The 72,089-nt window shown below is 34.6% G+C and overlaps 1 pseudogene; it reads right to left on the minus strand.

The window, feature by feature from the left end:
• Positions 1-9,713: 9,713 nt before the first annotated feature.
• LOC113256629 (atlastin-1-like) lies at positions 9,714-41,101 on the minus strand (annotated as a pseudogene).
• Positions 41,102-72,089: the final 30,988 nt, after the last annotated feature.

The raw sequence follows: 72,089 nt of genomic DNA on the forward strand, positions 1-72,089 counted from the left end.
TGAATCCTATTGGCTAGTATCGTGGTGAAAATTTTGGCATCCATGTTCATCAGGGATATTGATTTGTAAGTCTCCTTTTTGGTGGGGTCTTTGTCTGGTTTTGGGATCAAGGTGATGCTGGCATCATAGAAAAAGTTTCGAAGTTATCCTTCTGTTTCTATTTTTTGAAACAGCTTCAGAAGAATAGGAATAGAAAGAATAGGAAGAATAGAAATAGAATTCTTTAAATGTTTGGTAGACTAATTCCCCTCTGAAGCCATCATCCCTGGACTCCTGTGTTTTGGGAGATTTTTTATTACTGCTTCCACTTCCTTGCTGGTTATGCGTCTGTTCAGGTTTTCTATTTCTTCCTGTTTCAGGTTTGGTAGTTTATATATCTCTAGTAATGTATCCATTTCTTCCAGATTGCCTAATTTGTTGGTATATCATAATATGTTCTTAAAATTGTATTTCTTCAGTGTTGGTTGTGATCTCCCCTCTTTTATTCATGATTTTATTATATTTGGGTCCTTCCTCTTTTCTTTTTGTTAAGTCTGGCTAGGGGATTATCAATATTATTAATTCTTTCAGAGAACGAGCTCCTACTTTCATTGATCTCTTCTGTTCTTTTGGTTTCTGTTTCATTGATTTCTGCTCTATTCTTTATTCATTCTCTTCTCCTGCTGGGTATAGGCTTTATTTGCTGTTCTTTTTTCAGCTCCTTTAGGTGTAAGGTTAGAGTGTGTGTTTGAGAGCTTTCTTGTTTCTTGAGAGAGGCTTGTATTATTCTATACTTCCATCTTAGGACTACCTTTGCTGCATCCCAAAAGGTTTGAACAGTTGTGTTTTCATTTTCATAATTTTTAAAAATTCTTTTATTTCCTGGTTGACCCATTCATTCTTTAGTAGGATGCTCTTTAACCTTAATGTAATTTAACTTCCAAATTTCCTCTTGTGATTGGGTTCCAGTTTCAAAGCATTGTGGTCTGAAAATATGCAGGGAATTATCCCAGTCTTTTGGTATTGGTTGAGACCTGATTTGTGAGTGTCTTTTATTTATTTTTTGTTGTCTGATTGCTGAGGCTAGGACTTCTAATACTATGTTGAACAACAGTGGTGATAGTGGACATATCTGTTCTGTTCCTGACCTTAGGGGAAAAGCTCTCAATTTTTCCCTGTTGAGAATGATATTCACTGTGGGCTTTACATCTATGGTGTTTATGATATTGATGATCACAGTATGTGATCTGTTCTGGAGAATGTTCCATGTGCACATGAGAAGAATATTCTGTTGCTTCAGGATGGAATGCTCTAAATATAGGTGTGAAGTCCATCTGATCCGATGTGTCACTCAAAGCCCTTGTTTCCTTATTGATCTTCTGCTTTGGTGATCTGTTGATTGACGTGAGTGGGGTGTTAAAATCGCCTACTATTATTGCATTATTATTGCTATGTTTCTTTAATTTTGTTATTAATTGGTTTCTATAATTGACTGCTCCCATGTTGGGGGCATAAATATTTACAATTGTTAGATCTTCCTGTTGGATAGAACCTTGATCATCTCTTATTACAGTCTTTGGTTTAAAATCTAATCTGTCTGATATAAGGATTGCCACCCCAGCTTTCTTTTTGTGTCCATTAGCATGATAAATGGTTTTACACCCCCTCACTTTCAAGCTGGAGGTGTCTGTGGGCCTAAAATGAGTCATTTGTAGATAGCATATCTCTGGGTCTTGCTTTTTCTTTTCTTTTCTTTTCTTTTCTTTTTTTTTCCCTCCCCAATCCAATCTGATACCCTGTGACTTTTGATTGGCATATTTAGCCCATTTACCTTCAGAGTATCTATTGAAAGATATGACTTTAGTGCCATTGTATTACCTGTAAAGTCACTGTTTCTATATATTGTCTCTGTTCCTTTCTGGTCTATGTTACTTTTGGGCTCTCTCTTTGCTTAAAGGATCCCCTTTAATATTTCCTGCAGGGCTGGTGTAGTGATCACAAATTCTTTTAGTTTCTGTTTGTCCTGGAAGCTCTTTATCTATCCTTCTATTCTGAATGACAACCTTGCTGGATAAAACATTCTTGACTTCATATCCTTCTCATTTAGTACCCTGAATATATCATGCCAGTCCTTTCTGGACTGCCAGGTCTCTGTGGATAGGTATGCTGCCAGTCTAATGTTTGTACCCTTGTAGGTTAAGGACCTCTTGTTCCAAGCTGCTTTCAGGATTTTCTCTGTCTCTGAAATTTGCAAGCTTCACTATTATATGTTGAGGTGTTGACCTATTTTGGTTGATTTTGAGGGGGAGTTCTTTGTGCCTCCTGAACTTGAATGCATGTAGCCTCCCCCAGATTAGGGAAATTCTCAGCTGTAATTTGCTCAGATATACCTTCTGCCTCTCTTTCTCTCTCCGCCTCTCCCCTGTTTCTCTTTCTAATTCTTCTGGGATCCCAAATATTCTAATATTTCACATTTTGGTATCACTTATCTCTCAAATTCTCCCCTTGTGATCCAGTAGTTGTCTATCTTTTTCTCAGCTTCTTTATTCTCCATTTTATCTTCTGTTTCACTAATTCTCTCTTCTGCTTCATTTATCTTAGCAATTAGAGCCTCCATTTTTATTGCATCTCATTAATAGCCTTTTTGTTTTTTTTTTTTTTTTTTTTTAAAGATTTTATTTATTTATTCAACAGAGATAGAGACAGCCAGCGAGAGAGGGAACACAAGCAGCGGGAGTGGGAGAGGAAGAAGCAGGCTCTTCGCAGAGGAGCCTGATGTGGGGCTTGATCCCATAACGATGGAATCACGCCCTGAGCCGAAGGCAGACGCTTAACCGCTGTGCCACCCAGGCGCCCCTTAATAGCCTTTTTGATTTTGACTTGATTAGATTTTATTTCTTTTATTTCTCCAGAAAGGGATTCTCTAGTGTCTTCTGTTCTTTTTTCAAGCCTGGCTAGTGTCTTTGTAATTGTTATTCTGAACTCTAGTTCTGACATCTTACTTATATTCATATTGATTATGTCCCTGGCTGTCAATACTCCCTCTTATTCTTTTTTTTTTTTTTTTTAGATGAGTTTTTCCATCTTGTCAGTCTGTCCAGAGAAGAATAGATGAATGAGACAACAAAATACTAAAATAGCAACAATGACCCCAGAGAAATATACACTAAACAAATCAGAAGAGACCTCATACAGAGTAACTTCTTACGGGATATACTCTGAATAGAACAATGTGCTTTAGAGCAAATGTTAAGTATTACATTGCCCAGAAGTCCTCATCACAAAACAAAGGTTGGCTAGTTTCTGTACTTTCCTCAGATTTGTTTGTTGGCTGCTTTCCAGACCTGATATGCCAGCAGTACTTTCCCTCATTATGAATGCCACCATCTTAGGTCTTTAGTAGTAGTTTTACTTAAGCAGGGTAGAAACTGTGCAGATGGAGGACAAGGATAGGGGAAATTTTTCTGTTTGTACCTTTGTTATATTTTTAGATTTTGATCCATGTGACTATGTATTCTGCTTGAAAGTTAAATATAGTCTTATGATCTTTTTGTTGTTCTTTTGTCATTCTTTCCAATGATGTTTGCTTTAAATCCTAAAATGCCTCTTCATTGTCCTGTCTCTTGCAGGTTTTCTGAAGAGCATATGCTTTTGTGTTGAGTTGGGGTTCTTCAGATTGTGAAATGACAGAGAACAGGCAGGAAGTAGCACCTTTTTTGTCTATTAGTGTCATGAGCAGATGGGCCTAATATATGTTTTTCAGTAAAGGTTAAAAATAAATATGAAAAATTAAATAATGTCACTCTGGCCTAGATATGGGCACCACTAATTTTTAAATAATAGATCAAAGAGGAATCCATTCTCTGTGCCTCTGAAGAAAAATCTTATTTTATCAACCCCCATACTTATTTCTGGATCTAACCCAAAAGTTGTGACTGTGCAATATTTAATGAGGCCTTTTCTTTGTTCCTTTTTTTTTTTTTTCCTTTCAACTTTATCACATAACAGTCCCCATTCTAAGACAAATCTTTTCTGTGTTGAAGTACAGGCTTAAGTAGATTATATGTTATTAATAATTATGAAATATAATACTTTAGTAGGATTATTAGAGGATGATTGAGAGCTTATTTACCAATAATAGTAATTTCTCATAATTACACCTAGCATTTCACAGAGTCTACAGGGCAGAGTACTTTAAATGTATTATTGTCTTATTTCATTTTCCCTGGCAACCCTGTATAGGAGTTAGTACTAGCCCAGCAGATTGGTAAACTGACAATTAAGCACTTAGAATATTTGCCAGAAATCACATAGCTGGTAAATAGTGTCAGATTATGGTCTTTTAAATACTAAAGCCCATGCTTTTAACTGTCATACTATTGTGTGTAAGCAGCTCTCAAATATATATATATATGCATTTAAATTTATTTAGCAGGCATTTCTGGAATAATTACTAATTGTTTCACTTTGCATGGAACTAGGGTTTCAAAGATGGCAGAAATACGATGCATAATTCATATCATGTACAGATGGCTTGAATCATCCAATTAATCATCTCAAATGATGATTTCTCACTGTCATGAGAAACTAACTGTTCAATCTTATGCTTTTCTGTGGTATTGCTACCCAAAGAGAGTAGGTACTAATACAATAAAACCAAATAATAGTGATGATCTCAATTAATTGCTTTATAGTCCTTCACAATCCATAATCACAAGCAGAATAATCACAAGCAGAAATACTAATAACAAAAAAGTGGATTTTCCTTTCTGGCTATGTTGTATTTTACCTGTATTCTTGGTTGCTATTTTTAAAATATGTAATTTTCAGTAGAATGTATATAAATAGACAAAAGTTATATTTGCATAATGCCAAAAGAAACTGGTGATTTGACTTTAAAAAATGAAAGGTTAAAAAGTCATTTTGTTTCAGAGGAGGGGAAAAAACCAAGTAAGTTGACTATTTTTGCTTTTTATTTGTGGCATCATGTGAAGAAAGCTGAAGATCCATTCTCTTATAATTTTAATATGTAGATTATAGTTAGTATATAAATAAGATTAGTAAGAAAATAGCACCTTAAAGACCTCTGTGTATTATTTTATTGCATGCAGCTCTGTAACTGTAATCCTAACAGAGTCCATGTTATTCTATGACACTATGCAATCTTTATTGCATTATTCTGGGTTTTTTTTTTGACGGGGGTAAAATGTTCAATGTAAGTAAAAGCTATTATCATCATCCTCCCCATATCATTATCATGTGAATATATTTAATTGTGTGTCTGTGAACTGTTTAATTAGATTTGTGAGGCTCTCATGAAACTGTCATCAGCAGAAATGAAAGTGCCAAACTTGTAAATTATATTTTTTTATATGTGCTAAAGCCAAGACTTCTATGTTTTGCTAAAGAAATTGCTCTATTAAAAAATAACAACATGGATCCTTAGAGCAGAGGGTGTGTGATTTACAGGAGTAGAAGCCTTGCTTAGAGATGGGATGCCTGCAGTATCTTTACCCTGTTTATTTGTTCTAGGTGATTATTGATTTCTCAAGTTGCTGCCAGTGTAACGTGAATACAAGTTGAAACTCATAATTGTTATGTTTCTAAACTTGCTAAAGTAATGTTTTTCTCCTGCTCTAAATATTTGAAGATGTCTTTGGATAGATCATTCTCTTTTCATCCATCTTTAAAGCACACATCCATCTCTGTAAATTGTTTTGAGCTTCTCCTTTAATAGGATGAAGATGAGTGAGACTTACTTTCCCACTTCTGACATGCTTGAGCGAGAAAACAAAGCTACTCCACCATCCCCCAAATGAAAAACCTCACTATGCTAGATGGGTTTTGAAAAATAAAAACACAAATCAAAACCTTCTAACACCACATCTGTTCTTATTTACAGGAATTAGACAATACAAGCCACGGCTTAGAATCAGAAGTAAGCATTACATTTAATCTGTCATGCCTGCAGGTTTTTATGGAGTTCAAACATTTTAAAAGGTTTGGCTTGATAAAACTCCCTCATTATGTTTCTTGAGGTAGCACTGTCATCTGTGTCCAGTATCTCACTAACAACATTTCCAGTTCAGTAGGAGCAGACATTGTTCATTGCATTTTATTTGATCCCAGGCTATTTAATACTGGAAGATGTTGTGTGCATACTGTTTGTTCCTTTAGGACTTTAAACCATTGGGTTAAAGGTACACCCAATTATGTTATATCTTTAAGCAACTTGAAAGTGTAGATATATATAGAAATTTGCCACCAAACTATGCTTAAATGAAGTTAAGGTTGTGAAACACACTGACAGAAGATGGGAAATTCAAAGTTAAAAGTGACATTTTGTCCTTCCCTTGTGTAGCAGGAAGTTGATTACAGTACAAGATAAACTCAAGGAGATTGGGGATTTTACTTTTTTAATGCTGTTATAGATGCATCATATACAAGATAATAATAACTACTTTTAAAAGTCCTTATGAAATTTAAAAAATTTCATTTGAACTTCAAAACAGTCCTGTTGTACACATGGAATAAGTATCACTCTGTTTTTCCCTAAAGAGGGCTTAGAGAATCTAATAATACTTTCTTCACATTTGAAGGACAAATGGAAATTTAAGTGCATGTTGGGCCCAGTTCTTTAGATATCATCGTTGGTACTCTCTGTACTACGCAGTTTCAGTATTGCCAATAAAGTACATTGTACATCAGTACATTTGTATGTTTACATACACGTACTAGGTACTAGTACACAGCAAGAGAAAGACAAAAGGAATCAGAGATCAAGCAATGTGTATTTTTTGGATGAATGAGGTTGTCCTCTGTCCTATACAATTCAACTCTTGATGGTTTAAACATTTAAGGAGATTTATTGGCTGATGTAAACATAAAGTCCAGGGCCCTTGTTCTTTTGAGTCTCCAACATTTGTCCTCAGGTGTGCCAGATTTACTTGTAGACATCCCTCATGTTTGCAAAAGGTCAATGGCAGTTTTGGGAAATCTGTGACCTAGAGTTCCCAGTGTAAATCCTGACTTTCTTGTACATTGGCTCAAATGAAACTATCCTTGAAGCCAAGGGTAGGACACTTAGACTTGGATTAGCTACAGTGATCATCATGGGAAAGATTAATCAGAATATCCTGTTTGGAATTAGCCAGTTATGTCCTATCCCTTTTACTGGGGGTTGGTCAATTCTATCTAACTACAAAGATGTGCCAGTCAAGAAGAGGCTGTAAAGCAATCAAAAGCATGTATTTGGTGTTTTAAGGATTGCAGTCTGGAAGACCCATAGTGGACCAAAATTGAAAGTGTGCTCGGAATCGTGAGCTGGTAGTGCAAGTTTATAAAGGCAAAACCCACAAGGTTACATAAATTGTTTTTGAAAGAGTTATGATTGGTGCTGGCAGATTTTAAACTAACTATCTAATACATGGTGTTCTCTTTGGCTAACAGGTGTTATATTATCTCAGTGCTAAGTAGGAGGTTGTGTTCTTGGAGGTGGTAGGCTTACACTTGTAAGTTATAATTGACAAAAGTCAAAAGTTCATGGTATTCTGGGAATTGAAACAGGAGTTGTACACATGCCCTACTTCCTGAATGTCCTTTTGGCTCTATTTTGAGTGACTCTCTTAGCAATGTGTACTTCATTTTGAATCTTCTTTCACAGAAGTTATACAGTGGGGGAGGGTACCATCAATTCTGTGGAGACATTCACCATATATACTACAATTAAGTTTTAGTGTGTAACTTCTCTGTGTTAGGTATGTAGAATTCTAATTATTTGACTGCATGTATAGACGAATGAAATTAATTTATTTAAGTATATGGAAGCTTACTTTGATGTGATAGATAAAACCAATTAATGCATTCAGTTTTATCCATTAATTCATTCAGTTTTATCCGTGTACTTCACTTTCTATTATCTCTCCCCTAACAAAGCAAAACAGAGTCTTTAATGCATTTGATAGGTACCTGTTTGTTAATACATGTTTCATAACATTTGTTCTATTGTTTTACATTTGCATAAATAGTGTACTATTGATCATATTCTATTTCTTACTTTTGGACTTAATAATGTGTTTCTATGAGATATCTATATTGGTACAGGTATACCCAGTTCATTTCTTCTTAATGCTGTGTAATTCTCTAATATGAGCATATATCACCTCTTACTTAATCATTTCCTTAGTAATAGATGTTCATTTTACTTCTGGTTTTATACCATCACCGGTATCATTCCATCAAATTTCTGTCAACATCTTCTTGTAGACTTGTATGAGCATGTATTTGACTTATAAACCCAGGACCTGAAGTAGTTGTAATGTGGTGTTTATATATTGAATTTGACTAGGGACTGAGGAGTGCCTCTCTAGAATTCCCCTACAATGAATCCATGAAGTTCCCCTGTCCTCACCATCTAACAAAGTCATCATTATCCAGTGGTTTGCATCAGGTTCTAATGCAGGAAATGGAAATTCTTTTATGTATTTTATTTATTTTTAAATTTTTTTTAAGTAGGCTCCACACCCAACACATTGTGGGGCTTGGACTCATGACCCTGAGATCAAGTAGCATGCTCTACCAACTGAGCCAGCCAGGCACCCCTCGTTTATGTATTTTAAAGAAAGGGATTTATTACAGGTCATTATGTTCTTTCAAAAAATCATTGAGTGGATGCAGAAACAAGTCTAAGATGGGGTTCCAGGAATGACACCAGAACAATATTCAAATACCTTAAAAATGTACCTACAACCTCTGAAGCTACCCTGAAACTATTAAGCTTAAGAGCCCAGTGCTGTACCTGTGTTGTATTGTATTGTAAATTATGTAGATACGCTGTTGGATTATATGTACAAAAAATGAAATAATTTGGTATAAATCTAACAAAATATGTATAAGATTTATATGAGGAAAACTGCAAAACTCTGATGAAAGCTATCAAAGAAGAACTAAATAAATAGATATTCTATGTTCATGGATGCCATTACTTCCCAACTTGCTGTGTAGTTTCAATATATTTTCACCCCAAATTCCAGCAAGTTATTTGGTGGATATTGATGATTTAATACTAAAGTTTATATAAAGAGGAAGAAGAGCTAGAATAGCCAACTCAGTAATGAAGAACAAAGTTGGAATACCGATACTGTCCAATTTCAAGATTTACTCTAAGCTATAGTAATCAAGGCAGTGTGATGTTGGCAAAATAAAAGATAAAGAGATCAGTGGAACAGAATAGAGAGCCCAGAAATAGACCCATGTAAATAAGAGTCAACTGATCTCTGACAAAGGAATCAGGAGAAGACGATAAAGCAAGGATTGTCTTTTTAATCCTGGAACAACTGGTCATTCACATGCAAAACATGAATCTAGACACAGACTTAACACCTTTCACAGCTTTTTAAAATATCAGTATATAGTTTGATTATGACCCAGTGGTAGAATTTAGTAAATTTGAGGAGAACATAAGTACCATCATTATAAATAGGCAAACACTTTAAATTATGACAGCATATTTGAACACAAAATCAGGAAACTACATACTAACAAAATGATTTAACTATGTATATGTACACCTTATCAAACACTGAACTAACAGAACTAAACCATTTTGCAGACTTCAGAGATGTTTGGTGTTTAACTCCATTCTGATGAAAGTGCTTTGAATGTTTGCATAGAGACATAAAACTTAATATTGAACTGAAAATTGGTTATACATATGTATTTTTTTAAAAATTGGATTAAATTTTCTTCTTTTCTGATAGTTTAGCAGAATCTGACTTTACAGCAGGAAAAACTTGATGATACAGATTTTTGTGAGTTTCTCCTGTACTATAAAGCTTGTAAAAAGGCTCAGTCTCAAAAGGCTGCACCTACCTGATCTGTTACAGCACCCAGCTCTTTGTATTCTCCAGAGTACCAAATGTATGTCCAGGGGCACAGGGTGATAAGGGTCAATTCCATTATCATATTGCATAGTCGAGCTATCATGTCCAAACCAATGAATCTAGTTACACCAGCAATCACTTATGTGATAAAGATAAGAACAAATAGTGGGGCAGGGGTATAAACTGCATGGAAGATATTTTTGCTATTGTGCTTGATATCCTGGATGTACTGTTCATCTATTTTACTCCCCAACTGCTGCTGATAACACTAGCCAAAATTTTAACCACACATCTTTGTCACCCCTCAGAATAGCTTTACAGATTCTTCCTTAAGCTCCAGCTATTTGGCCTCCAAGGCATTTGGGATTAGCAGTGACTTGTTACAACCACAGATTTTTTTCATCTTTTTATTACACGTGTCTTTAACAGTTTCTGTGGCCACTAATTACCTTCTGCTGTGGCCTGTACATGGATTGGGGATATGGTAATTCTTCACCTTAATAGATTTTTATATAAGTCTTGAAGTATCCACCAGACCTTGACAAGTGATTTTATTCCCTTTCATCTCTTTATTATCTAGGCTCTCAGGACTAAGGCATCCAAGGAATCAGTATTTTCCAGTTTTGATGAATTCATCATCTATTTCTTTAAATTTTCCATCAAAATGTAGATTGGGAACTACCTTTAAGCCATGACCAGGTAGCAGAAAACAGTATATTTTGGTGAAACAGAAATAGATGTGTTTTCAAACATTCTGTAGTTCTTCATGTTGGTTCTCTGAAAACTTTAGGAAGTTTCCCAAAAATTTGGTGCCACCATTGGCTTCCCCAAATTCATGTGGGTAACTTCAGTTCTCAATGAAAAATGTCAGGCTTTAAAATGGCTTCAGGAATGTTGCCTCCCTGCCAGTTAGCCATACTCAGCAAAAAAGCTGAAGATTCTGAAGATCATCCTCTTAGACATTTGGGATAGGATATATACCTATATTAAGCTTATCATTTTTCCAAGGACAAATATTGTGGCTAAATCTCTCAAATTGACTGTCAGATGTTCCCTGAGTGTCCATCAATAACACCAAAACCATTTTACCATCAGGCTTATTGAAAAGGAAAATGACTGCATGTCTGAATTTTTGTGCTCTCTCATTGAGACCTCTCTATGAAAAAACAGTGATCCTTATCATCTCCAATTCAATCAATTCCTGATTGTGCATGTATTTTAACATGAACTCTTTCAGAAATGATTTTCCTTTAATAGATGCTCCAGCAACAGATACAGCACTGATCTCCTTGACCCTGAAAGTCTCTAAGGAAAGCACTTGATTTAATGTGATCTCATCTATCTCAGAGGAATGGCCATTTTTGGCAGTGATAGAACTTCACTGCCACCAGTCTCCAGACCACCATGGCCAAGAATTGTAGGGACTGAAGCAGCTCAGATGGATTTTCAGGAAATAAACAAACAAACAAACAAATGAATGGATCTCAGAAGGAGCCAGTGGAAAAGGCAGGACTTTTCACAAAAATTAACTCAAAATGGATTAAAGACCTAAGTGTAAAATACAGAACCATAAAAATCCTAGAAGATAACATACAAGAAAATGTAGATGATCTTGAGTGAGACAATGACATTTTAAACACAGGAACAAGAGCATAATCCATGAAAGAAAAAAAATTGATAAGCTGGAATTCAATGAAATTAAAAATTTCTACTCTGCAAAATACATTGTCAGGAGAGTAAAAAGACACATTACAGACTGGGAGAAGATATTTCCAAAGGGTGTGTCTAATAAAGGATCATTATCCAAAATACACAAAAACTCTTGAAACTCAGCAGTAAGGGAATAAACGACTTGATTTAAAAATGTGACAAAGACCTCAAGAGGTCTCTCACCAAAAGAGATATATGGATGGCAAATAAACATAAGAAAAGATGTTCCACATTATCCTTAAGAAATGCAAGTTAAAACACTGATGAGATGCCACTATACATCTAGTAGAATGGCCGAAATCCAGAACACTGACAACACCAAACACTGGCAAGGTTATGAAGCAATAGAAACTCAGATTCATCATTTTTGGGAGTGCAAAATGACACAGCCACTATAGTAGACAATTTGGTGGTTCTTACAAAACTAAACATATTGTTACCATATGATCCAGTAGTCCTACTGCTTGGTATTTATCAAAAGAAGTTGAAAATGCATGTCCACACAAAAACCTGCACATGGATGTTTGTAGCATTTCTATTCATAATTGCCAAACTTGTAAGCGACCTTGACATCCCCTTGTAGGTGAATGGATAAATAAACTAGGTATATCTAGACAATCGAATATTATTCAGAACTAAAAAGAAGTGAGCTATCAAGCTGTGAAAGACATGGAAGAAAGTTAAATGTATAATCCTATGTAAAAGAAACCAATCTGAAAAGACTACATACTGCGTGTTACTAATTGTATGACATTCTGGTAAGGCAAAACTATGGAAACAGTAAAAGGATCAGTGGTTGCCAAGGGTTAGGGAAGAGGGAAGGATAAATAGAAAAAGATTATTAAAACTTCAGTGAAACACTCTGTATAATACCATAATGGTAGATACATGCCATGTGTATTTGAGCCCATAGAATGCCCAACACCAGAAGTGAACCCTAATGTGAACTATGGACTTTGGATGATAATGACATATGAATGTAGGTTCATCAGTTTTAATAAATGTACCTCTCTGGGGGGGGGTGCTGATAATGGGGGAGGCAATACAAGTTTGGGGGCAACAAGTTTATAAGAAATCTCTGTACCTTCCATTCAGTTTTGCTATGAACTTAAAACTGCTCTAAATATAAGGTCTATTAAGAAAAAAAAAAAATCTTCTACAAGCTAGAAGAGGAACATGGCCTTGGCAACATCTTGATTGTTGGTCTTCTAGCTCTAGAACCTGGAAAGGATAAATTTCTGTTGTTTTGAGCCACCTATTATGTGGTATTTCATTATAGTAGCCCTAGGAAGAATAAGCATAGCATAAGTTATCCTGGGTGGTTTGGTAATTTTCACTATTAATCTATCTGGAATTATTATTATTTTTTTCTTTAGTTGGATAAGGGAGGGGCAGAGGGAAAGGGAGAGAGAGAATCTTAGCAGGTTCTACGCCCAGCATGGAGTCCAATGTGGGGCTTGATCTCACTACCCCGAGATCATGACCTGAGCTGAAATCAAGAGTCGGATGCTTAATTGACTGAGCCACCACTATTATTTTATAACGTAGGGTAGAGTATAATGCTGCAATGGAAAACATGTTTTTAACTAACATTTCAATTTACTTTGTGTTAATCTGTTCAAAATTTCTATATTTTGAATATTTTAATGAAATTGTCATGTCATCTCTTTTCATTATGTATTTATTAATACAATATTATTAGTGATGATAATGACCTCTTTTCATTTAACAATTTTTCCTTTAGTTTGTCTTTACCATTATATTTTCTCATATACAGCAAGGAGAAACCAAAGGACACTTTTAATACTTCAGATGGAAAATCTATAGGCAAAATCACCCAGTTCTTTAAGCATATTTTTTGTCTTATACACTACTATAGGCAACCAAATTGCTAAGCTCGATTTTTCTATAAGATTTTCTTCATTTTCCTTCAAGTTCTTGTGTTCCATGCACTTTAAGCTTTTACCAGCACTCTCCTCAGTTCTAAAATCTGTCTCCTATTCTAGAATTGTGTTATTGTAGCATCCAGTTTCTTAGGTGCTGAAATCTGAATTTAGTTACTTATTACTGCATAAAAAATGATCATAAATTAGAAGCTTAAAACAACAAACATTTATTACTTTGCTGGGCTTGGATAATTCATTCACTTCCTTGCCATATAGCCCTCTCTATAGTCTTAGAGTATCCTCACAACATGGCAGCTGGCTTTTCCCTCAGGAAGAATGATCCAAGAAAAGGAACCCAACCTAATTTTACAAATGACATACTATCACCTATGCTGTATTCTACAGTCACACAAACCAGCCCTGGTACATGTGAGAGATAACTCCATAAGGGTGTGGAAGCAAGAGGTGGGGATCATGGATGCTGGAGCAGGGGAATCTTGGAGCAGTTATTAAAGCATGATCTCCATCAACACCATAACGAGTGGGCTTTGTCAAGGATATCAACATAAAATCTGCTTTATCTTCATCTAATAGTGGTCAATTGAAATGGATATATTGAGATCTATTATATCATAGAGATTTCTATGATTTGATTAAGTAGCTAATTGGTACTTATAATCAAAACTAACAGACAAATGATTTAAAAATGTGTATCAGTGTGAGGTTTCACCTTTAATATATTCCCACTACTGTGACCCTTGAGGACAATATTATAATGAAGATCGTTTTTATACATGGCATCTTTTTTTTTTTTTAAAGATTTTTTATTTTTTTTTTAAAGATTTTTTATTTATTTATTTGACAGAGATAGAGACAGCCAGCGAGAGAGGGAACACAGCAGGGGGAGCGGGAGAGGAAGAAGCAGGCTCCCAGCAGAGGAGCCTGACGTGGGGCTCGATCCCACAACGCCGGGATCACGCCCTGAGCCGAAGGCAGACGCCCAACCGCTGTGCCACCCAGGCGCCCCTATACATGGCATCTTCTTAATCTTGGTTTCAAATGAAGCATAAATGGGAGTGAAGTGCTTATTTGGACTAATGGTGCAGTCCAGTTATTTCAATTAGAGTCACCCAGCTACTAGTGAGCTGACCGTATTATTGGAACCGTTCCTTTAAACTACTGACCAAGTCTTGCCAAGCTCAGCAGGCAACATCTAATGTGATTACCCCCTAATGTGTTACAGCAGTTAGGAAGTCTATAAAACAATTTTAACCGGGCTTAGAAATACCACTTCTATAAAATGGGCAGACATAAAGTTAATTCTTTAATGCATTGCATTAAGAGAAAAGTGTACGTTCATCTCTGCAAACAATCCACTCATTAATCTGGAAAGTATAACATGAGAACACTACTGATATTGATCAGATCAAATAGAATAATGACAGGTATTGTGATGGGAGCTCCACAAATTCTACTCCAAAATATATTCCCCTATTAGAGCTGCTATAAACTATGCTTGGATTTAGCATCTTGGCAGAAGATTTAAAAAGAAAAGACACATTCACAGCCATGCAATTAGAGGAGAATCGCACCAGCAATTAGTTGTAGAGTAGGTGTTACTTCTGTGTTAGCATCTATTTTCAGTTATTTATGCTTTGGCTTTTTTTCTTTGTTTCTTTCTTTCTGTGAGAGTTTGCAGGCAAACAGTACAGTCTGAGCTCATCTTTGATGGAATCCGAGAATGCTTGTGTTAGGAGGAATTTTAACCTAACCTTGCCAGTTCCTGTTGAGGCTTTTTTCCCTTTGAATCGAGTGATTTTTACTTCTGGAATTTGATGCCTCCTCTGAACTTAAGTAGCTTGAGTGGTAGAACTCATTACCTTCTGAGGAAATACTTTCTATAACAAATCACTTTGTTCAGCTATTCCTCATATGGAGACTCAGTTTATCCACCTGAGTTTCTAAATGTTGACATAAACTCTTCCCTTATTAACATTTACCCTGAGTCTCTTTCCTTTTGCAGAAGACAATCCTTTAAATATTTATGATAGACCCTTTTGTGTGTTTTTATAAGTGGAGTCACCTCATGAAGCTGAAGAATATTGTTTTATTTTAACTTTCTTTAGCATCAGGTTATCATTGATTTTCCTAAGATGGTATTGTGCTTGTTTGTTTGTTTGTTTGTTTGTTTTTATTCTTTGTGCTCTTGCAACATCAAGAAGGTGCTTCATTGCTGTGCATTTACATATCATGAGAGATTTGGTCCTTATGCCCACTGACATGGAAGGTGTAGCTTTAGTCAAAAAATTTTGGTAGTCCTCTGCAATAGTATACTTCTTGACCCACAGTGACACATGGGGATGGCTGAATGAAATAACTTGACAGTCTGCATGGTAATGTAAAACTGTTGAGGGCAAATGTTGACCCACAGGCTCATAAAATATAAGGTCAGAGGAAAGTCAAATCACATGTGAGGAGTGTATCTTCTTAAGGAACTGACATACCCACAGGGATATCAAACTGAGACAGGAAATTAAGATGGGGATTCTGTAAGTTAAGTAGTACATGTGCACGCATATTAGGCATTCAAAAGCATTTAGTAACTACTATAGTTGTGAGAATCTGAGTAGTACTCTTCTAGAATGTTGGGGACATTTTGGGGACAGTTCCTAAGTACCAGAATAAGAACCTCGGAGGTGGGGTAATAGTACATGTTTAACTCATTCAGCATTCAATCAACAGGCATTTATTGATCCCTTGTTTTGAGTCAGGTCATGTTTTGGGTACACGGTGCACAATTTTAGGCAGTGGCATAATCAGAAGCCTACCCTATTAAAGTGGTACAATGACCAGAATTAAGGTACAATATGCTGATTTTGAAGTTCAAAAAGAGTTTTGTATCTAGACTATCCTATTGATTTGAAAATGCATTTTACAATAACGATTATAAAAGTTTTATGAAATTGTTCTATTGTGTACAATTTTTATAGCTTTAAAAATATCAATGACATGTTACATTTGCCAGCTTTTCTAGGATTTGAATCCAATGACTAGACCCTAATTTATATTTTACTTGCTCTGATTGGTTCTCATCCAGATTCTTTGCTCTGTGTGAAATTTTAGTTGTCAATGGAAGGGAAATGGGTGAGAATGTCATAGAAGTGCAGAGCTTTTCATGTAATCCAACTCAGTGTAGCCAGGCTAATGCTGTCCATGAGCTTTGTGAACAGAAGCTGGTGTATACTAAATTTCTCAGGGAGTATAGTATGAGGTGAGGCTTCTAGATTCATACTATAGAACTGAACGCAAAGCACTATAAAGGACTACATTTTCATAAGCCCCAGGTGCTGTCCACCAGTAGGAGATGATAATATATTTTTTAATAAAAAAAAATCCAACTTGTTTATGAAGAAAGGTATTTTTATTAACAGAGTTCCTAGACATTACAAGAGTTGCTAAATGATATTCTAGGATCTTTTAAAAATCATATTATAACAGACTTTCATTTCCAGAAAAATGGAATCGACATACTTTCCCACATATCTTCCTGCTAAGTAAAGCCAAAAACCCTAAACATTTTATACAAAATGAATATAAGACTCTGAAGGTGGAGGGAAGAAAGCATATTGGCTGAAGATCTTGGGACTGAGGGAGAACATGATGGCAAATTCCTTGGATTTTCTTTTTGAATCTCACAGCCCAGACTTAGAGGAAAGGAAGCGAGCCATCCAGGAAGGTCAATGGGTGAAAACAAAAATGGCTCAACAAAAGCCTGCTTTCTCGAGCTAAAGGAGTGGAAAAGGAGAGTCTAACAAGAAAGAAAACTTTTGGATAATACTGCTTTACTCTAGCCAAACGCCCCTGAAAAGACTGTAGTCCCACTTCCACCAGCAAAAGCCAAATGGGGAGCCTAGAGCACACTTACTAGGTAGTAATGAGGTGTTCTAACCTCCCACCAGGTGGTATCAGAGAAGGCAAAGTAGGAAACTGAATCTCTCATCCATGTCAGGAAGTAATGAGCTCCCTTCTCCCACTGCAGAGTCTGTGGAGACCACACACGGAACCTAGACTTCCACCCCCAACCCTGTGGTTTAAAAAAAAAGAACAGACTGGAGCAGATGCACATTTCCTTTGTTTTCCTTCCACACTTTAACCATAAAGCTCTCCTGTTTTAATTTTAATTAATCAAGCTAACTTTTAAAACATCAAGCAATTTTAAATTAAAAGAAATAAATTTTGTACTCTTCACAAAATCAGTGGATCTGGAAACTCTAGGCCCAAATTCAGCTGCAGCTTAAGAGCATTTGTCCCTTTACATGCTCATGCATTGTGTAATTAAACACAATCTCCGATACTCCTTGTGACCTCCCACACAAAGTATAAGTGTCAGTTGCCATTTGACATTGAGCTTGCACTTTTTTTTCTTATTTATAATGAAAAAATATCTCTTACCTGTTGCTCAATCAAGAATGGAAAAACTAAGCAACAGTCTAAGAGAGATTATGTTATTTTTTCTTATAGCTGCCCAGCTTCCCATGGATGTAACCTTCAGGCTCCTGTAGGTATATACATTTATAGTCCTCAGTATTACCTCTAGATCATTGGTTTCAACCTTGGCTATACAGATGAATATTGTGGAGAAATTTAAAAAATCTCAGCCCAGTCTGCTCCAGATTAATTATCGATTAATTATCAAACTAGCTGCAGGTGGAACCCAGGTATGAGTATTTATACCTTCCAGGGGATTTTGATGTACAACTAAGGTTGAGAACCACTACTTAGATATTCTCTAAAATCTCTCCTGTTTCATAAATTCTAAGACTTTAAATTCTGAAGTCAGTTGTCCCAATGTTTGGTGAGGTTCAATATATTGAGTGTAAGCTATATATTGGGGACCTGGGATTGATGCAGGAACATTAGTTGTGGACCTCTGCTTGCTGAGCTGAACAATCATACCAACTCTTTAGATGTGCAGCTAAATCTAACAATGAACATTCACACCCAGAAAAAAAGTATTGTAGATTAATCTTAGTTCTAGGGTCAGTGTTCTGTGTAACCCAAGAAAGTCATTTTTCATCCTGGGTCTCATTTTATTTTTCCATTTATGACTCAACAGCATATACATACATTGCTGTACTCATGTCATATAGTTGTGGTAAAGACAATATAGAAAAATCAAAATAAAAGTACATAAAAACATAAACCTACTATAAAAAACATAAAAGGACTTATTTCAAACCTACTGATTTATACTTCAAATTCAGAAAGGTGATCACCAATTTGAAATTTTTATTGCAATGCTTAGGTAAGAAAATTTAGCCCCTGGTCACCCTCCAAGGTCCAGATTGCATGTCTCTGGTGGATCACAAGGTTGATAACTGAAAGTTTTATGGGTTCAATAACCAGCTATGAAAAGGCCTACAATGATCAGGAGCCAGTGGCAGAGCTCAGAGCCCAACAGTTTTTGTTATTTGTGTTCATACTTGTTCATTCTCTAGAGAAGGCCAGAATATTCTATACAAAACCGTGTTCAGTTCTCAAGTGCAAAACTTCCATGACTGGAAACACATCAAGGCTTTTTGACAGCAGATAACTTTTTACCTCCTCTCTGAGGGGCTCCTGTTCAGAACAAAAATGTAATATAGCTCAGAGTGTTATCAGAGCCATTATAAAATGCACCTGGGCATTCTGAGATTCATGCTTAATGCCTTTCTATAATTTGTGAGAATGTGTGCAGAGTCCTTATAGCATGCTAATAACAGTGTATTATGCCACCATGCAGCACCACAGTTCCAACTTATATAAGGATAAAGCTATGACGTTGAAGGCAAAGATGAAGACTAGAATTGAAAGTTAAAAAACAAGGTTTTATCGAGGCCATTGCTGATTTGGGGATAGAGTAATAGATAAAAATTAAAAATAGTAAAAACATCCAAGTGTATCTTAGACTGAAACTCAAGTGGCGTTGTTAAGGCAAACTTAAAAGAAACCTAATCATTGTGTGAGGTGTTTATTTACTTTTTGTAGAGAAAGGTATTGAAATAAGTCTATATATTCTAAAAAGTGGAGTGTCTACTAAAATAGGCAGCCTAAATTAGAACATCACCCATCTTCCAAACGTGTGTGTGTGTTTTTTTTTTCCTTCCTGAAAAAATATTACCTTTATAAGCTAGAAACACCTTTATCTGAGACAAACTTCTTCTATCAACAGGACTTCAGTTTTATAACTTGACGCTGAAGAATGAAATCACACCCAAGTAGTTACTTTTGTTTGTGATGTTGCCCCAAATTGATTTAAAATCAGTCGTGCCACTTGGAGTTCAATGAAGGCAGGCAGTGAATCTATATGTATTCCAATGATAGATTGATATACTGATAATGAGAACCAGGCCTAAATTAAAAGTAATTTCGGATGGACAGATGTTTTCTGAAATTCATGAAGCACGGCTTCTTCCATAGAAGTAATGATGAGAATGGCATGGTCATGTGAAGAACAGAATGCAGAATTAGAGTAAATCTTCATCTATTCCATAAACAAAACCAAGGCTGATGATAAGTAAATCAAGGTATTTGAGTTTTACCTTTGAAAAGAATGTAAAATGTTACAGGTATCTCAGGAATTCCTGTAGACACTCAGTAGGACTTGAGAGAGAAATAATAATTATACAAAACAGTATTTTACTGGGTAAATGTTTCTTTGTTGAACTATTATACCTGAGTGAGAAGTAGTGACACCTGTTTTGTTTATATCCATTATTGTCTATTTTGAGGTGGCATCGTGCCAGCACAGTGTAAGGAAAACCTGATGATTATTCTCTAAACTGAATCCATTATACTATGAAATCACCTTTTCTACTACATTTTATGAATGACTATAGAAACTTCAAGGTTTTAAAAATGATTTATATAATCTAATCATTCATGTATAATTAATTCTAATAATTTGCATGAGTGTTTCGGGTCATTTTGGAATAATTAGCCATTGTTGAGGGTTTTTCCCCCCATCAATTAAACTAATTGCTTTTCACATAGGTGTAAATTGAATATTGATCCCCATTTTTTTAAACTCACTTGCATAAGCAAATTATGCCTAATTGCCAGCTTACCACATCATTACACAGTTATCATCAATTATACAAAAATATACTCTACTAGACTAATGAATTCTTTGTCGTGTTTTGAAGGGCTTTTTAATTGTAATTCTTGAAACAATGTTGTCATTAAAAAAAAATTAAACACCATGTTTAAACCCATAACACAATAAAGCACATTATTGGTTAACAAATATACCAGTTCCTACCTAGATAGTCATTAATCTTAGAATGTAGAGAATTCCTTGAAACACATGGAAAACTCATTATTGTTATTAAGTATAGTGAATATAGTGAATACACACAAACAAATATTAGACTATGTTGGTTCTTTTTTTTTTTTTTTTACCTTAATCCTTTCTGTTTCCTCTCTTTATTCTTTTCTACCTGATGAGAAAATCTGAGAGGTTCTGAAGAGGTTGGAAATTTCGAAGAATCACCAATAGGGAACAGAACATTTTTTAAAAAATCAGGAGATAAAATAACTCTATTCATCATTCATTCTATGCAATGAATTATTGTCTTCTGGTGGCTTTGCTGGGTATTTTGCTTCACTATTTTCTAGATTAGATCCTTTAAACACACACACACACACACACACACACACACACACAAAGACAGGAAAATAAATAATGCCAAAATTCTCCTTGTAGCTTTCTACACCATATGATGTAATTTTCACACATTAGCTCTTCATAGAGATTGGAAGTAAAACCTAAAGGATATATTAAGTGCTTTTTATATGTGGCAGTATGGTATCAGTATGAAAGTCTTATTTTAATTCTTAGATATCCCAATAATAAAAGCATATGAATATGGACCACTTTTTTATTGGTGCTCACTTCATGGAAGGCAGACTTCTCAGTTGGATGTCATGTTGAGCAACTTATGTTTCCTAAGGCTGTGTCTACACCCAAAAAGAGAAGCAGAAGATAAGAAAAGCTTCTAAATGATTCACTTGCTTAAAACTGCTAGACAGTGGGTCTTGGATTGCTTGTGGGCATTGTGAGAATCAGTTTTTTATTTGCTCTCTGTGGACCTAATTTTTCTCTTTTCCTCTTCCACAGAGGTGGAGGAGGGAAGAAAGAAGTAAATGTTGCTTTACTCTTCTTGATACCAAAATGGGATGTTTAAAAAAGCATTTAGGATTAACCAATTTAATGAAGTTTGGCCGTTTTCTTAAATTGGTTGGGTTTTGTGGTTTTGTTTTTTGTTTCTTTGTTTTTGTTTGTTTGTTTTTGATGGGTGGGGTAGAACATGGATGGGCTTCAACATATTTAGCATTATGCTAAATAAAATAAGTCAGAGAGTGAAAGACAAATTCTTTATGTTCTCACACATGTGGAATCTAAAAAAGCCAAACTTATAGAAACAGAGTAGAATGATAGTTACCAGGAGCTAGGTGGTGAGAGAAATAGAGGGAAATTGGTTAAGATACAAACTTTCTGGTATAAGACAAGTAAGATCTGGGGATCTAGTGCACAGTGTGGTGGTTATAATTGATAATACTATATTACATACTTGGAACTTTTTAAAAGTATAGACGGATCTTAAATGTTGTTACTATCCGCACATACACAATTATAATTGTATGACAGGTTGGAGATGTGAACTAACCTTATTGTGGTATTCATTTTGCAATATATACATGTATCTCTTCATCACATTGTACACTTTAAATTTACATGCAGTATATGTGAATATCTCATTGAATCTGGGGGAAATATTAAAAATAGCAAAAAAATTATGTATATATGCACAACATGCCAGGAACATCTTAGATTTGGGTGTATACTGTTGAATGAAACAGATATGGTTCCTTCCCTCAAAGTATTAAGAGAAACAGACATCAATGAAATAAGTACAGCTTATACTTAATGGTAGATCTTAAAAGTTCTCATCTAAGAAAGAAATTGTAACTACATGAGGTGATGGATCTTAACTAAACTTACTGTGGTAAAATATACATATATCAGATCATTATGTTGTGTGCCTTATACACCTAATATAATGCTATATATCAATTATAACCCAATAAAACTGGAGAAAATTTAAAAATTACACCATATATTGTATACTCAGCTTATAGAAACTTAGGACATCAGAGGTAGAAGACTCCTTGAAAATAACATTTAAATTTTAACATTATTTGATACTCTTGGTGATTTTTGGTTGACTTTAAACCATGGCTTCAGTGATGACTGCCAAGCAATATCTACTTGAATACCTAGAGTGACAAGCGCTCATTACCTACTGAGGTAGCATAGAACATTTCCAGCGTGCTTTAATCATCACAAGATTCTTAGATCCATTCATTCCCAGTTCTGCAACTCTTTTGGCACCTGGAATGAATCTAATCTCTTCTTGCAGGTTTTAGTTTTGAAGATAACTCATCCCTTCTTTTCTATTGTCGACCATTCTCAAATTTCTGTACAACTTGTATAGTGTCAGACCTTTTAAAAGATTGCTGTCTGGATTTCTTCAATGTGTATTTCATTTTCTGACGGTATTTAAAGTTCGTATAAAGGAAAGTTATTTATGGAAATCATGAAAACAAAACAAAATCCCAAACAAGCAAAAATCTATTATTTTCCCTTTTACATAGTTTGAAGAGTGATCCAAATAGAAAATTAAAAAGTCACCTTGTGTAAAATATATGTATTAAGAATATTGGTACAGAATAATATGTTATATAAGTAGCCCTACAATTTGTGCTGTTGTTATTTCTTAAAATTTGTGTTGCACTGAATTACTATTGTATTTGGCAAAAAATCTTGGGATATTTAAAATCTTTGACCAAAGTAGCCCTGCTAAACTATTGATTCATGATAAGGTTATAATTTCTGAAATAAATATTTAGTCTAAAGATTGCTAACTAGTGATGAAAAATAACATTTAAGTTTAAACATTATTTGACACTCTTTGCGATTTTCGGTTGATTTTAAACCATGGCTTCAATGATGATAGCAGTATAAAACTGATCTAAGCTTAGGTGAATCCAAGATGAACTCAAATATTTTCAGTATAAAAAACTTTTTAATAAATTCTTACTTTCATTCCAAAGGATTAAAAAATTCACAACCTTTATTCACAAACTGTATTTGGGCTCAATGTTATTCTTCCTTTCTAATGGTTATTGAATACCATCCTTTGTTGTTTATAACGACAACATATTCATATTTCCGAACATTGACTCAAGACATTCTTACATTAACTTGAAATAAAATTGAAAATAGCACAGGCCAGGCCTGAAAGTACTCAGCGAACACACATAAAGAGTAAATTTAAAACTCTCCACAACAGAAACCACACACTCTTGCTTTAATTGCTACAGAGAGGTCAGTGTCTCAAACAAAACAGGGGTAAGAAAATGTGCTTTTATAATAGGCTGATGCTATTGCAAAATAAAAAGCAAACTAAGGTCAGTCCTTCTTCCCCAACTTGCTTACTTTTGGTTACATCTCGGAAGTGATTTCAAAGCAGATTTCAAAGGGCAACATCTGTTGTTGGAACCGTGCATAAAGAAGTTTAGAGAGAACTAAGTTTATAGATAGCTGAAGAATTTATAAAAGCATGGGGAAATGCTAAAGAGATAATAGTGAATTTGGAAGATATGTACTGAACTCATTCTCTACTTGCATAAATAATTTTGTCAATAGGATGAAACTAAAGTGACTTAGAGATTCATGGCTCCAGCATGTCCTCCTTCAATATGCTGGGAAGGGTTTCATTCAAGACATCCCATTAATAAGGAAACAAACGGCAAATTTAGTTCTTTTTATATTAACTACAGAGATATACCTTTTGTTAAGAAATTAGAATCAGGGGCGCCTGGGAGGCTCAGTCCTTAAGCGTGATCCTGGCGTTCCGGGATCGAGCCCCATGTTGGGCTCCTCCACTGGGAGCCTACTTCTTCCTCTCCCACTCCCCCTACTTGTGTTCCCTCTCTCGCTGGCTGTCTCTCCCTCTCTGTCGAATGAATAAATAAAATCTTTAATAAAAAAAAAAGAAATTGGAATAAAATTTTTTACATAGTGTTAGGTCTAGTGGAGTATTTTGAAAATATTTCTGAATATTAGCATATAGCCTCAGTATTTTATACTTTTTTATCACCATAGAATTCTGGCTAATGCCTAAAGCAATTAAGTGTGGACTGGAAACTTTAAAGATATTTCTATTTCAAAATGTGCAAACAACTGGATGCTCTGATATTTATTTGTGAATGGTGAGGTGTATCTGAAATAGCATAGTTTTAGAGCCCAAGACATGGTATTCTACCTGGCCCTGTTTTATTTGGTGACTATCAAGTGATATTTTAAGATGTATATATTTCATTATTATGTTAAAAAGTCAAGTTGAAATACAGAAGCACCTTCATGATGTTTTTCTTCTTATTTGCTTTACAGACTAGAAAACAGTTTCAGGTTAAAAAAAATCTTTGAAGATTGACCATATGTTTTTTGTTTAGGAACTATGAAAAGTAGAATTACAGAGCTAAAGCATGAGAGAAAATATGTCATGTGTGTAATAAATTACCTGCAGTGTCTGATAAGATGTCCTTTTTTGTAAGCCAAAATTAAAATTATATATATACTTACATTTGTATGCATACACACATTTTTTTCTCAAAGTATAAATGAATTAATTATTGCAAAGCAACCTCATAAATTCTCATGAACAAACCTAACTTTGAATTACAGGGAAGTTTCTTAGAAACTGAATGTCAAATATTAAAGAATTTTGGTCATCTGCAAAGTATATTAGTCCAGGAATATGTACTAATCTGGGCTAGAAAATCATAGAGTGAGAAAGAATGGGATAGGGAGGAGACAGGAAGACAGGTTAATCAGACATTTGTAAAAAGCTCTTCATTGGTTTAACTGGACAGTTTCTCTCCTATATAGAAGCAAAGAAAATATCACACCTAGTAACAGTAAATAGTTTCCAAAACAAAACAAAACAAAACAAAAAAAAGTTGCATCATGTCAGCATGTTCTTATAACAAGCGCTAAATAAAGTCATTATACCACTACCACAGTCCATTTTAATTTCTATTTGTCTCTCTCTTTCAATAAAATTTCCTTCAAAACACAACTCTTTATCTCAAGAATCTAATACAGTGCCCAACATGTAGATGAAAACCAAATAAAAATTCTTGTTGCTTTAGCCTTTAAATTTTAATCATCATACCTAGAACTCTTATTTGCATAATTATACAATTAAAATAACTAACTGGTGTGAAATGCTTTCCGTATGCCAAAAAGTGTTTTAAGGCATTTCTGTTTTAACTCATTCATTCATTTCAACAACTCTGTTGTTGAGGTAGGCACTTTTATTTATCCATATTATACAAAGGTGGAAACAAAGGCACAAACCAGAAAGGTTATTGGCCCAAAGTGAATGAGTGGCAAGTCAGCATTTGAACTCAGACCAATTGAATCAAGAGTCAAAGCCCATAACCATTACAGTGTACCATCCTTATTACTAAAATCAAGAAATGCCTTGGGGTCAAGGTAATTTTCCATAATTGCAGTTATAATTTACTCCATTAGCATTATGGTTATAATAAACACATTATTATTTAACCAGAAAAATTGAATCCAGAAGTGGCAAAAGTTAGCAACTGAAAGTGTAGGCATGTTCAGAATTAATGTGGCTAATTACCAAGGTAAGCCATCTATTTTGAGACTACAAACCATTGAGTTATGTACAGTCAGAGATATCCAGATAATTCTGAGAATATGAAGGGAGGAAAAAGGGGCCAAAATGAAAGGAGTGAAAGATGCCGCAGGGTCAGACTTGCTTGACCTGATCATGTAGCTTAGGGCTGGTCCTGCCATGTTTAATATGCACTGATCATAGGTTTCATCTCACATACCAACTCTAGGTAATTGGGAATGGCTGCCTGTAACATGGTATTGAGATAGAGTGTGAGGTCCAGTCTGGTCTGTGTTAGAGTGTGTTCTGCTCTCCCTTTTCAAGGTCTGTGGTGAGCTTGGATAGACTATAATGGTCTACAGAACCCACATGTGTGTTATCCCTACATTAGATTAACATTTCTATGGCTTGATTCTTGACTCTTAATGTAGTAGAATCACTGATCAGTCCTGTGACAGAAAAAAATATGGCTTTACTCTGTACCGTTTGTTACTTGAACCGGGAATATATATCACCTTAAAGACTATACACTAGTGTTAACAGTAGGAAAGTATTTAGAGAAACTATTTTGAACACTGGCTGGCTCCTGAGTTTTTATTGACCAATACGGCATCATAAAAGCTGTAGGTATATATTACATATATATTATATAGGAATGCCTGAAGCTTTGTATCCAATCCCAGCTATTTTTCAATTCACTTTTACACCAAGAATTTCCAGTGTGTTCTGAGTTTAATTGTTTCCCTCCAAAAAGATAATTTGAGGGGCGCCTGGGTGTTTCAGTCCGTTAAGCCTCCAACTTCAGCTCAGGTCATAATCCCAGGGTCCTGGGATCTAGCCCTGCCTTGTCAGGCTCCCCGCTCAGCAGGGAATCTGCTTCTCCTTCTCTCTCTACCCCTCCCCCCGCTCATTCTCTCTCTCTCAAATACATGAAATTAAAGAAAATATATATTGCAATCCCGGCATATATCAGAAGCTAGAAAAGGCAAAGGATTCTACTCTAGGACTGTTAGAGGGAGAGTGGTCCGTAAGACACTTTGATTTTGGACTTCTAGCTTCCAAAACTGTTAGTTAATAAATCTGTTTTAAGTCAGCCAATTTTTTAATTCAATTTGAACATTTTATAAATGAAAACATGAATATGTATTTAATTTGTGAGTTTGTTTTCATTTGCACTGCTATATTCTATTATATAAATTACTGTGCTTTTTAAAATTCATTCAACTACTGATGAATCTTTGGATTTTGTCAGTTTGGGGCTATTACAAATCATACTACCATGAATTTTTTTTTTTTTTTTTTGGTGCATGTCTTTTGATACACACACATATGTATTTCTTTTCATTATATATTGAGGTATAGAATTGCTGGATAATAGGGTAAAAAGATGGCAAACATTCTAAAATCATAAGATTATTTTACTCTATTTCCAGTATGAGGCTGACATTTTCTCTAGAGTCTTGCTAAAACTTGATGATGTCAGTCTTTTTAATTTTAATTTTAATGTTTTTTTTTTTAATTTTATTTATTTGTCAGATAGAGAGAGAGAGATTGCCCGAGCATAAGCAGGGGGAGCAGCAGGCAGAGGGAGAAGCAGGCTCCTGCCGAGTAAGGAGCTGGATGCAGGACTCAATCCCAGGACTCTGAAATCATGACCTGAGCTGAAGGCAGATGCTTAACAGACTGAGCCACCCAGGCATCCCACGTCTCTTTAATTTTTAAATTGATATCCTATTATTGTAGTGGAGATATAGTGATATCTCATTATACTTTCTAAGATCTCTTTAACTTACATTCTATATTATGCGGTTATGTTTTGAAATGATTTAAGTCCATTTATTTTGGACTCAAGTATTAATTTATTTTTGGTGATGATCATCCTTTAATTAGGAGAATGAAAAATTTATTTTCTTATAGCTCAAAGGATGAACTGCCCCAACTCTAGAACTGATCAGCAAAATGATATTTTTCACTGTAGAGAAATTTTCTGTTAGTTTTTCACTGTCCATCTCTGTGGTCTTATGGTCATAATCATGTTAATTCTTTATTCTTTTTAAAGATTTTATTTATTTATTTATTTATTGGAGGGAGGGAGAGAGAGTCTGATGCTGACTCCATACTGAATGCAGAACCCAACGGGGGTCTTGATCACATGACTGCAATTATAACCTGAGCCAAAACCAAGAGTCAGCCGCTTAACCAACCCCAGGCACCCCAAGAATTACGTTAACTCTAAATTCCATATGTTCCTCATCCCGTCAAGTTGACATTAGATAAAAATTGACCTCCAGCTTGATACCTTTGTCAAACTCTGGACTGGCTTCATACTACAGTAGGTTGTGGGTGATTTGGAGATTTATAGCCTTTTTAAGCATGATTTTTGTATATTGCAAAGAAGATCTTTACCCCTCAAACTGCTTACTGTAAACATTTCCTCTCTTCACTCTTGTCTTGCTTGAGAGGCTTTTCTTTTCCTTCTGAAATCATAGATTCACTGCAAAATGAACCGAGTTTAAGTGCAGATGTTAAATAGTACCACAAATTGAATAATACAATTTTTAAACGTCACAAATATAATTTAGAATTTTCTAGGACAGCCATTGGTTTTTCTCCATCGTGTACCACAGTTGCAAAAATATTGACACTCTCCAAGACTGCCTCTCAGTCTACTCTGAGTGCTCCTCCATCATTTGAAAATAATTGGTTAAGAAAAACATGAGTGTGAGGTGTTGGGACTTAGTGGCCTGACCTTGAGGAACAAACTGTTTTTCTCCCTTCCAGGTACTTGATTTGGTTTCTCCCTATTTGAAGTTATATTCTGAATTTGAAAAGGTTACCTAAGCCTTAATTCCGAAATCCTTTTCAAAGGAGCTGAATAATACCAAAAAAAGAAAAAAGAAAAAGAAAGAAAAAATCATAAGAAGAAATCACCAGCTTTCTGTAATCATAGCTCTGACTTGCTTTAACCTAAGAGGTGATTAGGAGGAGACTTCCCTTTTATCAGTGATTTCCAAGCAAAATTCATTTTCTTATTGACAGAAAGACTCATGGTTAAGAATACTAACAAGTAACTGAAACCATGTAGCACACTTTCAAGGTAGCTTCACACATTTCTAGGTGTGAAGAAAGGCATTGGAACATTAAGGAGCTGTGACTATAACATCCCCCAAATGAAACTAGCTTTCTTTCAGCTCCTTTACTTTCAACTGAAAGTGAAAAATGTTTATCAGCTTATCAGCTGAGGTCAAGCTCTGGAAATGAGTAATAAATGTAAAACATAAGCAGCACAGAATTGTTCCACATCTAATCCAGTGGATGGGTATTTAACTTTTCAGAATAACTGAATGGCACAGAAAGGTTGGAAAAATGATGAACTCTTGCAAAAATTTCCCAGCCATCTTTTAAAGAAGAACCATAAATGGAAATTTGCTGTAAAGACTGAAAAAACTTATAACAATATTAACAAGGGGACCTGCTTTTGGCTTTATTGTGTGGGGGGAAGAAAATTCCCTTCCTCATTAGTACAACTTGGGCAAAGCTTGGTATATCCTCAGCCATGGAAAGAAAGAAAAGGTTTTGTTATGCCTGATGATAAGGGATTTTTTTTTTTAATCATGTGTAATCATTTTGTGATGATATAGAGTAAGTTCATGTCATTTCAGTATACGTACTGTGGAAATGAGCAATTTTTAGAAATAGCAAATCAAGTATTATTAGTTGTGATTAGTATGCCTCCAGAGAATTTCAAAAGATCTAGCTCATAGTGGGGACTTGGAAAATTTTTGTTTCTTTCAATATCAGTCATTTTTTTATTTGTGACCAACCAATCAATACTGATTTCGGTAGAAAAGGAATTTATTAAATAGATACAGGTGCTTCTCAAAATTATTGGGAAGCCTGGAGAATGTGGCTCAGGGAACTGGCAGTGAACTGGCGTATCGTATTTTTAGCTCAGTGAACTCAGCTTTTTACCAAGTCTTAAAAATTTTTGGTGATCCTCCAACACAGAAAGAGAGAATACACTTCTTGTTGGGGTGACAAAAAATGAGGAAGGTGGTATCCAGCAACAACAAGACCTAATAAATACCCATTAAAATACTGAGGACATGATTATATGGTTTCTGTAATTTGATTGGTTAACAATGTATAAATAGCCTATCTGGGAAACTCAAAACCTTCTGTTTATCAAAACAGTAAGCTCTTCATCTATTTAACCCTTGGGGTTCAGATTATTGTTAGATCCCCCTCTGCTGTAGTAATCAACTTTCTAGGGGTGGAAAGCAAATCTAAAGGAAAGTCACTGACAACAGAGGAAAAATGAAATATCCTCTACCAGGTAAAGGGGGAGGGAAGTTAACAAGCTCAATGAATATATTTTTGAAAGACTCTAGAAATGCTTTTGTTTTATAGAAATGTTATACCCATGGACCCACTTCACTTTAACTTCCATACAATTTACTTATGATATTTTGGGAACCTAATGCCGTGATTCATCATTTGACTTACATAGTTAAGCTTTATTTTTAATCCCAATTCTTTTTTTTTTTTAAAGATTTTTATTTATTTATTTATTTGACAGAGAGAGAGACAGCCAGAGAGAGAGGGAACACAAGCAGGGGGAGTGGGAGAGGAAGAAGCAGGCTCATAGCGGAGGAGCCTGATGTGGGGCTCGATCCCATAACGCCAGGATCACGCCCTGAGCAGACGCTTAACCGCTGTGCCACCCAGGCGCCCCTTTAATCCCAATTCTTAACATAAAAAATTGAACAATGGTACAAAGAAAGAGGCAGTAAGTTTATCCTACAGAACCAAAGCTTTTCCTGGGATAGATAGCTTGATTTGTTCATTGTCAACATGTCATACACACCAAGTCACACACATGAATTGTATTCATACAGCGTACAGAGAGTTTTCATCTAAATTCTATTATTTGAGCTTTCTTCTCAACTACTGGGGCATAATCATAAGAATCTGTAGCAGATGCACTTGTTTTCATCTTCGCATCTGTTTTACAGAGCACAGAATTGGACATAAAATATTTACCTAAATTATTTATTTGAATGATTGATAGCATATATCAGGCCAGCCTATTAGTATATCAAAAGCTGTATAATACAAAGTTTCATGTTTTAAACTCAGAAAAATTTCAATGAGATAATTATTTTCCTGTCACTAATTAATCACACAATACTGCAGGGATAATAAGGGGATCAGAGATGTTTTCTATCAAAGTAAAATGAGATTTATCATTCATAGAATAACATGTTTATTTTTCGAAGTACTTTCCATATGTTACCTACTTAATTCTCATGATAACCAGATATGGTAGTTATTATACTTACATTATTTTGCAGACAAAGAATCAGAACAGTTACAGTAGTTAGTCAAGTTCACACAGTTGTAAGTAGTATACATTTTATGTGTATTAAGATACATGGTATACATTATATTAATGTGTATGTATTATATATATGTAATATTCATGTGCATATTATGTATGTCATTGAAGAAAAATGATTTAGGGAGCTCAATGAAATTTTGGTAATAGATTTTAATTTTTAAAAATTCACTAAATACAACTTTTTCCCTACTTCATTAATGTCAGATCCTTAGGTTGTTTTCATAATGCAATCATATGTTTCATGGTGTTTGACCCATCTTAGTCTCCTACCTCAAACAAGTGATGAATCTGTACACTATTCCCTTTGTCTGTATAGTGCCTGGCATCCTAACCATTCTCCTACAAGAGAAAATATTCTCCAGAGAGGATCCCTCTGCTGAAACCAAAGCTGATGGACAGGTCTTGCTTTCTTTTTAAAGATCTATTTTAAATCCGATGCACTCTCGGTCCCCGGAGAAGCACACGTTCTTTTCCTTCCCCATTTCTTTAACACATATGCACTTACTTCAGCTCTGCCCTTCTTTTAAATTTTTGTTGCTTCCTCAGCTGCAGCTTCTGCATAATGATGTCATTTTTTATTGTCATTATCACCATAATGTTTTTATGCAGGGAGTTAGGGAAGAAAAAATTAGGTAACATTATTCTGGAGTCTTGTTTTTTCTTGTTCTGACTTTTTCTCTTGACCTTGTGTCTACCTAACCACATATGTGACATGAAAATCATGTCACAGGTTTATTTGAATCTGTTTTATTTGAGTTAGGTGAGCCACAATTCACTAAGAATGGGCTCTTTCTCAGGGCAGAATTTATCCTGAATTAGCAGTGATGAACCACATGGTTCATTTAAACGGTGTCACGACTGGCCAAGAAAATCTTCCATTAATTATAAGACTTGTATACCAGATCTTCCACCATGGTTTCTGAATATTTTTGCATTTCCTCAATCTAAATAGATTACATTTTTTCCTATAAGTTTCTCAGGAACTGATTCTGGTTTTCTTAAGCAGGATAAATAAATAAGTTTATCGACATAAAAAGGGTAGCTCAGAAAATTGAAGAAATATTTGAAGACAAAGGCTGCTGATGGACAAAACAGAGACAGGTCCAGGGGTCTGGAGAGCAGGAAATTTTGATCAAATTTTTCAGGGTATTACTTACTCCTGGAATGAATCAGCTAAAACTATCTTCAGTTTTTCATCACCATGCTCATGGTTGAGATTCTCTGGAGAGTGGGATAGGGCAAATGTGAATTATGTGTCTACCTACTTGCAGGATACCGTGATGGACAATTGCACTAAATAACCAGCCCATCAGTTGGGAGTTGTTACCAGAACACAGGAAAATTGATATAGATCAGCAAAAGCAACACATTTCTATTATAAAGGTTAACAATTTAAAAATAGTTTATTACAAAGGTTATTCAATCTACAACACAGTTACAGTCTTAGTTAGATCAACATTCCCCCCCACCCCACCTTTTAAAAATTAGACTATGATATCTATTCCTACTTTAGGAAGTTAATCAGTTTAAGACAGTGCCTTTATTGTGGCAGAATAAAGGTTAATCTGAGATTTTAAGCAATTCCAAGTAGAACAGAGAAGTTAGTTGATCTTTGCAGAATTTATTTGAAAGGTAAATGAAAACATCAGCTCTATACAAAATCATAAATTGGTCCACGAGTGAAGTGTTAATGCATACACAGTATCTCAACCTTCTCCTGACATGTGGGCCAGGTTACATTCGTTCAGACACCTTCTCAGACTCCCAGGGCACAAGTACTGAGAATACTAAGGAGTATGAGGGCCTTAGTTGCTATGCCCCCGGAGAGGCTCCCACAGTATCTAAAGTTGTAAACATGCAAACACATCCTGGCTTCTTCAAAGCGGCCTCCCTGATGTCTCTCTTATTGGCAGCAGAAAGCAGAGCAGAGCTGCAAATCTTGTGCAGCAATCTGGAGATGATGGCAGGGCAGCCTCGTGTGGGAGTCCTAAATCTGACATTCTGTCCTGTCAGTGCTGGCCTCACTGCATTTGCAGCTTGTCCAGTGTGTGGGAAAGAGAAGTGAAACAACGTCTGCTTGGTGTTCCTGGCCTCTAACCACGTGGTTGCATCCTGGTGCGTTTTCCTATTCATTTCTTTTCAAGAGAGCCATCAGCTAAGTTAACACTTCTTTGTCAAGGAAGAGAGTCTATGTTTTGTACCCTTGGCTTAATCTAATCTTAAATTTTTGTGGAAAAAATCATGTATTTGAGGTATACAAAGGTTTTGTTTGTTGTGTTTTAATAAAGGACCTTTTTTTGTTTCGTTTTCAGTGAGGAAGGGTTACCAGGCCAAAATTGCCCATTATCATTTTAAGTAAGATCTGCAAAATGTTCGGGATCTTAGGTGGAAAAATACTGAGTAAAAAAAAGTTCTCTTCCTCATTATAAACCATTTCAGCCTTCCTAGGCTAGAAAGAACTGGCTCTGTCTGGTCCATAATCTAGCAGAGCTCAATTTACATCCCTGTTAATATTCCCATTAAAAATAGTATAAGCTTCCAATTCAAGATGGATAGCTTTAGTATAATTATGCCTCTTGTCCTCTTTAAGAATTGACTGAAATAAAAATATTGAAGGAAAAGCAGAGCTTACAGAATGTAGTACACTGATTGAACCATTTAAAACTGCTATTTTTTTAGTCAAAAGTGGTTCAACATTTGCTATTTCCTATGTTTCAAATTAATATAAAATATACTAACAAGAAAGATAAGTGGAGGTGATTAATAACCGAATAAGAGCTAAAAATCACATGGCAGTGGGTTATGGGTGAATATGAAGAAAGCTACACATCCCATAATATGGAAGGCTGAGGATTTTGGAGCCAACCTGTTCTGTGGGTATCCCAGAGGCTATGGAGTCAGAGACAGTAAGCACAGTCAAGGGCAAATGGGAACCCGAATGGTCATCGTGCAGAACTAAACCAAATGGTATTCCTATGCCTAGTCTTAGACCGTAGGCATCTGATAGTTACCTGAGATAAAACCCCAAGTGGGGTTTTCCTGCCAAGCAGTAGTTTGAGGAAAGTTAAGACTCCAAATGTGGCTGTTAGTGTTAGTAACAAGATCATGGTTATTTTGGCATTTGATGGAGGAAGCTCAATGGCCAGCCAGCTAACAGGTCAGACCTTATTCTGCCCTAGTAGACATTCTGGTCAAAGTTCCAAATCAGTGGGCAAAATCAAAAGGAAAAGGAAGAACACATTACCCACATCACAATTTCTTAAATTTAAACCATGCTTCTGAGGAGAGCTAGCAGAATCAGAAAGAAGAATAAAGAAACTTAGATATAAAATCTATTCTAAGAGCAAATATAAGTAACTCAAAGAGCAGAAGAAAACTTAAAATAACCCAGTTTATAATTAAAGATTTGAAACAATCTTTCCATGGTACTTTTTGGATAACCAAAACATATTTATATAATCATAAAATGTGAAACTGCTTTTTAACATCAACCTAAGGACAATGTGTGATAAACTTGGTTGAAGGTGCAATATAAAATATTAATACCAAAAATGTCAACAATGTTAAAATTAAAGCATAACTTACAGAAGGTAGTACATTAACCTGGGAAAGAGTGGACAGAGAAAGGTGGAAGAGAGAGTAAGGGAACTAAAATTCTAATCTTAAAATGTCAAAAAATACTGCTGAATGTTAATGGAACAAGATTGAGGTTTAAATGTATTATTTAAGATTGAAAATATAATCAATAGAAAAATTATTGTGCAGTATTGAAGGAGAAAATAAAGAGTGTGCCATAAGTAGTTTTAGTTTAATCTTTATTATTCACATTGGGGAGTCAATAGATATTTTCTATAATTGATAGGTCAAGAAATAGTTGCGGATTTATATTATCTAAAGGCTGGGAGTTTTCCTTAAAAAGTGGAACTAGGTTTGAAAAGGAGTGGGGCTATAGATTGTGGCTTTTTTATACTGTGTTTTTCTGTACAATTTGATTAGTTATGAGGACGTGTATTACTCTAATAACTATTCAAATAGGAAAATGTGATAGAATGTGTAAGAATCACATTGGTCTTTATTGTATTTTTTTGATTTTACTTTTAATTTTTAAAACATTTGGTATAATTTATATGTATTTTTGGTAATGAAAATTTCTAAGAAGTACTCATATGTGCATTTAATCTGTTCTGAAAAAATGGTTTATCTAGTATCATTTGCTTTTATCTATAAATAAACTGAGTCTCGTTGAAATTTATTAACTAGCAGAAGTTTACATAAGGTTGGGTCATGCTTTAAGTCTAGGTTTTGGCCTCTCCAAATGAACCTATTTATATCACCCCACATTCTCTTCAAAAGTTTATTATATATTTATATAAAAGAATGTGGCATATGATCTTGAAATATAGGAACCTGAAAGATTTAATTCAGATTTCCTGAATGGAAACTTAAGACCCTGTATATACAATGACATGACAAAAATAGCTTTTGCAATAAATTAACACAGATATACAAGTCATCTTTAAAATATCTGGCCCCGTTGATCCAGTTCGTCTCTGCACACTTAATTATTACTGCAGGTAGACATTCTACAGAGTTCTGGATGCCTCTTTGTGGTTCTGTATTGCATTGATCCTACCATTGTTTAGATTTTGGATTCTCTATCAGACTGCTTAGCTTCCAATTCGTCTTTTCCCCATTTACCATCTGAGAGAGATTGTTATTCTCCTTTTGTTGCCCTCATTCCTCAACCATAAAGTAGAAATTAAAAAGGTACTGCAAAAAGTATGGATGAAGGGCATTGAAAGGTACAAACGTCCAGTTATAAAATAAATAAGTAATTCATAACATGGTGACTATAGTTTATAACACAGTATTGCATATTTGGAAGTTGATAAATGAGTAGATCCTAAAAGTACTCATCAGAAAAAAAAAAAATTGTAACTATGTGTTGTGACAGATGTGAACTAAACTTACTGTGGCAATCATTTTGCAATATATACAAATATTGAGTCACGGTGTAATATACCTGAAACTAATATAGTATTATATGTCAGTTATGCTTCAATAAAAATAAAGAAATAAAAATAAATAAGAAGGGCGAAAAGTACTGCAGCTGATGATATCATTCATCTTCCAAACATTTACTCTTCCCTTTATCATTACCAACAGAACTCCAGTTTGAGGTCTGGAAATATTTCCAGCTAAAAACTTGATCTAGTTCCCCTAAAACTAAGGATTGCCACATAACAGTTCTAGCTAAGATGATGTAAGTAGAAGTTAACTGTGGGTTGTGAAGAAAGTGTATTCTTTCATGATGGGGAAAGAAAAGAGATCTGAGTTCTGGACATTCCCACCTTTCTCTGTTTTACTTGCCTCAAACAGGGACGTAGTGCAAGGAGCTGGGTGTGCAATCTTGTGAACATGTGAGGAAAAGCCAGGAGAATTTCTTTCAGAAGTTCTAATTTTGACATCAACAAGACATCAGCTACCTGAGCTTAGATTTTGTGTGTGCGAAGTGAATAAATTAATGGATCTAAGTCAGTGTAAGTAGTTTTCTTCTGCTTGTGGCCAAATGAATTCTCAACTGATCCTAATGTCTTTCTCATAGGGTTATCATAAAGATTAGATGAAATAATATGTACAAATAATTAAGATTAGAAACCAGTACATAGTAAGCAATAATTATTGGTTACATGGGGGGAGAGGAGAAAATTTAAAGAAGCATAGGATTTTACAGCTTAAAAACCCAGTCTTTTTATGTCATTGCTGAGAGAAAACAAAAGATTCAAAACATTAAATGACTTATTCAGTATAACTCATATTATTTTTATTTCTCCTCACAATTTGCTGTAGTAAAATGTGATGCTTATTAAGCACCTGAGAAGTAACAGGTGTCTTTAAGGCTCTGGGTACAGAGTTGTGCCTTCACAAAGCATACTTCCAGTGACACATATTCTGGGAGTAAAACTACAATCCCAGCCAGTTAGAGTTAAACTGCATCAAATTTTAAAAAGCGTTTATATTGAAGTTTATACCTTAGCAGAGAGGAGGTGGGCTAATTAACCACCAATTCTCTCTGCTAGTCATACCAATTAAGTTTACTGTAAATCTGCATTTATCACAGAATCAAAGAAATGGCTGGGGCACCATAGTTGAGACAGAAACAATGGCTATTCCAATCACCCTGCTACCAAGCTTCCATCTTACCTGAATATTGACACTAAAATGTATCAACTTCAGTTATTTTCCATTCTTGTGTTCCTCTGCTTGACTCACAGACCAGCAGGAGATGGAGAGAATGTTGGATTGACCTACTGTCCATTGTATATTCATTCTTTGGCTAAGAAAAGTGCATCACTTTGCCTGACAGTTCCGGCATATCGCTTACAATGGGAGAGTAGTAACTCTTTAACAAGAAATTACTGTGCTGTCACCAAAAGAAGGCAGAATGAATGGAAAATGGCAAAACAAACCATCCATCCATTTACTTAAGCCAGGGCTTTACCTTTTTTCAGTGTATTTTATCAATTCTCTTTCACATTCTAAGTTCTTACTTGGAATATATAATAAAGTGTTGCTTCTCTTCTTGGTTATAGAGACTTCTTTTTTTTAAAGTTTATGAATAAAGTGATTGCTTATTCTTAAGCAGCTGGGGCAGGCATCCAATCAGCATCTCTCTCTTGCTAGCAGGACTATGAAAATGATTAAGGAGTTTTCCCTCTAGCAGAGGAAAAGGTCTGCTAAGTTGGGAATCAGTTTGATATGCCAGTCTTCCACTAACCCCATCAGTTCTGTTTTCTTATACCCTTGATTTTTAAGGAACTTTATTTCCACTGTTATTTATATCATCCTTTGCTGTTGCTGTTGAAATTGATGATGTTTTGATTCCTCCTTTGTATTTTAATCCCTTATCTTCTACTCCATACTTAAAACTCAGGCCAATTGCCAATACTACTTGGACAATTCATTGATGTGTAACACTTTTCCTTTTAGCAATTAGCCCCAGAATTGTAAGTATGGATTAGAAGAATTAAAACACAAAGGAGAAATAGATCATTATTAGAGATGAAACACTATTTATGTGATGAATGCCATAAGACCTTTTGGTGCACTGCCCAGACTCTTCTCATTTCTCATTTCTGAGTGGCCCTCCTCCAGCTTCAGTGTGCCTTTAATTTCAGCCTCCTGTACCTGCAAGTCTTATTTGGCAGACTCTACTAGGGCTGTTGCAGACACTTTTTCTGTAGATATGGAGAGCCAGAGTGCTTGAGAGTTGACATCCCCTGTCACCCAAGGCCCTTAGCCAGTTGTTGGTAATAGTGGGAATATAAAGTCCTTGCATCCTGTGAGATCAGGGTGAAGCTATCTTCAATAGGCCTTGATCTGAAATGTCACTCTTGCTGGTTTCTTCTCTCTTAACATCATGTGCAAAGTCCTGAAGCAAGAACTGGCTGTTTTTTCCAAGAACCTGAGAGAATACTGGCAGAGAGAGTTTGAATAAGAGGACTGGCTGCCATGATGATGAGGGAACTTAGCTGATATTTACTATATTGTCATTGCCGGTAAAGGAAGCATGGGTCATACATCTAATTTTCTACTGGGGTTGGGACAGTCGTTAGCCAGGTCATACCAGAAGAATTTCCCAGTTCTCTAACACAATCTTTAATCAAAAGTTGGGAATCACAAATCCAGAGGCATTGCACTAATACCCAAGAATTGTTATAAGTTTTAAGATTAGTTGGCTATTGCAAAGTCATGGTTTAGTTGATAAGGGCCCATCTAAGCTTTAACTCTTGGTTGAACACATCAGTAATGGGGTTTCTAAAAACTGCACAATCAGCAGAGACCTAGAATATAGAACATCCCAAATACAACCTATGGCAGGGGAACCAGATTGATCAGTTTGAACTAAAATAATCTTCATTTTCTTCTGTTATAATTCTGCTTCCTAGCAAAGAGATGAAACTTTGTAACCGATTATAGTCTTACTTATATTAGCTTACCACCTGTTTTTAAATTTCCTAAATTTTTTGAAAATTATCCATAGACAGAAGTTTTCATTTTTAATCATGTAATTTTCATCACACTAGGAAGCACATATTAAAAATAATCTAAAAATTTTTTGACGTAAACATAATTTTCCCAAGATTTAGAGTTCACACCATGGTTTCTTTCATTGTTGACTGGACCTTTATGCTTACTAAAGCACAGGTAATTTGACTAGGTAATCACAATATAGAATATGAATATTAGACAAGATATGTTTTAAAAGCTGCTTCAGTATTGTGATACAAGAGAAAACAAGCATATGGAGATCAACTCTTTCATTAGTCTCTTTAGCTTTTAAATATCACATTTGACACATAGAATTACTGTTCACCAGATCAGATTTTATTTTAATTTGTGACTTATTAGTAATAATATATGGCTTTATATTTTTTTGTGTGAAAATTTCAAGTATGATTTAAGTGTGCCATATCCTGCAATTTCTCACTTAGAAGTTATAGATGAAAATCATATATTTTTTCTGCTTACTTGAAAATACTTTACACCAGAAAAAGATTAAAAAAAAAAAAGAAACATTCTCCATATGTATATACACATTTTTATGAGGAGAAGGGAGGGAAGGAGGAAGGTAGGAGGGAGGGAGGGAAGGAAGGAAGGAAGGAAGGAAGGAAGGAAGGAAGGAAGGAAGAAGGGAGGGAGGAAGAAAAGAAGGGAGGGAAGGAAAGAGGAAAGTCATGAAGGAGTTCTGGCAAAGTGCTATTTGTAACTGTTTCTAAATTTAATTTAATGATGTTCTTAAAAGTTTTAGCAGTACTACCTAAGATAACAGCTGTGAGGCCTCAAATAAATAAAATCTAAAAGGATTTAAAATAAAACTTAGGATTTGAAAATGAACAGAACCTGAAGTGTCTAAATCTTTATCTTCCCAATTATTTTTGCATTCATACAAAGAAGCTAGCCTACTTGTCCATAATCTATATGATATACAGGGAAGCTGCTAAAGGAGTATGATAAAATCTCTGGCCTTGAGGAGCTTTATGAGAGGATTTTGACACTTTTTATGCACTGAGATACTGTAGTATAAATTACTTAATGGTATTATCTTATTTACTCCTAGCAACAACCATATGTATTAGATATAATTATTTCCACTTTATGAATGAGTCATGAAGTGTTGAAGAGGTTAGTGACTTACCCAATACAACATAACTCTTCATCAACAAACACAGGTTTAAAATCTGAATCCAAGTCCCTAAACGCCAAAGCTACAATATCTCCTCTAGCACTAGCCTAATAATTGTGATTTATGTGCTTAATAAGAAATCAAATCTATTTACAAAAACACTGTTAGATAATCGCATAATTTAAGCATTAAGTCTTTAATACCTGGTCTGAATTATCCTTCTCCTTTTGCACAGCCACTGACATAGCACTGTGGTGAGAGCAGAGCACAGGAGACCCCCAGAAAGAGGAGTGCTTTTCAGAATCCATCCTGCGTGCTTAGGAAAGAAATAACAAACTGTTAACAAGTATTTATTCTAAGTAGAAGAACTCACACTGAACCAAAATGTTATACTTGTAAGAGGATGACTTTGAGCATGGTTTTCCTATCTAATATAGTTCACCAAACATACGCCTGGTGATTCTTAGTCAACATTGATTTGGCACATTACTACCCTGTGAAATTCATCTAGATAATTGCCAACCTACTACCTTTTTTTTTTTTTTAAACTGACTTTATTTTTTTTAAAAGATTTTATTTATTTATTTGACAGAGAGAGAGACAGCCAGCCAGAGAGGGAACACAAGCAGGGGGAGTGGGAGAGGAAGAAGCAGGCTCCCAGTGGAGGAGCCTGATGTGGGGCTCGATCCTAGAACACCGGGATCACGCTCTGAGCCGAAGGCAGACGCTTAACGACTGAGCCACCTAGGCGCCCCTAAACTGACTTTAAATCAAATCATCACATATATTTGAATTATACCAGAAAACAAATTAAGATTGCATATTATTAATTTACTAAGAAGTCCTGTGTCAGGAGCATCTTTTTGAATTCCAGAAGACTGATCAGACATTTTACTTGTAATTTAGTAGTTTCCTCATTTATTGATAGAAAAATATATATTATAACTGCCAAGAACCAATAGTAGGATTAAGAGGAGCCTCTTTGTCTCAGCACAAGAGGATGAGATATTTGTGCTTGCCTGGTAGAATGCTTTGTAGTTTGGGACCAAACAAATCCTCATTATTAGCACCTCTGTTTCTTCAACTTCTCTTTCTCTTTCTCTTTCCATCAATCTTATAGGGTTTGTTTCTCTCTTGTTCCATTCAAGGATCTTTGCTCTAATAAAAACCAAAATTTAAGAAGTTTTCTCATTCTGGATATACTTTTTACTGCCCGAAGTATAGCACAGAGAATTACGTTTTCAAAATCCAAGTGATAAAAAAGAAAGGAAAAGAGATTAAAGAACATGAAAGTGCTACAGACATAGACTCAATAAAAATGTGTTTTTTTTTAACTCTGAATTTTCTTTTTTAGAGGACAACCACATTCTTTACAAAGTATATTAATCTTGATCACTTCTCCTATTTGTATCAATTCTCCATTAAGTTATTGATATATATATTTTAAGCAACACAGAACCCCTCTTTTACTTCTTCATACAAAATAGAGATAAAACACCCTTTCCAGAGATATTATTCTCCCAATACACAGGATATGAAATCTTCACAGTAAAGTAAAAAAGAGAAAGGAAAGCTGATAAGCCAGTAATGGCACTTAGGAGAAAAGTTCGGACAAAGTTACAGGCATAAAACTCATCTTCCTTCTCTTCAGACAAAAATAATATTAATGGCAAAAGGAAATGCAAAAGTGCACTATCCCCTCAGTATCCACGAACAATCAGAGGAAGCATAGATAATAATGGACTCTTCCATTTCTTCTCACATGTATTAGTAAAAAACATCTAAATTCAGTCACAGCCTTATAACAAAAAGGTAAGGTATAAGAAAAGGTAAGGTAACATCTACCATACATTGCAATAGTTAGTATTCAAATGTAAAACAAGGCACAGTGCATCTGTCTATGGATCCTCTTTCTTAGTTTCTTTAACCAAATAAATTTATAAGTGTCTCAAAAATAGCATTGCCAACTTGTCCTTTGTCATTGCAAAATTTGTCAGTAACAGTCTAAATTTCAAATATCAGATTCATCTACTGCCAATACAAATTTGTTTAAATCATGCTCCTTTTTGACCATCTTTATGAAAATGGCAAAAACTGGTAATTCACCTGTATAAGACATAACAGAATGCAGCTAAAAAGAATATCTAATGATAGGAGGAAATGGTCATTTTATTTTGATAAATGGAAAAAAACAAGTTACATAATTGTATATTCAATATGCCCTGATTTTTATGGAAATGTACATATACATAAAAAGACCAGAAACTCATATGCCAAAATACGAATATTGATTATTACTACATGGTGGGTTTCCAGATGTCTCATATGGTTGATATTCACTTCTTTTGGTTTCAACAAAAGTAGTTGAATTGTTTTCTTCTATAAACATACTGTACTTTTTCTTCCCCCATGCCATTTCTTTCTGTGTAAATCTTAATTCTTTTAAGCAATTCAGATTTTATTGCCTTCATGCCTAACTTTTTAAGTATATCAGTTAAAGTGAACAATCTCTCCCTCCTCACAATTCTTTTTTGTTTTTTTTAAGATTTTATTTATTTTATTTGTCAGGGAGAGAAAGAGCACAAGCAGGGGGAGTGGCAGGCAGAGGGAGAAGCAGGCTCCCTGCTGAGCAAGGAGCCTGATGGGGACTGGATCTCAGGACCATGGGATAGTGACTTGAGCCAAAGTCACATGCTTAACTGACTGAGGCACCCAGGCGTCCCAGTCTCCTCACAATTCTTGAAACCAAATTTAGGATCCTTGAAGGCAGGATCCATATCTTATGATGCTTTATATTTCCCATAGAGTAGAAAAATGGTTTGGTAAATAGTCACAGGTTTAAAAAGGAAGTCTCCAGAATATATTCAAATGTATGTATTTTCACATGCACACACATGCACAAGCTTTTAAGTGGAGGCTCTTCAGTCCTGTTTATTTCACCCAAGCATCATCAAATCCCAACCGAAAGCAATCTAGAGAATACTTGTATTGTGTTGAATCTCCTCATAATGTAAATGGACCGAAGTCTACTTGCCTGATAGTTAGCAAAGCCAATCGGTGAGACATCAGGCTTGCAGCAAGGAAAGGGTTTACTAAGAAGGCTGCCAAAGGTGGAGATGGGAGACAAGCCTCAAATCTGCCTACCCAAAGGGGGAGAGAACAAGTTTTTTATAATCATAGGGATCAAGATTGCATAGATATTGATACACAGGGCAGGGGAACCTATTTATGAGGAAAGACGGAGCATGCACATTGTACAAATATATATGTAACATACATCTCATGTTCATTTTGGGGTGGAGACTTAACACCAGAATGAGACAAAATTTCGGCCCTGATGTCAAGAGTTTATCTTAGCACAAGAAGAATGGGCTATGGGTATGCTCTTGAGAGTCAGTAAAACTGGATCGGCTCCTTAAAGTTACCTTGGGTAAGGAATGTCAGGCCTTGCTTGTTCATAGGCTAGAACCTTTCAGTGAGCCCTTGAGTCCAGGCTTCCGCAGATGAGGATAGTGGATTTGTTAGTGAGGTCTGAAAAGACACAATAGCTGATTAGGGGGAAACAATTCTCTGAAAAACAAGCTGTAAACTTTCTCCTTGTTTCAACCTCATTAACCCTATGGGGCATGGTTTCAATAATAGCCATTCTACATCTAACTGGGCTCGAATATCTCCAGCCACAAAGAATTCATTAACTATATGGGGCTCATTCCATTGCTACATATGTTTTAAACATGGTATCATTACTTTAATGCTTAGGCAAAACAGATGTTTAAATTAAAAAAAAAAAACAAAACCCTGTACCTTTCAATAGATATTAATACTTTAAAATGTAATATGATTTTAAGGTAAAAAAAAATAAACACAATTTCCTACTTTTTAAAAAATTTTGATAATTTTTGTTACATTCAATATCTACCTTAACTATTTAAAGTATGCTATTGAAAATTTTATCTGATTATAGAAAATAACATGAATACAATTCATGCTATTCTTCAATTCTTAATGACATTTGTGTAATTTACTCCATCACTTGAGTCTTAGTCCTTATGTCCTGATATTTTAAAGATTAAGCTTATGTGAATAAAGACTGAAGTTACATTTTCATTATGATAGACAACATGAACAATAAATTTATAGAAGCAGGGATAGCAATATTTTTCTATAAAAGGCCAGACAATAAGTATTTTCAACTCTGTGGACTGTATAGTCTTTATTGCAGCTATTCAGCTCGAGTGTTATAGGATGAAAACAACCACAGGCAACATATGAACAAATGGGTATGAATGTGTGGCTATTCCAATAAGTCTGTATTTATAAAAAACAAGCAAGATCTGGATTTGGCTTGATGTGACTGTGATTTCCTCGCCCCTGTATAATTGGAGGATTACTCATGCTACTATCCTAATGAACTGTATAATGTAGGTCACTATCCCATCAATGGGGCTATGCAGGTCAGTATTTATTCAATTGAATATGTATTTATTAAGCCCATCATATGAGTTTAGCATTATAATCAATCAGACTTTACAAGAGTATAATTTAAACATTGGCTAAGAAAATGAATTTAAGATTATGCAGCAAATCAAGCCAGCCAGGCAACAGAATCAAGAAATTCAGCACAAAATATCTATTTTGGGGTATGAAATAACAACTGTGCATGCATGTGTGTACAGCCTCAAACATGTTCCATTACTCTTAGTTCCTACCCCTCTCCCCAGGGAGATACAGATAAAATATGTAAAAGGCTTATTGAGAGTAGGATATATGTCAGATTATTTCATTTCCTCATTCTTAAATTTTCCAGAAGAAATAATAGTAGTTTCCAATGGCCTTCTGTAAGAAATCCTGGCTTTGACTGACACCTCCCCCCACCCCAAAATCTTCCAACATATCTCCAAAACATTCATGGAGGAAAGTAAAAGTTGACATAAAATCTGATAATAGACACGCTTTCTGATCTTTAAAGATTAAAGAGTCCACAATCATGCCTTAGCAGATTACTAGTTTAAGTCATAGTTTTAACACATATAGCCATTGTTTCCCAGCGGTGATGAAGGGCTTATTAAATTCAGATAATATTGAAGATTCGAATTTTGCAATTGTTGTGTATGGTTAACACTTTGAAAAACACTAACAGTATAAATTAAAGGGAACATGTTTTTGGTCTATTTTTAAAAAAATGAACAACTTTTTTTAAAGGAGTTTTAGGTTTACAGCAAAGTTGTGGTAAGTACAGAAATTTCACGTTATCTCTTGTCCCCGCACACACAGTCTCCCTCCATATCAACATCACTCACCAAAATGGTACATTTTTTACCAAAAATGAACGTACATTGACACATCATAGTCACCCAAACTGTAGTTTACATTAGGATTCTTTCTTGGTGTTTTACATTCAATGCAATTGGACAAGTGTATAATAATATCTATCATTATAATACCATGCAGAGTATTTTCACTGCCCTAAAAATCCTCTGCGTTCTCCCTATTCATCTTCCTCCAAACCCCACTAATCTTTTTCCTGTTTCCATAATTTTGCCTTTTCCAGAATGTCATATAGTTGGAATAATACAGTATGTAGCCTTTTAAATTTGCTTCTTGCACTTAGTAATATGAATTTAAAGTTTCTTCATGTCTTTTCATGACATGATAGCTCATTTATCTTCAGTGCTGAAAAATATTCATTGTCTGGATGTACCACATTTTATCCATGCACCTACTGAAGAGCATCTTGGTCGCTTTCAAGTTTGGACAATTATGAGAAAATCTGCCACAAAATATGGTGTACAGATTTTTTGTGTATGTGGACATAAATTTTTAACAACTTTGGGCAGATAACAAGGAGCATGATTGCTGGGTTATATGGTAAGAGTATGTTTTATTTTATAAGGAACTGTCAGACTGTCTTCTAAAGTAACTATCATTTCATAGTCTCACTAGCAATGAGAATTCCTGTTGTTTGAAATCCTCACTAGCATTTGGTGTTGTCAGTGGTTTGGATTTTGGCCGTTTTGATAGGTGTGTAGTGTTATCCCATTGTTGTTTTAATTTGCATTTCCCTGATGACATATAATGTGGAACATATTTTCATATGCATGTATGCCTTCTGTGTATCTTGTTTGGTGAGATGTCTAGCCTACTTTTTCTAATTGTCAAGTTTGCAAAGGGAAGCTATTCTTTCTCTGTACAAATTTTAAATACATTAGGTAACTTAGCCATTTAAAGCACATATTCCACCTTTTTAATTTAATGCATATAAGCATGTGGTTATTAATAGATGGATTTTATTGAAAATTTTAGAAAATATAGAGAATTTTAGAGTGGGAAAGCCCTGGATGATTGTCTGGTCCAAATCTGTAAATCTGGACTTTTGACTATGAGTGATAATATGTATGTATGTAACTTCACAATTCATAGGTAAAATATCTTAAGGGATGGCTGGTTTTGGGGGCTTAAAAATGTCATCATGACCTAGTCTTTATTGTGTCTGAATTCTATTTTCCTCTTTGTTGTCTTAATTTCAACATTTCAAGTGATGGGAGATGGTTACCCATAGCCAACCAGCTTAGTGTAATAGACTTTACATCTCACTTTCAGGAGTCTTGGAAAAAAATTGTATTATTTATCTTGTTGACTCTAAGGGCCACATGCTCATCCCTGAACTTATCATTAGGGACATGTGGTCATGCTCAGATTGCCTGGGCCAAAGTTTTGAGTCCAGCTACACATACAGTACCGACATATTAAGAATAGGAGGTGTTTTCCTGAAGGAAATTTATAAAAATACTAAAAGGAAGATTGTAGGCGGAAAGGCTAATTCCGGTAACACTGCAACGTAGCCAGTATTCTCACTGTAGAGATGAGACAACTGATAAAGAGATTGGCGAAACCATTATTTAGGGCCAAATTTGGATGTAGCAGAAGTGATATTAACACCAAAATCTCTGGATTGTTAGTAATTTCCCAAACCCTAGCAGCTACAGATTTTGTTTAGCTTTCATTTAAAGGAAACATGTGCCTAATTCACCTATCTATCTATCTATCTATCTATCTATATTTATATTTATATGTTTTTTTTTACTTTTTTTTAATTGAAGTATAGTTGATACACATTGTTACACGGGCTTTAGGTGTACAATATAGTGATTTGGCAACTCTGTGTTATGCTATGCTCACCACAAGTATAGCTACGATCTGTCAGCATACAGTGCTATTACAATGCCACAGACTATATTCTTTATACCATACCTTTCATCCCCATGACTTACTCATTCCATAACTGGAAGCCTGTATCTCCCACTCCCCTTCACCCATTTTGCCCATCCCCCTCCCCTATGGCAACGGTCACTTTGTTCTCTGTATTTATGGGTCTGTTTCTGCTTTTGTTTGTTCATTTGTTTTGTTCTGTTGTTTTTGTTTTTGTTTTTGTTTTTTTTAGATTGCACATATAAGTGAAATCATACAGTATTTGTCTTTCTCGGATTTATTTTACTTAGCATAATATGTTCTAGGTCCATCCATGTTGTAGCAGATGGCAAGATCTCATTCTTTTTTATGACTGCAAAATATCCCATTGTATATATACCACACCCTCTTTATCCATTCATCTGTCAAAGACATTTAGGTTGCTTCCATATCTTGGCTATTGTAAATAACACTGCAGTAAATATAGGGGTGCATATATCTTTTTAGATTAGTGTTTTTGTTTCCTTTGGGTAAGTACCCAGCAGGGAAATTCTTGTATTATATGGTATTTCTATTTTTAATTTTTTAAGGAACTTCCATGTAGTTTTCCATTGTGAGTGCACCAGCTACATTTCCGTCAATAGTGCAGGCGGGTTCCTTATTCTCCATATCTTTGCCAGCACTTGGTATTTCTTGTCTTTTTCATAGTATCCATTCTGACAGGTGGAAAGTGATATCTCATGATGGTTTGGGTATGTATTTCTTTGATGATTAGTGATGTCGAGCATCTTTTCATGTGTCTGTTGGCCATCTGGCTATCTTCTTTGGAAAAATGTCTAGTTGGGTCCTCTGCCCATTTTTTAATCAGATTATTTGGGGGTTTTTTGGTGTTGAGCTGTATAAATTCTTCATGTATTTTAAATATTTACCACTTATTAGATATACCATTTGTAGATATCTATGATTATAAGTTATACTGTAAATTAATGTATTAAAATCAAGATGTTAAGATGTAATTCCTAAAAATATGGAACACAGTATGTTGACTTCAATTACAAGTTTCTTTTTTGCACTTAATCGAGTCAAATATGTGATTTTTGAGAATACATAGTAGGATTAAACTATGTCACTTGTCCTGGTTAGCAAAGAGGGATAGGAAGTGGGGGAAGAATTGACATATAATGAGTAATATATGATAAATAGTATATTGAGTAGTTTCTCCATGTATCTCTCTATTGATACACATATATATTTAGTATATAATAATAATTCTCACCACATTGGTTTGTTTTGTGGATGAGACAAACCCATGGGATAGAAATTTATTAACATTATTATCATTATTAATTTATTTAAAGGATGGTACAAATAAGCTACATATAATTACACGAGGTCAATCAATAGTACACAACAGAGCTCTTATTTAACCTCTCATTTTGCTCCATTGCCCATAATTTGTCCAATAAGTCATGTTACCACCCACCGAAACCTGAATTCTTAAAATGTCTGTTAGATGGTTTTAGCTCTAGGTCAGTAAGGGTAATAGTAGTGTAGTAATAATAATAATAATAATAATAATAATAATATACTGTAGTATTACATTTTAAATTTTATAGAGTAATTAAATGTATATTATAATAAAAATAAGATAATGTTCCTTATTTGCTAGATTGCAAATGATACAAACTAAAATAGATAGTTGATAGATAGATAGATCCATTCCTTGATGAGTACGCCTTTGTGTCTTCCAGAACAGAAAAGTAAATAGGTTTATCAGGCATGATGTTTCCTTAGCAACAGCAGCACAGGAAAATTATAATGGACATTCCCTCTAATCTATGGAATGACCCATCCAACATGCTTCAAACAGAGAAACCATTACTCAGCACATCTCTACTCATTTAACTCCTCCTCAGATCTGCCAGGTGGTTCCCCAGAACTTCCAAAATAAAAATCAAAACAGGTTTTGCTATTTCTCAAACTCCTCCGCAACTCATTTCTCAATCACTTTTATTTTAATTTGTTATTTCAGGTATAATTTATGTAACCGTCACTACAATCAGGATACTTCCATCACCTGAAAGTGTCCCCTGTGCCTCTTGTAACCAGTCACTTTCTCATTGTAGTCACTGGTAGCCACTGATCTGGCTTTTTTGACCCCTTAATTTTGACTGTCCCAGAAACGCATGGAAATGGAATCATATATGATATAGCCTTTTGAATATACATTTTTTCAACTGATCATAATGCATTTGAAGTTTATCCATGTTTTTCCTGTTCAGTAGTTTGAACTTTTTAATTTTTGTTGTTGAGTAGTATCACTTTGTATGGGTGGACCATAGTTTCTTTATCCATTCACTCATTAAAGACTAAGGTTTTTCCAGATTTTGATGATTATGAATAAAGCTGTTATAAAAAGTTGGTGTGCAAGGTTTCCCTTGAGAAAATACCTAAATGTGTGATTCGTGGAATGTAAATTTATACTTACTAAGACATTGCCAAACTGGTTTCTAAAGCATTTTGCCATTTTTGGATTTCCAGTTGCTCCACATCTTCACCAGAATTTGGTATCATGAAACCACACACACACACACTCCTATGTAAATGTATGTATGTGTGTGTGTGTGTGTGTGTGTGTGTATAAAACCTTTCCAAGAGATCTATAAAGGTATCTCCTACATCCCAGTGTGATTATATTTTGCATTGAAGATGTTTTCATATGCTTCTTTATCCAAATATATGTATTTGGTATAGTGTATATTCCAATATTTTGTCCATTTTTAATTGGGTTATTTATGTTTTTGTTACTGAGTTTTAAAAATTCTTTGAATATGCCTGATGGAAGTCTTTTATCAGCTGTGAATTTTCTTTATAGAGATACGTACTTTTCTTTTGTAGCTTGTCCCTTTTTTTTTTTTTTTACAGTATCTTTTAAAAAATTGAGTTTAGGGACACCTGAGTGGCTTAGTCGGTTGGGCAGCTGACTCTTGATTTCAGGTCAGGTCATGATCTCAGGGTTATGAGATTGAGTCAGGCCTCAGGGTCTGCACTCAGCAGGGAGTCTGCTTGAGATTCTCTCCCTCTGTCCTTCCCTATCACACCCCCCCTCTGTGTTCTCTCTCTCAAATAAGTAAATATTTTTAAATAAATAATGAAAGTTTTAAATTTTAATAAAGACAAAGAACATTTTCTTTTATAAATCATATTCTTCATGTAATGTTAAAGAATTATTTGCCACCCATGATGTCACAAAGATTTTTCTCTAAGTTTTCTCCTAGAAGTAATGTAATTTTCACCTTTACATTTAAGTATACAATCTATTTGACTTAATTTTGGCATTAATGTGAGGTATAGAGCAAGTTCCTTTCGTTTTCTTTTCTTCTTTCTTCTTTCCTCCCTTTTTTTTTTCCATCTGGATAAACAATTGTTTCAGCACCAAATGTTGATGACCGTCCTTTCTCCACTGATTTTTTTTTTTTTTTTGTATCTTTGTCAAATTGATTATAAAAGGATGGGCCTATTCCTAAGGTCTCTATTCAGTACCACTAATATCCTTGACTTCACTTTTGCTGGTCAATCTTGAAATAATTTAGTGTGAATTCTCCAGTTTGATTCTTTTTCAGTTGTTTTTTCTGTAGTAATTAAATGTGTGCTCATCTAACAATAGAGCTTTCAAGTTCAGGATGCAAAAACTGATGGAACTAAAAGGAGAAATATATAAATACACAGTTATTCTTGGGAACTGCAGCCATTTCTTCTCATTAATTGATAGAACGAACAAGTGGAAAAATCAGCAAAACATGGACGTCCTAACACTATCAATCAGCTTGACCTAATTGATATTTATAGAATCCTCCACCTAGCAATACATACATTTTTTAATCACACATATAGTGCTCACCAAATAGGTTACATTCTGCGGCAAGCAAAGCTGATTCAACTTTTAAAAATCAATGTAATCCATTGCATTATCAGACTAAAGAAAAAGAAAACATAAAATATAATTATATCAATAAGTGAAGAAAATGCATTAGACAAAATCAACATCATTCATGATTTCAAAAACAAAAACTCAGCAAACTAGAAATAGAAGGCAACACTCTCAGTCTGAAAAAGAATCTATTAAAAAAAATGCTAGCATCATATTTATTGGGCAAATACCGAATGACTTACTCCTATTAGAACAAGTGAACGATATGCACTCCTACTACTTTTTTTTCAATATCATACTGCTTTTAGTTCTGGCAAATGTAGTAAGGCAAAGAAAATATATAAATGACATAGAATTTCAAAAGCAAGAAATAAAAATATCCCTAGTGATAGACAAGATGTGTCTGTGTAGAAAATCTCAAGGAATCTACAAAACATTCTTAGAGCTAATTTAGCATGTTTGCAGGATGCAAGATTAGCATAGAAAAATGTTTTTTTATTTATCAACAATGAAAAATTAAAAACCAAAATTGTAAAAGATACCATTTATCATAGTCCCTCAAAAATGAAATCTTTAAATGTCAGTATCACGAATTATGTATAAGATCTATATGACAAAAGTCACAAAATGCTGATGAAAGAATTCAAAGGAAACCTAAACCAGTAGAAAGATAGACCATATTTTTGAATTGGAAGACTCAATATAGTTAAGATGCAATTTCTCCAAATTTGTTTTTAGATTTAACGTAATTCCAATATTTAGCAGTTTTCTGTATAGATTTGGACAACATGACAGATAAAACTATTAGGGACAGAAAACTGATTGTTGCCTGTGGTTAGGTTTGGAGGGAGTATCTGACCTTAGTATTTGAACTTAGGGAGGGGTAGCATCCGCAAATCCCCTGGAGTGTTGGAATTGTTCTTTATCCTCTACTGCTGCTATTTATAAGAATCTATGTATGTGCATCTGGATACCATCAGAAAATGAATTTTATTTTATGTATGTTAACATATAGTAATAATAAACAATAAAAAGCAACTTGTGACATTAAGGCCATTTAAGAAAAATAATCAATGTCTAATAAACTAAATGTTAATACAGTTTAACAGTATGATCCTGAGATACTCAGTAATCCCATTCTCTTCAACATGAGTTAAGTTCCTCAAAAGAGCATTCCAAGGTATAATTTACCTTTTAAAAGTGAGAAGTTTTTCTAGTTTTCTCTTGTTCCTCTAGGAGAAAAAAACTGTGTGTGTCCAACTCAGAGCCAAGGTCACTGAAGTGAATGAATGTCACTATCATTAAAATTTTCTGCTTTACATTTGCAATGACAGGGATGGAGCTAGAGAGTATAATGCTAAACGAAATGTCTGTCAGAGAAAGACAAATACCATATGATTTCACTCATATGGGAATTTAAGAAACAAAACAAATGAGCAAAGGGGAAGAAAAAAAAAGAGAAAGACAAACCAGGAAACAGACTCTTTATTGTAGTAAACAAACTGATGGTTACCTGAGGGACAGTGGGTGGGGGGATAGGTGAAATAGGTGATGGGGATTAAGAAGTACACTTGCTGTGAGGAGCACTGGATGTTGTACAAAAGTGTTGAATCACTATATTGTACGTCTGAAACTAATATTACCTTGTATGTTAACTAATTGAAACGTAGATAAAAACTGAAAAAAGAAATTTCTGCTTTAAATAAATGTTCATGTCTTTTTATTATGCTTTCAAGAAACACCGTGTTTAAACATTATTTAAATTAGATTGATTTTAATTGATGTCATCATTCTATTTACCTATAAATTCATCTCTTGAAAATATGTAACATATGTGACTTTATATGTAGGAACATAAAGGAAATACTGGCTATTTACAAATTGTGCCCAACTTCCTCAAATAATGGACAGTGTTATTAGCCATTAACATAATCTACATATAAAGAAAAACATTTAGCTGAATACTTTCTTTGCATAGCTTCAGTTGTTCAATTTTGTTTGAATTATGATTGACTGCTAGTAAGTTGTCATTATGGATATAATACCTTTCTTTTACTTACATGTTGGCCAAGTTCCTGGATGATTTTGTTTTCTCCAAAAGCTTTAGATACTTAAATATCTAAGTATCTCTAATATGTTAACATGAGCTTAGTAAAACATCTATTGTTTCTGGTAAATGAGGAGGAAGTAATTTTTAAGATTTGTTGCTCTCTTTGGATTCCTCATTAATATTATAATCTTTTTTGATTTAAATAATCTGGATTAGAGAATGGATGATTCTGCCATGAAAGAGAACTAATTCTGTTTTCTGTAAATTTATCACAGATTTTATGCCTTTGTTAAATCCTAAGTCAGAGTAACTACTAAAAAGCTGTGGTCTATTTTTTGTTGTTGTTATTGCTAAAATAAAAATACATCAGAAATATCTTTTTGAGGTCTCTGGATTTAGTATTTAGTAATTAACTCTAGGGAGTAGTAGGTGAGTAAGTAGAGGTATAATCTAAGACATAATATTTCTATGAAAATCTAACATCTGAGACTTGGTGTTGCTTTCTTCTTCCTCTGTGAAACCTCACCAGTACCATGAAGGTAGCCCATAAGAGCTTGTATTTGTCTGTTATGATAATAAAAATAATTTAGAATCCAGGATATAAAATACTGATTTTTGTCCTATCAGGTAAACTAGGGAAAGATGCATATGATATTTTGTCACACTTTATTAAATACTGTTTTAATTTCTAATTGCAATTTTTGTTTTTAATATTAGACATATGTATAAAATTGTATTTCATTAACTCAAGGCAGATTCTCTGTGGCACAGCTTCTTACTAGTAAGTGCTAACTTCAGAATTTGCATTAAATACTTCTATCCAGTTCAATCCAACAAATATTTTTGAATATCCAACATGCATTCTGGACCAGCCATATGCTACCATATGGAGCATAAAGATGAGTAGTAAAATTGCTATCCTGAAGTTTATAATTTCAAACCCAAGATGTGTCTATTATGATAATTAATACAATGTAAAGCAGACACTGTTCTACATGCACTAAGTGAGATTAAAGCATTGAGAACATTTAAAGGAAAAAAAAGTGATTCTAATTAGGGTGATTAATAAAAATTTCAGGGGAGAGGTAACATTGGCTATGGTCCATTTAGGAAGAGTTAAACTTTGATGGATTTGAATGGAGAGTGAAGGAGATGGAAATAGGGAATACTTTGTTTAAAGCATGGAGTGCAATTCTGAGAATAGATGTTGAGAAAGTGAATTGTGGAGCCTAGACCTTAAATACTAAGTAAAGTTTTATGCTCTTTTAAGGCAATAAAATTGTCAACAGCAGGTTTTAGAAAGAAATAGATATATTTTTGGGAAAAAAAATACACAATACAGACACACACGCACACACACACACATATATATACTCATATACATATAGAATACATATACCATATGCATGTATGCATGCATATATGATATGCATATATATATATGTAGTGTATTAATAATTTAAATGAGAGGAAACTATTTAGATTATAGTTGTTAAGTTTGGAGAAATAGGTTCCTTGAATCTTCAGTTGCAATATAAATATAAAACTATATTTATGGCAAGTGTAGCCACCAAAGTAACACTTGGAGCATTCATGTAAATATAGTGTAATTACATAATGTCAGAGTTTTTGCTATTATAATATAATGTATCTATATTTATTAGTATGTAGTATACTGGTAGGCTGAAAATACTGCTAGTACTGTTGCCTACTTTTTTTTTTTTTTTTTTTTTTTTTTATTTTAGAGAGAGAGAGAGAGCCAGTGGGGAAGGGGCAGAGGGAGAAGCAGACTCTCTGCTGAGCGCAGAGCCCAAGGCAGGTCAGTCTCACAATCCTGAGATCATGACCCAAGCCAAAAGGATGTTTAACTGACTGAGCCACCCAGGTGCCACTATTGCCTGTGTTTTTGAAAAACTGGCTAAGACACTGGAAACAGAATTCATGCAAATTAGACTAATGTCAAAAGCCCTGCTGTTTTTATATCCAACATAATGATATTTTTTAAAAAATGACATACATTACTATTGGTTATTTAATGCCTTCACACTTTCCACACGATGTAGGTGGAACCAACTGATTTTATGTCAACAAGTAGACCAGTCAGAGAAGGTATTTCTGTAAATGTAAGTTTGGTGGAACTTAAATTTTTCACAGAATCATTGAATAGGACTTTCTCATCTTCCCTTGTAAATTGCTAAAGATCTAATGGCCTCTTTATAATGGATTTGGTCTATGGATTACCAACCGAGAGAATGACCATAATGGCTTCCAAATAATATTTTGTTGTTGATGCACTTCTAATAATTTTCTGTTGAACAGTAATTGTACTGTTTGTCATGTATTACAGGTACTTATAAAATATTTTACATTTTCCAGTTTATATTCTATTGCAATGAACATTATGTTGATTTCTTCAGACAAATACATTGAAGTAAAAAAGATGGGGAAAGGGAGAGATCCTAGAAATCATGTGTTTTTATTTGTGAGAGATGATTTTGATCTATTTCTAGAAAAGAGAGGAACAGACTAAGTGATTCACAAATATTTAATATCCAGCTAAATGATTCAGTATTCACTTTTTAATAAAACTATTCAATTCAAATGGTTAAATATTATCAAGAACTAGCATGAGTTTATGTATAATACATAGTTTCATATGCTCAAAGATTTCTAGCCTAATAGATTATTATAAATATAGTAAAATTTAAATACCACTTATTCATTAAAAACCATTTATTTAGGACATGCCGTGCACTAGGTAAGGTGCTGTAACCTTTGTCCAAAGCTTTCTGTGAAAATTACTATGAGTAAAGAGCAAGTCTACCTCAAGAAGGGTATGGACATCTATGGAGGGAATGGACATATGAATTTATGTTTTAAAATTAGACAGAAGAAGCTTTTCCAAGTAGGGATAGGGACAAGACACAATAGAAAGACTAATGAAAATATCAGGGAGTCATAAAGGTATATCCCATTTGTTGTGGGTTGAATTGTGTCCACCTCACTCTCAAATATATTGACACCAGAGTTAACTCTTGAGTACCTGGAATATGACCTATGAAAGGAAGAGAGACACAGAGACAGAAAGAACACACAAAGAACACCACACAAAGACACCCACACACAGAGAGGAGATGGTCATGTGATAATGGAGGTAGAGACTGCTTCTACAAGCCAAAACATCAGAGATTGCCAGCACATAGCAGAAGTTAAAAGAGACATGAAACAGATTCTCACTTAACTGCCCCCAAGAAGGAATGAACCCTGCTGACTACATTTCAGACTTCGAGCCTCCAAATTTTGAGAGAATAGATCTCTGTTGTTTTAAGCAAGCCAGTTTGTGGTAATTTGCTACAGTAGCCCTAAGAAGCAAATATACTGTGCTTACGAAAGGGTGTTTTAGAGTTGTCAATAATAAAACACGTTGTTATGAAAACGTTGATGAGGAGGAAAGACAATGTCAGATTAAAGTGGCCCTTATGTTTCTAAGTGAAGGAGTAGAGGCTCCTAGCATTCAGTGATAAAGAGTTTTTATTATTATTATTGTTATTATTATTATTATTCAAGGCAGTTGCATTCCTATATTTGTTTATGAGAGAGAGCATGAGTTGTGGGGAAGATGATAATTTTGAAGGTGAGAAGCTATAGCTTATGTAGGCCAGAGAAAAGACTATTTCAGTTTTGTAGTTAGGGAATAATGACGGCTTATACTGTTTATTGTTAAACATGCAATGCCCTTTGTGGATGAACATGCTATTTTGGACCCAGCCTAGAAAGCAGTCTTTGTTATCTTTTTTCCATTAATGGTGGAGGGTTTCACTGATCTATCCAGATTTTCCTTTTCTATCGCTCTGGCAGTTAAGGCCCTCATTAAAAAGATGGTCAGTGTGGGAATATCTTGATAATGGCATGGACAGTGTCTCTGAAGAATGGGCTCTTACGAATGAGGTAATTTAAATTCACAGTACAGAATCTTAAGGCAAACAACAAAACCTGCATAGATTGAAAACCAGGATTTTGGCCTCACTAGTTCCAGCGGGGAAATCTACTCTTGAATGGTAATTAATTCTTGAGCTGGATCAGTTATATCTACACATTTCATAACCCAAGAGATTACTTTTTCAGGCAGGCTGAATCTTTTCAATCACAGGTGAATTTGAGTGATTATTAATTCACTTTAAATAGTTAGCCAAAGTAACATCATCTGATTAGAGGAAACTGGAGGGACACATACAAGTTTGTAAATACTTTGTACCTTTTTTCCTGCAACAGTACATTTTAATTATTTTTCCTATGATATATAATAATATTGGGAGCAATAACAGACATTTTGTTTGCTATAAAGTGCTTGGATTGGGCTCAAAATTACATTTCTAAAGATCTGTATGTTTTGGTATCAATATGATACTAGGCATCATATTTTTATGTCTTTGGACCACTTAAAAGTATAAAATATCTGAAATCTAGTTGTCTTTAACTTTGCAGTTTTTAAGTTTCTAATAAAATCACCAAAATTAGTGCAAATAATTTGAATGAAGTTATGTCATTTGTGAATAAAATGACGCTACGGCCTCAATGTTAGTTGTTATCAAACAGAATAGTTTGGGCTCTCTGAAAAACATTTGCAGCCCCCCAGGAAAATGTAGACAAACTTCTTCAGTCTAAAGATGCCAGAGGCATCAGTAGTAGTGATATTTCCTTACCCATCTACCTTTCCTTTTCTATCTTCTCTTGAGTTACAATATTAGGATCAGTGTTATTATCAATTAAGTGATCTTCCTTGTACTCACAATGAGGGCAGCTGCATCAAGCAAACCTTTCCCCTTAGTGAAAATGTTCAAAGCCTTTTTTTCTTTTATTACTCGATTTTGATAGTCTTAATTAAATCCCCAAGAACAAGTGGATATAATTTAGAAGGCGATTCAGCTCTGTGGACTTATACAGATGCCGCAGAAAATCATCTTTGAAAGATAATTTCAGAATCAATGAAGGCACTATTAGCTAGGGTAGCTTGTTGAAGTACAAGTAAAGCCACTGTTACTTTGACAGTTTCTGAGTTAAATAGAGGTTGCACGTAAAGGCTGCACATCACTGTTACCTTTATCAGTATTCAAAATAAGACTTCTTGGAGAACTGCAGTGTTTGCTTTGGTTTTATTGAAATGATGAACATGAATATGTCAGCTGCCTGCCTTGGTGAACAAAATGCCATGGAATTTGAATGTAAGAAGAACATGTGGGTTAAAGAGAAACAAAATCCCTTTGTGTGTTCGATTCTTTTCAACAAGGATCTAGGGAACAGTTAGTATGATTCTTATTAATGTGTTCCTTTATTAAAAATCAGTAATTCTGATTAATAAATAGAATATTCAAAGGGATATTTTAAGAGGAACTAATACAAAGTTTCATGAAAATACAAAATACAGGCACAAAATACCCTATGCTTTCCATATAAATATACAGAAAGCTAGCTAGTTATATAGATACAGAGAACAGGGATTAAGATTGAGTGATAGCATATCTTTGTTTAATTTATCATAAGATCATCAATCAAAGAACCAAGGAATTTTGTATCAGAACTGAAATACTGTTATTATTGACTGTAATAAAAATATTTAGCCATGGGGCTATCTGTGATTTATTTAAATGGAGAAAAAACATTTCTCAGTTTACTGTTGGGTCAGATAGCTTGCTTTCATAGTTAATTATCAAGTAGAAGAGAAGAAATCAAGAAAAAGGAAAATAGACTATTCATATATGTGTGTTCACAATTAATAAAGTTTTATGATGGTGATTGTTTTCCTTACAGATGCAATATAATGAAATTTGTATTATCTTTATGCAGAATTGAGACCTGTAGAAGAAAAATGAAACAAAGTCATGAAGTTTTATCCAGAAAGGAATTTTTGAACATACTTAATTTTAAAAACATCTTTATGGCCTTATCATTTTCATTCAAAAATTGCTCAAATCCTGTGTGTTCATTTTGATTAGTTATGACAAATACATAAAAGATTTTCATCACTCTAAAGAGTTCTCTCATACGCCTTTCTATTCAATTTCCACTTAAAAGTGGCAGCCACTTTCTGATTTCCACTAAAACCAGTTTGTTTTGCCTGTTCTTGGATTCTTTTTCTTTTTTTTCCCTTAAAGATTTTATTTATTTATTAGAGGGAGAGGGAAAGAGCGAGCGCATAAGCAGGGGGAGTGGCAGGCAGGGGAGCGGCAGGCAGGGGAGCGGCAGGCAGGGGAGCGGAGGGAGCAGCAGGTTCCTGACCGAGCAGGGAACCCAATGTGGGGCTCAATCCCAGGACCCTGGCATCATGACCTGAGCCAAAGGCAGACGCTTAACCAACTGAGCCACCCAGGTGGGCCTGTTCTTGGATTCTTATAAATGAAATCACACAGTGTGTAGTCTTGTGTCCAGCTTCTTTCGCTCAGTGTAATGTTTTTAAGATCCATGCATATTGTTTCATGTATCATTAGTTTGTTCATTTTTATTAATAATTACTATTTTGGGAATATACCAAAATGCATTAATCTATTCATTGTGATTAACAGAGATTTTGAGCTGCTTCCAGTTTTTCTCTGCTAAAATTAAGACTGTCATGAGCATTCTTCTGAAAGCCTATTTGTGGACATATGTTTTATTTTTATTGGGGTAAATAACCTGGACTGGAATTCCTGGTTATAAAGTTTAACTGTATATGTTTAACTGTGTTCAACTGTAAGAAATTGCCAACCTGTTCTCCAATAAGGTTGTACCTTATTGTTACTTGTACTCATGTTACTACCTTGAGTTTTTGAGACTTCAAGTTGCTCTGTGTCGTAGTCAGGATAATGGCCCCCCAAAGATGTCCTAGTCCCCCAAACCTACAAATATGTTACTTACGTGGCAAAAGGACTTTGCTATCTTAATTTAAGGATCCTGAGATAGAAGCATATCCTGGATTATCTAGTAGATCAGGTGTAATCACAGTGTCTTTGTAGGAGGGAAACAGAAGGGTGGGAGTCAGAGAAGGAGATACGATGGTGGATTCAGAGATGATGATGAGAGAGACACGCAGAGAGAGAGAGAAGGAATATTATATTGCTGGTTTGGAAATGGAGAAAGAGGCTATGAAACAAAGAAGGCAAGGGGCTCTAGAATAAGGGAAAGACAAAGAAATATATGTCTCAAGATTTCAGAATAAATACAACCCTTCCAATACCTTGATTTTAGGACTTTTGACCTCCCAAACTACAAGATAAAAAACTTGTGTTGTTTTAAGCCACTAAGCATGTGGTAGTTTCTTATAGCAGCAATAGAAACTAATATAGTCTGGATTCTTGCCAACTTTTAATGTTGCCAGTCTTTTAAATTTTTGCCATTCTAGTGAATGTGAAATGATTTAGCATTTTCATTTGAATTTGCATTTCCCCAATGACATAACATTGAACATGTTTTCATATGTGTTTTGGCCATTTGTGTGTCTTATTCTGTGAAGTATTTTTGACTATCATCCTATTGTTTTCCTTCTGTTGTTGATTAGCAGTTTTTATATATTTTTGATGCTAGTTCTCTGTAAGGTATATATGTTATAGATATTTTTCCAACTTATGGCTTACTTATTAATTTTCTTAGTATTGTCTTCTGATGAGCTGTAATTTTGGGTTTGGGTAAATTTTAAATAGATATTCATTTCTTTTAGAAATAGTGTTTTATATCTTATGAAATTGTGCCTACCTCAATGTCAGTAAGCTATTCTTTTTTGTTGTCTTTTAGAAGGTTTATGGTTCAAATTTTTACATGTTGATCTGTGATTTGGCCTGAATCTATTTTTGTCTTTTGAGTAAGAGTCAAGATTCATTATTTTCTAATACAGTTATCCAGTTGTTTCAAAACTGTTTATTAAATACTTTCCTTTATTCAGTGAATTGACATGACACCAAAAAACATTAACTCTTGATGAAAATACTTGGTCTAAAGTAGGCAGGTACACAAATAATGTTTTTACTTTATAGCAGTATAAATAATGCAAAGTTCATACAAAGACTTGGTAGAAGCTACTGAAACTAGTCATATTTGTGTACATACAACAGATATATTGTAAATATTTACAAAATAAGAAGTTGTTTGTTTGTTTTATTTCAACATATAGATTAGGACAGAGAAAGCGTATGGAAGAATGAACTCTGTCTTTTTTACCAGGCAGTGCTTTTCTAGGCCATCCTGATAAAGAGTTAAGGATAAGTTGCAAACATGAAAACTTAATGAAAAATTATTCATGGTGGTGGGGATATCTTCATTTCTGATGATGACATTTAAATGATGAAATGAGACCTCAAAATCCATTTCTTATCAAAAGTTACAAGTTTTCAGCATTACTTAGAATCAACCTCGTTTAGGATGTCAGGAGTGTTTCATCAAGTGCAGAGGTGCTCAGATGGCTAAAATTCAATACATCGAGCTGTCATGCTACACATTCTTGGAGTATAACTTTATGAGCATTTCCCCACCTGTGCAATTCCTCTGTTTTTACTTTTCTAGGTTCATATTTCTCCAGCTGCTTTAATTATAATATTTATGGTTGACCTCAGACAGAAGAAGTTTAAAAGGGTGGAACAAACATATGCATTTGTCTCCATGAACAGCTCATCACTGAGGTTTTGTTCCTGGGGAATTCCAATTCAGGGAAATCACACAGATAGTCTTTGGCACTAACAAGACTCAGCTGCCTAGTCTGTACGTGTTTCAGCTCCGTGTCTGTCTCTGTTTCTCCTTGCAGGAAACTGTAATTTTTCTAGATTTTTCTAATGATCCTCTGCAACTTTCTTACTATATAGTAAATAATTCTCCAGAACGCTCAGTACTTTATTATTGTGCTTTTTTGGTGTCAAAATTAGATAGTTTCATCTATTGGGTAGAAAGCCAAAAAAAAAAAAAAGGAAGAGATAGAGAAAAAGAATTATGATTATGCAACCCAGATAGTTAAATGATCTGCTGACCAATGTTAATCGTCACTTCAAATATGTTTTGTTTTTGTTAACTCACACAGAGCCCTAATGGTTGCAAATAAAAGTTCTTGCCTGAGTTACCTGGATTGTGATCTCAATAATTCCTTTTCATTTTGTGTTTGGAGATGTAGACAAAAGAAATTATATTATGTGGATCATCCAATACCTATATGAAACTATAACAGACTTGTCAAATCATGTATGATCTTTTACTTTTCGACTGAAAGAGATTAGTTTGCTGCCCAGAGAGGCCACTAGGGAGCAAAGAAAAGCAAGCAAATAAACTTACCTGGGGTCAAAGGTCTCAAGGAAAAACTTACTCTTTCTAAAAGGAGACAATGTCAGGGCTCATAGATTTTCCTGGGGCTAAAGTCAGAGGCAGTTGCCTCCTATCTTCAAAGGGTTCATTCGTCATGCCAGTTGAAACATCATAGACCTTGCTAAAATATCTGTGACTCAAATGTGTCCCATCCAAGCATAAAGGTAGACAAAAGCCAACAAAATAAATACATGTGAGGCAATAATACTTGACTAAAATTATTCAACAGTTATTGTTTTTATTATAAGAAACAAAATAAGTGGTTGTCTTCATAGTCTTTCTGTTCTAAACATGTTTTACTTTAGTTATGCCACCCCAATAATACATAAATTACATATGTGTAATTTATTTTATCTTCTATATTAATCTGTATCATATAGGTATAGATATGTAAGCTAAATCCCTTCATATAGAACAAAATGAATATTAAAATAATTATTGGAGAGGCACCTGGGTGGCTCAGTCGTTTAAGCATCTGCCTTTGGCTTGGGTCATGATTTCAGGGTCCTGGGATCAAACCCCTGTCTGTCTCCCTGCTCAGTGGGGTCTGCTTCTCCCTCTGCCTCTGCTCCCCCCCCCCACCCCTGCTTCTGCTCACTCTCTCCCTTAAATAAATAAATAAATAAAATCTTAAAAAAAATAAAATAAAATAAAACAATTATTGGAAACAAACTGAGGGTTGCTGGAGGGGAGGGAGATTGGGGGATGGAGTAACTGGGTGATGGACATTAAGAAGGGTGCATATTGTAATGAGCCCTGGGTATTATATAAGACAGATGAATCACTGAACTCCACCTCTGAAACTAATAATACACTACATGTTCATGGAATTTAAATTAAAAAAAATAAAAATAAAATAATTACTGGAGTGGTAAAAGTGAAATAAAACAAAATATAAACATGGTTAAAGTGATTAAATCATAGAGAAGTATTCTGTGCATTTTAGACAAATTGAAGCTTGGGTTTTCATTTACAATTTACTGGATGAGCTTTTTTTTTTTTTAAGATTAATTAATTTGTTTGACAGAGAGTGAGAGAGAAAGCACAAGTAGGGGGAGCAGCAGAGGGAGAGGGAGAAGCAGGCTCTCCGCTGAGCAGGGAGCCCAGTGTGGGGCTCGATCCCAGGACCCTGGGATCATGACCTGAGCCAAAGGCAGACACTTAACTGAGCCACCCAGGTGCCCTTACTGGATGACCTTTAAATAATTACCTAACTTTTTAATGCTTTGATTCAAATGGTTCAATAAATTGTAGGATGAAAGTGTTTAGAATAGAACATAGCAACATTAGCATTAGTTAATAAAAATTGCATTTATTATTTATACTAACAACAAAAAGAATACTTATACAACTCTTCACTATGCTTAAATATGTGGTGTGCTGCATTGGATCCAGTACAAAGCTTCATTAGATATTTACATTTGGTTATATTGGGTGAAAATATAGTTTTAAGAAATAATTTTACATAGAGCCAAGTTGTATTTTGATACCACATTATCTTAATATATAATCAGTCCTATACTTGGTATCATTTAGTTTCATTCTTATTCAGATGGATATAAAGAATTATAAGGACCAGCTCTTCTATATATTTCTTGCCAATTGTTTTCTTGCGGTTTTTTAAATTCCTCTAACTTAAAAAAATCAAGCAAACTCTGGGGCACCTGAGTGGCTTGGTTGGTTAAGTGTCTGACTCTTGATTTCAGCTCAGGGTATGCTGTCAAGGTCATGATATCAAGCCCTGCATTGGGCTCCATGTGGGTTCTGCTTGAGATTCTCTCTCTCCATCTCCCTCTGCCCCTCCCCCTGCTCGTGTTCTCTCTCTCTGACTCTCTCTCAAATAAATAAAATGAAAAGAAACAAATTCAATATATTCCAGAGAAGTCTATGACATCTTTGTACAGTACCCGCATTTTTATAGAGGACCAAAAGTTCCTTATGCAGCCTTCCAGTATTTGGCCCATTTGCATTCTTTAGTGCTACATACGTTACTGGCATATATAGTCCAGAGTCATCTGTATGCTAGGTTAAAAACTGAGTTCTTTCAGCAGTCACTAACATGCCTGGGCTCTGAATCCTCTTTTATTACTTATCACCATGAAAAATTTTCCATTTCGTCTTTATCTCTTTAAAAGTGTCATCCTTGAAATTTATATGAATAATCTAGGTACTTGTGACTCTATTATGTATAGTATTACATTTTTCAGGATACCTGAATTTCAGTAATCCATTTCTTTAGCTTACACTGCTATGAAAACAAAAACAAACAAAAAACCCTGAATGATCTGACTACCTAAGTGATTACTCCAGCTAAACTAAGTCCAAATAGACACCAGCACATTGTTAACAAACTCAAAATTAATCCCCAACCCAAAACATGTATAAATGTCTATTGCTTTATTCATGTGGTATGTATCTTTGAACAAAGTCCATTTTTATTTTTAACAAAGAGATAAAAACTTAAGGATTTTCTTAGATGCAATAATTCTCAGTATCCTGGAGTCACTGAGGTATGATTAATTTCAAAATAAATTTGAGAATTCAGATGTCAATGACAAAACATTAACATATGTGTGAATTCATGTCATAATATAATTCTTTTACAACTTAGCAGTTTTTTTCAATAAGGAACATTATAAAAATAATGGTAAATCTACAATAAAATAGAAACTTGTATTTTTTAATTTCTGCTTTTCTGAGAGTATATAATATTTGACTTATATGTTAAATATAGATTATCTTTTAATTGAAAAATGAACCCTAGTACGTATAGAAAACTTGGGAGTTTTAGTGCTCAAATTAACTAATTTTGAGGCAATAGTGAAGGAATCCTACTTTGCTTTATTAAAATAGTGCTGTACTTTGTTGTGTTAAACTACTGAAACAACAAATAGGGACCTTTGTTCTTTGAATTAATGAGCGTCCTGAGAATCGAATAAATGCTGCTGCCACTGGACTTCTAAAAGGATATTATTTAAAGAAACACTTCTGGCTAGCAACAAAGAAAGATTTTTTTTTCATTATCTGTATGTGCTGTGCCTTTATCTCCAGAAGATAAACTAATGGTATATGAAAGGACTTTAAATATATTTTCACTCAAAACAATCATGTTGACATAAAAAATAATAAATAAAAAGCATAAATAAATAAAATAAATAAATAAATAAAGAGGCCCTTCTGGAAACCTATCATGTATTATATCATAGGTCTAAGAAAAACATGTCTATCTTCTTCATTCTCGGTAGGATGAGCTTTCCTGGCCTTGGCATTTATCATGCCTGTCAGTGACAAAATAGAGAATCACAATTAGAGATGAAAATATTTTCAAGTTCTGAAAACTAAAAAGAAAGTGAGAGCATAAGGCAGATTGAATTAAGTAGCAGTAAATTAGGACTGCTTTAGCTGGTGGATTCCAAATAAGCTCTAGAACCATTTCCTTCTTTACAACACGGGAGTGTTGGTTCAGCCATGTCCTACAATTCATGTTGATTCTCTCATTGGAAAAGCTAATATATTAATTATCCTAAAAATCCTATCATTACTCTAGTAATATCAGATTTGCAGACTTGTCCAGCTGTATTCGGATTTCTTAAAAGAAATACCAAGTTTTACATCACATCCTCTGTGACTCTAATAATTCTGCTTTTTCTATTATATGTCATTTAAAAATGAATACAGGGGCGCCTGGGTGGCACAGCGGTTAAGCGTCTGCCTTCGGCTCAGGGCGTGATCCCGGCGTTGTGGGATCGAGCCCCACGTCAGGCTCCTCCACTATGAGCCTGCTTCTTCCTCTCCCACTCCCCCTGCTTGTGTTCCCTCTCTCGCTGGCTGTCTCTGTCTCTGTCGAATAAATAAATTAAAAATCTTTAAAAAAAATTTTAAAAAAAAATGAATACAATGCTACCAATGCCTTTATTAGACAATAATTGTTGGAATAAAATCCCTAATTATATCAGTAAGATCGAACAGTAAACATAAACTTTAAAACTTACCTAGAACATAAGTTCTTTTAAAAAAGTTTGTGGTTAGTTTCCAAAATCAAATAGTATTTACTATAGTGAATAAATCTCTGTTATCTTCCTAAAACCATCCTTTTAATACTTCTCCGAATTCAGTGGTCTTCATGGATTGGTGCCACCATCTTTCTTTATCATAAAATGTGTGTCACATAAATATAAAATTTACTTAAAATTAAAAAAAAAAAGCCAAATGTATCCATGTGCCTCTGTGTGTTTAATCTGCAAATGAAACTGAATGAGGAAAAGAGCAAAAAATAAGCAAGAACAACAAAGAGAGAGAAAGAAATATATAAAGTCTAAGTAAACTAAAGTGAGAGACTCAGATGAGTTTTTCCATTGGGGAATAGACGAAAGAATTGATTAATTTGTCTGTAGGTGTGGACCGTCTCAGAGTTCTTCATAAATCATTCATATCCTGATATAATCTGTCAGCTATGTTCACTTTGGTTGCCATTCCAGATGCACAGTTCTCTCTTTTGTGTGTTATTTTTATTCTTATTTTTTTTGAAAATGTACTTCTGATGTTGTATGGAAACCTTGAACTGCATAAGCCTCTAGTAGAAATGACCTCTCCTCTCTTTTCCTTGATTCTTCTTTCCTTTTTTCCCTTTAATCTCTCTCCCTGGTTAATTGATTATGATATCTAAAATCAAGAAACTTGACCTCCTGGTTATTAGTAAACTGTGAAGAAAAGTTCTCTGTTGTCCTGTCATCATATTACTTCTGACAGTCCATGGCAACACTATTTTACTTCAATTTCAGTAGCATTTGGATTCAGGAATGAAATCTTTGCATCTTTCATTGATAATTTTCTCCCAAGCAGTATAAAATGAAGTTTGGTATATATGGAGAATCACTGTTTCTTACACATATTCATATAGACACATATTATTATGTACTCATATCTTTCCATTGTATAAACAACTTTGTAACGAACCTTCTATTTAGTTACATTTCCTTTCACTTGAATGTTCTATTTATTTATTAGTGTAATGGTCTCTATTCAAATAAAGCACTAGTCAGAATTTAGACCAAGTAGTCTATATAACATTTTTGAAAATATTTAATGTTATAAATGATTGTTTTTATTTAATCTTCTTGTGTTTATACATTTAAATTCCATTTATTTTATTGCATCAAGCAAAAGATGTATTCATGTTTATCATTTCAGAAAACTAAAGCAAATATTTAAAGGTCTTCAGGAAAGCCCCATTGTGAACGCTGATCAAGTTAGCCACAGTCTATATCCTCTCTTTATATGCTATAGTGCCTCTTAGAACCTTGGGAGATGTTACTAATAGATCTAATTTGTATGCTCATTAATGGTAACAGCATGTACTACATTTTTTTAATCTCCAGTTACTGGAACTAAAACAAAGAAAGCACCAGATAAATTTTAGATAGACGTATGGATGGATGGTTTTAAATCTCAGAACTCAAGTTTTATAAGTTTATGCCTTCAACTCTGCTTTTTTTTTTTTTTTCTCAAATATACTGTGTGTCTTAGTTCTCTGTTTATATTTAGGAATGAATACCTGAACAAATTTAGGAAGCTATTGTGGGTGTTCTCTTTACTTACTGGCCTCTACCTCTACTAAGAAGAAAGACTGTCAACACTGACTAGCAATTGCTATTTTTAGGGGTATGAGTGGAGAATAAGCAGTCACGTTCCTCCCTTACTCAATGCAAAAATGATATTCATTCTATTCCATTTTACAACACCCACTCTGGGAGTCCCTACCTCAGATTTATAGATCAGTTTCTTTGGAATGTGTTTTTACTCTGACCTCAGCGAATGAGAGAACATCTCCACTATGAAGTAGAGCTGGGGAAGCAGCATAGTGTAGCTAACTTACATACCTACTTCCTCCTATCTCTGATCTTCCTGACAACCATCTACCAACTCCCAAGGGCTCTGTTGTGAGCAACCCTTATCTGTACTATTGTTTTCTGCTGGTTTTCTGAGCATTCTGGTTCATTCATGAATGTGATCTAATTTGTCTGCCTACTGCTGAGAATGTGTCAGAGTCTGCCTCCCGGTATCCTTTCCTCCCTTTCCTCATAGGCTTAGCATCTGCATTCGCCCATAGGAAGCGCTCTTTACATTTGGATCCCATTACATTCCTCACTTTGCATTTTATATTTCTACCTCTTGTACTTGTTCATCTATGTTCTGTTCATAGCAGGCAAACCATTCCCTTAGGTTAACAGCTATGTATAACCATCTCTTCAGGTTCAATCAAAAATAAATTCCATTGTACTTAAATATGACTCAGGATGGAAACAAGAGATACACTGTGTATCTAGAGATCCCTACTTCTACAAGAGCTTATACAGTGATCTCACCCTCAGCCCTTCATATAAATTTCTTTATTTAAATTTGCCTTCATAGCCCTGACTCCCATTAGCTGCTTGTTTTATAATAAAAGTTATCACTAACATTTCCTGTGTTTATACATGCATACTAACATACCTTTCTGAAATCCTTTAAATATTGTTAGTTTCTTTTATTAAATAGAACTTTTTCCGTATATTGAACACTAGTTAGTTGTTAATGTGAATATAAGGGTCACAGTTAAATAGTAAATGTTTATCAACTCCCTTTAGAATACAATTTTTTTTTAAAGGTGAGTGAGCTTTTTTAACACAGTTCCTTAAACAGATGAAAATGTTGGTCTTGCCTTTGAGAAAATATTTTAGAATATTTTCATCAAAATCCTTGAGAAAAGTGTAGCATCATTTGTGAGAAATAATACAACTCCTATAAATATTTTACCTAGTTCTCAGTGGTAGTATTTTGTAAAACCGATGTATAACATCGCAATTGGGACATTGACATTGACAATCCATTGATAATCCTTCATCTTATTCAGATTAGTTCAGTTTGATTTGTACTCTGTGTATTCAGTTCTATACATTTTTTCACCTGTATAAGTTTGTGTAGCTACCATCATGGTTATATATAGAAAAGTTCCATAAACAGGGTCTCTGATCTTATTCTTTTATAACCATGTGGTGGCATTTTTAATATAACTATTTTTACATATTACATTTAGGGAAGGGTCAAAAGTCTTTTTGTCAGCCTACTTCCTGTCCAGATAATTTAAATTAATCGTCTCCCTGTTCTTCCATGGAGGGCATCACTACTTGAATTATAGACTCCAGGGTGCTTTCCTCTTGCTTTTTCAGCATTGTGATATATTGCATGTCCGTACATCATCAAAGCAAATTGCCTCTTCAATGATGTGTAAGTATAATACATCATCAAAATGGGATGCAGTGATAATGCATTACCCAGAAAAAAAATGGATATCATACTTGACAGACAAGGTCAAGGAGCAAATTCAGACAGCTTAAGCACTGTTCATCCAGAGCATTCTGGGCCTGGAAGTGAGTTTGTTTGCTTAGAATAATCCGCTTGAAATGTGAACAAGGCTAAAGATGTACGTGTGCTGTGGTTTGATTCCTTTGGTAAATTGAAAATGAAGTGGTTGAACTTCCATTGAAATGACATCTGGATGACATGTGAATGGGTTTTCTGTCCACAGGGTGTTTTGAATCATGTGTATTTCTTACTCATTAGCAGCAAATTGTTTTTTAGAGGAAGCTCTTCAACAGGATTTCAAACACCTTCAGGGTAGTAACTGTCTTATATTTCCTTTGTTTCTTCCATGGTATCTAAAACATGACCAAGCACATGGAAGACACTCAATAAATACTTGTTTAATGGAATTGAATATGTAAGCACCAAAGACTCATGCTTCTTCTCAACGTAGCTTGACACTTGGCTGCCCAGAATCTCTGTATGCTAGGTAGTAAGGTTACAGTCCTAGAATTCAGTTGGCTTACTATCCCATTTGCTGTCTGCTTTTTGTTTTGTTTTGTTTTGTTTTGTTTTTGTTTTTAAGTATAGCTTTTTGGCCAGGAGCTATTTTTATAAAGGATTTCATTCTAGCTCATGTGGGATTAAACTTTTAAGTTTGGCTTTGGGATGTGAGAAAACCATAACTCATGAAGGTTGTTCTGAACTGCAAAAAGCATAGGATTTCAGGAAGGGCTGTTTTTGACATTGGCACAGCAGTGCTTCCCCCCAGTTGTTGCCAAATGAGCTTCTTTAAAACATACTGTATTTATTTCTCTACTCCTTGGTTCATAGCAGTTTTATTTCAAAGTCACCAGTGAAGGAGAGCACACTAATATTTTGTCTAAGAGTGGGATCTAAAAATGAATCCTCTGAGGGTACATTAGAAGCAATATACTTATTATATGCTAGAAAAAATAGATCATTCCCTCTTATTTCTGTAGGACACATATGTCTCAAAAATATACATACTACAATGCAGCAAATATATAGCTCACTTTAGCCAGCTCTAAAAATAACCAAACCAAATTTCTTAGAATTGACTCTGACAGTGGGTGTTAAAGTGGGAGTATATCATACTTGTCCTCTTGGCCAGGATGGTGAAATAAAGAGGAACCCAAAATTTTATTTCATGTGCCAGTTCTGATTGCTCACGGACAGTCGTATCAATATTTTGTTGATAGAAGTTATGAGTCAGGGATCAGTTAGCAATGTCTGCCAGAGACCCAAGTAGAGACATGGTATATGCTACCTCATGGAGGAGAAAGATGTAGAGTAATAAGGCCTGAGCCTAATAAAGGTATTGTACGTGGTAAAATTTGGGGCCACGGGTAAGTACTTAATAAAAATATATCACTAGATATTTTGAAATCACAATGTCAGTTGCATAATGTATGTTTTTTATTATACTGCTTGTTGTATATGGATTACA

Source organism: Ursus arctos, unplaced genomic scaffold (assembly GCF_023065955.2).
Source record: "Ursus arctos isolate Adak ecotype North America unplaced genomic scaffold, UrsArc2.0 scaffold_14, whole genome shotgun sequence".
Classification (NCBI taxonomy): domain Eukaryota; kingdom Metazoa; phylum Chordata; class Mammalia; order Carnivora; family Ursidae; genus Ursus; species Ursus arctos.